This window comes from Marmota marmota, unplaced genomic scaffold (assembly GCF_001458135.2).
Source record: "Marmota marmota marmota unplaced genomic scaffold, marMar, whole genome shotgun sequence".
Lineage (NCBI taxonomy): Eukaryota > Metazoa > Chordata > Mammalia > Rodentia > Sciuridae > Marmota > Marmota marmota.
The window spans coordinates 114,948-175,734 of record NW_026000079.1 but is presented as its reverse complement, the minus strand read 5'-3'; the positions used below and the strand labels follow the sequence as shown (position 1 = coordinate 175,734).

The window sequence follows — 60,787 nt, the reverse complement described above, 5'->3', positions numbered from 1 at the left end:
TGCAGAATATATTTCGGGTTTTTCGAAGCAGCTTCACCAGGGACATACAGGAATTCGCCAAAATGCTGTCCTTAGAGTGTGAGTTGAGCGGATGGGATCCAGGGCAGGCGCCACAGTGAGAGAATGGGCATGGAAGTCCTGCTGGGAGAGGGGATGAGGTTGTCTGCTTTCTCCCCCTCTGAGCACTTGCACTTCTGCCTGGTCATGCCCCAGTTTCAGGCATCAGGCCACTCACTCTCATTTCCTTCCACTGTGGGTCCCCCGTGTAACCCCAGTACCAGTCTCTTGTCCTTCTTCCCTTTCAGTCCTTTAAAGCTCATTTGAGTTTTGCACGTTTCTCTCCACAGATCCCATGGAGCTGCAGCTGTCTGGTGGCTGTGAGGTGCACCCTGGGAACGTCTCAGAACACTTTCTCCATGTAGCATATCAAGGAGAATATATCCTGAGTTTCCAGGGAACTGCTTGGGAGCCTGCCCCACAGGCCCCCCAGAGGGTAGATTTGGTCATCAAAGTGCTCAACCAGGACGAAGGGACAAAGGAAACAGTGCAGTGGCTCCTCAATGACATCTGCCCCCAATATGTGAATGGCCTCCTAGAGACAGGGAAGTCAGAACTGGAGAAGCAAGGTCAGCCTTCTGTCCTCTCCATCTATCCTACTTTTAAGCTTCAAGTAGGTTTTTCCATCCCAGGGTTTGCTTTCATTTAAGCATCAGACAAAGTTCAAGACATAGGGGATGGATAAGGCATGAGGGTATTTGTTCATATCACCCAGTGTTGCTGAGTACCTGCTGGGTTCCATGAGTTGAATTAAATCAAGACTGTGGGTCAGAATTGATTCAGACAATGTTTGAGACATGCTGTGTGCTCCAGCTGAGCTCAGGGTGTTAGAGTAGGAGGTGAGGCATTTATAGGGCACTGGGATCAGGGGAGTGGAAGGAGATGAGGGATGGGTCTCCTGGACAAGGTGACACAAAGGGATCAAAGCTACTTGGAGACTTCACCTCCAGAAGTGGACATTTGGGGAGCATGAACCTTGGAGGAGGCCTGGGACCTCTGATGCAGAGTTCTCACCTTATGCTTTCCTCATCCCTTATTGGATACAGTGAAGCCCGAGGCCTGGCTGTCCAGTGGCCCCAGTCCTGGGCCTGGCCGTCTGCTGCTGGTGTGCCATGTGTCTGGCTTCTACCCAAAGCCCGTGTGGGTGATGTGGATGCGAGGGGAACAGGAGCAGCAGGGCACTCAGAGAGGTGACTTCCTGCCCAATGGTGATGAGACGTGGTATCTCCGAGCAACCCTGGATGTGGCAGCTGGGGAGGTGGCTGGCCTGGCCTGCAGGGTGAAGCACAGCAGCCTAGGAGGGCAGGACCTCGTCCTCTACTGGGGTGAGAAAGGGCTGGGGCTCTGTTGGAAATGGAGGGCGGTGGTTCTCAAGCATAGAGGGAGCGACTGTGAAGGATGGAGTTGGCACACCAACTAGGAGGGCTAGAAGGATGGATTCCAGACACAGTAAAGAGGAAAATAGGACTGAGATCCNGCTGGATGCGCACTGACGCCTTAATCCTGTTGGGGGAGCTGCAGACGCACAGTTGGAGCAATGCCTCAGACACCATCAGCTTTGTGAAGCCCTGGGCCCAGGGCACCTTCAGCAGCCAGCAGTGGGTCCACCTGCAGAATATATTTCGGGTTTTTCGAAGCAGCTTCACCAGGGACATACAGGAATTCGCCAAAATGCTGTCCTTAGAGTGTGAGTTGAGCGGATGGGATCCAGGGCAGGCGCCACAGTGAGAGAATGGGCATGGAAGTCCTGCTGGGAGAGGGGATGAGGTTGTCTGCTTTCTCCCCCTCTGAGCACTTGCACTTCTGCCTGGTCATGCCCCAGTTTCAGGCATCAGGCCACTCACTCTCATTTCCTTCCACTGTGGGTCCCCCGTGTAACCCCAGTACCAGTCTCTTGTCCTTCTTCCCTTTCAGTCCTTTAAAGCTCATTTGAGTTTTGCACGTTTCTCTCCACAGATCCCATGGAGCTGCAGCTGTCTGGTGGCTGTGAGGTGCACCCTGGGAACGTCTCAGAACACTTTCTCCATGTAGCATATCAAGGAGAATATATCCTGAGTTTCCAGGGAACTGCTTGGGAGCCTGCCCCACAGGCCCCCCAGAGGGTAGATTTGGTCATCAAAGTGCTCAACCAGGACGAAGGGACAAAGGAAACAGTGCAGTGGCTCCTCAATGACATCTGCCCCCAATATGTGAATGGCCTCCTAGAGACAGGGAAGTCAGAACTGGAGAAGCAAGGTCAGCCTTCTGTCCTCTCCATCTATCCTACTTTTAAGCTTCAAGTAGGTTTTTCCATCCCAGGGTTTGCTTTCATTTAAGCATCAGACAAAGTTCAAGACATAGGGGATGGATAAGGCATGAGGGTATTTGTTCATATCACCCAGTGTTGCTGAGTACCTGCTGGGTTCCATGAGTTGAATTAAATCAAGACTGTGGGTCAGAATTGATTCAGACAATGTTTGAGACATGCTGTGTGCTCCAGCTGAGCTCAGGGTGTTAGAGTAGGAGGTGAGGCATTTATAGGGCACTGGGATCAGGGGAGTGGAAGGAGATGAGGGATGGGTCTCCTGGACAAGGTGACACAAAGGGATCAAAGCTACTTGGAGACTTCACCTCCAGAAGTGGACATTTGGGGAGCATGAACCTTGGAGGAGGCCTGGGACCTCTGATGCAGAGTTCTCACCTTATGCTTTCCTCATCCCTTATTGGATACAGTGAAGCCCGAGGCCTGGCTGTCCAGTGGCCCCAGTCCTGGGCCTGGCCGTCTGCTGCTGGTGTGCCATGTGTCTGGCTTCTACCCAAAGCCCGTGTGGGTGATGTGGATGCGAGGGGAACAGGAGCAGCAGGGCACTCAGAGAGGTGACTTCCTGCCCAATGGTGATGAGACGTGGTATCTCCGAGCAACCCTGGATGTGGCAGCTGGGGAGGTGGCTGGCCTGGCCTGCAGGGTGAAGCACAGCAGCCTAGGAGGGCAGGACCTCGTCCTCTACTGGGGTGAGAAAGGGCTGGGGCTCTGTTGGAAATGGAGGGCGGTGGTTCTCAAGCATAGAGGGAGCGACTGTGAAGGATGGAGTTGGCACACCAACTAGGAGGGCTAGAAGGATGGATTCCAGACACAGTAAAGAGGAAAATAGGACTGAGATCCGATGTATTAATACAAGATGAAATGGGACTCATAATCTTAGAGATCTGGAAGTTGTTGGCAATTAATGAATCCCTGGAAGCTGGGCATGACGGCACTCATCTGTATTCCCAGCTTCTGGGGAGGCTGATGCAGGAGAATTCCAAGTAGTTTGCTAGACTAGCCAAATTAGGGAGACCTTGTCTCAAAAAGTAAAGGCTAGAGATGCAGCTCAGTGGTTTGTCCCAGACTCTAGGGTTCAAAAATCAGTACTGCATATAAAATTAAAACAGAATCTGGGAAGATTCATTTCCCAGCAGAATGGGGATCAGGGACTTACGAAAAGCAGGTTAACAAGGAGAGCTGTGGTTTACTGAGTGCTTCCTGCGTGGGGCCAGGCAACGCTGCATCCAGTGCTTTACCTGAGCATCACCACTCTCCTTTGAAGCAGTTACTGTTATTCTATTTTACAAATGAGGAAATTGAGGCTGAGATAGGTTACCTACCCAGAGTCTCACAGAAGGTGGAAGAGCTGGATATCGATTCAGGTCTGCCTGGCTACACAGCTTCCCCTGTACGCTATGTTATTATATAGTGAAATGAACTGTAGTGCAGGTGCCTAGACCCTGTGAAAAGGTGGGGAGTCTAAACTTCTGAGGAATAGAAGTTGATGCTCTAAATAGGGGGAGGAAAAAGGCAGCGCCTGGCCCCTCACATGTGCTAGACCAGGGAACTTGATACATGGTCCTGTGTCCCCTGCAGGTGGGAGCCACACCTCTGTGGGCTTGGTCATCCTGGTGGTACTGGCTTGCCTGGTGCTGCTCTTTGTGCTCATTCTAGGCTTCTATTGGATCAGGAGACACCGGTGAGTCTCCTCTTCCATCTGCTCCTTCCCTCCTCCTCTCTCCTCCATCCCCTGTTCCTGTTTCCTGAATGGTGTCTCCCTTTCTCTTCCCTCACAGCTCCTATGAAGACATCTTGTGAGTCTTCTGGTCACCTGCCTGTCTGGAGCCCAAGACCTCAAGTCCCCAGAACTGCAGTCTTTGCCTGCTTAGGAATGGAGGATGAATGGAGAGTTAACCTGGAGAAGTAACAAAGAAAAGGGTCATCCACATCCTTTCAATGTTTATCTAAAGAGTTCGAGTCCTTTTTCTTGTATGACAAGTTTTTAAGCCCAAGTGATTCTGTGCAAACAGGAGCCCCAACTCCTCTGATGACCTGCTGGCAATGAGCAGGTAAGGGCTGGGGTAGCAGTGCTCTTGTTGGCCATAGAGTGACATGGTCTGTCCTGAGCTGGAAAAACGTGTCCTTTGCAAAGGTGGTAGCTGCAGTGGCCAGCTGTCAAGTACCCAGTCAAACTCTGGCCTGATTGCAGCCTATGTTTCTCCCGAAAACTGGAAATCTAGAATTTTATGACATGTGATTTAAAAAGTTAACTTGTCTTTGGATAAAATATTCTTTGTGATAAATAAGCATTCCTGACTGGTCCTATCTCATGTGCACCAATATCATGTCTCTTTTCCCTTTTTCAAGATCCATTTTCAACACCCGTTTACCACGAAAAATTTTCTGAATCATGAAGAACTGACATATATCTGTTCTCCTGAGCACCCTCCTTATAAAATCTTATTAGTGTTGCTAACAAACTTGAATAAAATAAACTTAAAGTATAATTTGAATACAAGAAGGGGTTCCTATAGTTCAACGAATTATACTAATATCTACACCCATGTAACTTCTTTCCCATCTTCCCAGAGTTCACAGAAACTTTTCAGTTCCCCAAAGTCTGTGATTTCTCCTTGTTAATACCAGCATGAGTTTGTGTTGATCTACATTCTACTTCTTTTTGTTTTACCTGTCTGAGAATTTGATATAAATGGAATGGAATGTTTCTGTTCTTCACTTGACACAATGTGTGTTGAGACTCATCCATGTTCCATTTATCAATAGTTCCTTCCCATATACTAATACTTACGGATTAAAGGAATCACAAACTTTGGTGATTTATAATGCTGGGCCATCAGGAATGAAGCTGCTCTGAACATTTACGCAGAGTCTTTGGGTGCCCTTGGTTTTCCTTATCTCAAGTAAATCCTGAGAAGTGGAACTGTGAAACTGAATAGTAAATGTGTTTCAGTTTTTTAATCTATTGGTTATTTAAAAATACATTGTGTGTTGGGCTGGGGATGTGGCTCAAGCGGTAGCGCGCTCACCTGGCATGCATGCCAGCTGGGTTTGATCCTCAGCACCATATACAAACAAAGATGTTGTGTCCGCCGAAAACTAAAAAAATGAATATTAAAATTGTCTCTCTCTCTCTTTTAAAAAATATATTGTGTAATTATCAAATGTTTGCTGTATTTTATGGGTATTTTAGTCATTGGCTTTCTGTTTGATTCCCCAAATATATTTTGTGTGGTTTTAATCTTTCAAAATCTATTGGAAGTTGTTTGCTATCTGCAGTCTCTCTCTCTCTGAATATTCCATGTGCACTGCAAAAGAAAGTGTTCTGTTGTTGGGTGGACTGCCTTATAAATGTCAGTTAGGTTGTTCTCTAAATCTTCTATATCCTTACTAATTTCCTGTCTACCTGCTCTGTTACTTATTGAGACATGAGAGTTGAAATCTCCAACTATATTTGTGGATGTAAATGTTTTCCCTTTCATTTCTAACTTTTTGTTCTATTTGCTCCAGGTTTTTTTAAGTTGTGTTATTAATATAAAATCAGTTTTTTTTTTTTTGGTGGAATGACCCTTTTACCATCATTAAATGATTTCTTTTATGTCTGATATTTCTTGTCCTGAATTCTACTCTGACATTAAAATAGTCACTCTTTCTTTCTTTCTTTCTTTTAAATAGATGAACATAGTACTTTTATTTTATTCATTTATTTTTATGTGGCGCTGAGAATCGAACCTAGGCAAGCGCTCTACCTGTGAGCCACAACCCCAGTCCTCTTGCTTTCATTTATCAGGTTTTGTTAAGTGTATCTTTTGCCATCTTCTGCTTTAACCTATCTTTGTTCTCTTTACTTAATTTTTCATTTATTTAATATTTCTTTACTGATATACATGACAGTAGGGTATAATTCGACACACACACATAAAATAATTTTAACATTTTCCACTTAGGATCCCATTATTGTGGTTGTACATGATGTGGGGTTACATTGGTCATTTAATCATAAAAAAGATAGGAAAGTCATGTCAGATTCATTGAACTGCTGTCTTTGTTCTTAAAGTGTATTTTCTGTAGACTGCAGAGAGTTGTATTTTACCTTTTTATTCTACATGACAATTTGATTTTTTAATGATTGTTTAGACCATTTGCATGTGATGTGTTGTATTAAAGCAATATAATTTTTGGGTATGGTTTAAGTCTTCTGTCTTGCCATTCTTTTCTTACTAGCTCCAACTTTCTTGTTCCTTTTTAAGATTTTATTTATAACCAAGAGTAGCTTTTGGGCTATGTATTTATGAGTACATCAGCGGTCCAGCATTCAATATAATTTTTTGGTTGTATCACAGGCTACTTTTATTATCTTAAAAATTTATTTATTTATCCTAATTTGTTACACATGACACCAGAATGCATTTCAACTCATAGTACACATATAGAACACATTTTTCATTTACCTGGCTGTACACAAAGTAGAATCACACCATTCGTGTCTTCATACATGTACTTAGGGTAATATTGTCCATTTTATTCCATCATCTTTCCTACTCCAATGACTCCTCCCTTCCCCTCCCTCCCCTTTGCCCTATTGAAAGTTCCTCCCATGGTCCCCCAACCCCCATTAGGAATCAGCAGCCACATATCAGAAAAAACACTGGACCTTTGGTTTTTTGGGATTGGATTACTTCACTTAGCATGATATTCTCCAACTCCATCCATTTATCTGAAATGCTGTAATTTTATTCTCTTTTAATGCTGAGTAATATTCGATTGTATATGTATGTGTGCGTATGTATGTGTGTTCATATATATATATATATATATATATATATATATATATCACAGTTTCTTTATTCATTCATCTGTTTAAGGGCATCTGCTATTTTGCTGAATTCATTTATTAGTCCTGGAAGTTTTCTGGTGGAGTTTTTTAGATCCTCTAAATTGAGAATCATATTGTTGGCAAATAGTGATAGTTTGAGTGCTCCTTTTCCTATTCATATCCCTTTAATTTCTTCTTCTGTCTAATTGCTCTGGCTAGAGTTTCAAGGACTATGTTGAATAGAAGTGGTGAAAGAGGTCATCCCTGCCGCAGTCCGGCTGCAGCAAAATAACCGGGGGGTGACGAACAACTTGTGTAGATTGATACAGCAGGAGAGGGAGCCGTTTATTGCAGGACAGGAGCAGTATTTATACATTCCACACAGCTTATCTAATTAGCATAAACTAGATACATCAGTCAACCAATAAGAAATCTCCACACTTAATGGCTCACTTTTGTTACTTCTCAAACCACTCCCTCTGGCATTTTGCCAGGCACCATCCAGACTTGTTTACCAACTCTTAACATTCCCCTGACAAAATGCCAGGTGTTATTTTGACTTGTTTACAGACTCTAACAATCCCTGTCTTGTTCCAGTTTTTAGAGGGAATCCTTTTAATTTTTTTTCCCATTTAGAATGATGTTGGCCTTGGTCTTAGCATAAATAGCTTTTACAGTGTTGAGATATGTTCCTGTTACCCCTAGTTTTTCTACTGTTTTGAACACGAAAACGTGCTGTAGTTTGTCAAATGTGTGTCTGCATCCATTGAGATGACAGTATGATTCTTGTCTGTTGATGTGATGAATTACATTTATTGATTTCTGTATGTTGAACCAACTTTGCATCCCTGGAATGAACCCCACTTGATCATGGTGCACTATCATTTAAATGTGTTTTGTATGAGATTAGCCAGAATTACTGAGAATTATTGAGCATTTTTGCATCTATGTTCATCAGGCCATTGGTCATTCCTTGATATGACTTTGTCTGGTTTTGGTATCAGGGTGATACTAGCCTAATAGAATGAGTTTGGAAGCTGTCCCTTCTTTCCTATTTCATAGAGTAATTTGAGGAGTATTGGAATTAATTCTTCTTTGAAGGTCTTGCAGAACTCAGCTGTGTATCCATCTGTTCCTGGGTTTTTCTTCCTTGGCAGGCTTTTGATGGCATCTTCTGTTTCATTGCTTGAAACTGATTTGTTTAAATTGTGTATGTCGTGACTCAGTTTGTCCATAGCATATGTCTCTAAAATTTGTTGATATCTTTGATATTTTCTATTTTCCTGGAGTGTAAATTTTCAAAATAGTTTTTAATTTATCTTCTGTATTTCAATCGTTATATCCATGATATTTCCTTTTTCATATTTTCTTTTTTCTCATGAATTTAAGTAATTTCAGTTTTCTCTCTCTTCCTCATTAGCATGGCTCATGGTTTATCAATTTTATTTATTTTTTTCAAAGAACCAATTTTTTGTTTTGTCAACTTTTTGAACTGTTTCTTTTATTTCAATTTTATTGATTTCAGCTCTGATTTTAATTATTTCCTGTCTTCTACTACTTTTGGTGTTGATTTGTTCTTTTTCTAGGGCTTTGAGATGTAATGTCAGGTCATTTATTTGTTGACTTTTATTCTTTAATGAATGAGCTCAATGCAATGAACTTACCTTTTAGCACTGCCTTCATAAGCCCCAGAGATTTTCATATGTTGAATCATTGTTCTCATTTACTTCTAAGCGTTTTTTGTTTTTTTTAATCTCCTTCATGATGTCTTCTGCTATCCACTTGTTATTCAATAGTGTATTATTTAGTCTCCAAGTGTTGGAGTAGTTTCTATTTTTTATTTTATCATTGATTCCAAATTTCATTCTATTATGAAATTTTATAAAATGCAGGACAGTATCTCTATTTTTATGTATTTGCTAAGATATGCTTTGTGGCATAACATATGTTCTATTTTAGAGAATGATCCATGTGTTGCTGAGAATAATGTGTATTTGCTTATTGATGGATGAGTTCTGTAGTTTCTTTGTTTAGTTTTTGTTTGGAGAACTATCTAGTGGTGAGAGAGGTGTGTTGAAGTCATCCAGTATTATTGTGTTGTGGTCTATTTGATTCTAGAAATTGAGAAGGGTTTGTTCAATGTACATAGATGCTCCATTGCTTGAGGTATACATATTTATGATTCTTATGTTTTGTTGATGTATGGTTCCTTTAAGTAGAGTGAAATGTCCTTATTTATCTCTTCTGATGAACTATGGCTGGAAGTCCACTTTATCTGACATGAGGACGGAAACCCCTGCTAGTTTACACAGTCCATGTGAGTGATATGTTTTTTCCCATCCTTTCACCTTCAGTCTGTGGATATCTTTTCCTATGAGATGAGTCTCTTGAAGGCAGCATATTGTTGGGTCTATTTAAAAAACCCAATCTGCCAGACTATGTCTTTTGATTAATGAGTTTAGGCAATTAACATTCAGGGTTATGATTTGTATTCATTTTGGTTTATTTTTGTTTTTTTTTAAGGTGACTTGGTTTTTCCTTTGATTGACTTTTCCAATGTAGTTCCACCTTTTGCTGATTTTCATTCCTCTTCATGGAATATTTTGCTGAGAATATTCTGTAGTGCAGGCTTTCTAGTTGTAAATTATTTTAACTTTTGTTGATCATGGAAGGTTTTTATTTCATCATCAAATCTGAAGCTAATTTTGCTGGATATAAGATTCTTGGTTGGCACCCATTTTCTTTCAGAGATTTTTATATGTTCTTCCAGGATTTCCTAGCTCTGAGGGTCTGGGTTGAGAAATTTACTGAGATCCAAATTGGTTTCCTTCTATATACAATCTGGTACTTTCCTTTTGTGGCCTTTAAAATTCTCTCCTTATTCTCTATGCTAGGTATTTTTATTATAAATTTCTCTCCTTATTCTGTATGCTAGGTATATTTATTATAAAGTGCCTGGGTGTGGATCTGTTATAATTTTGTACATTTGGTGTCATGTAAGCCTCTTTTATTTGATTTTTCATTTCATTCTTCAGGTTTCGGAAATTTTCTGGTATTAGTTCTTTGAAAAAATGGTGTATTTCCTTGGTTTGTATGTCTGTGCCTTTCTGTATTCCAGTGAATCTTAAATTTGGTCTTTTTGTGTTATCCTATAATTCTTAGATGTTCTGATCATGATATCTTACCATCTTCACTGTGTGGTCAAGTTTATTTTCAAGATTATATATTATGTCCTTATTGCCTGAGGTTCTGTCTTCCAGAATTGTTTTTGGTGATGATTTCTATTGAATTTTCAATTTGGTTTATTGTTTCCTTCATTTTGAGCATTTCTGTTTGGATTTCTTTCAGAATCTCTCTTTCTTGAAATGAAGGTTACTAGGGTTGGGAGGGTTTGTCTTGGATGTGGAACTCCTGGAGATAGGGCATAGCAATTGCTAGTCCCTGTTGGAATACTGAAGCCCAGGAATCTCCTTGGGGGTCCACTTGTGTGTTGTAGGAGACTGGTCTTAACTTGTGGACCCCTCAATTCCTGGTCTGTAACTTAGTTTCTAAACTGTATCTCTCTCACACCTATGCTTTTGACTTCCTAATCTGGAATCTCTCTCTCTGGAGGTCCTCAGGGCTGAGCACCATGATCAGTGTGCCTGTTCTAGAGAGCTGTTGTGTATTGTGCACATGAGGACCAGGCACTGAGAGCAGCAGGCCAGCCATGTAGCTGCAAGTGCTGAGCCAGGTTGGTGGCTATAGTGCTGGAAGACTGGGGATTGGAGAGCCAGAGGGCCCTGTTGACTGCCAAACCAGTAGGACCAGGTGATTAGTGGATGCTGGATTGGGGAGGGAGCTGGGGACTGGGCTGGTGTTGGGTCCCAGCAAGTGCTGCTAGAGTTGGCCTTGAGGACCCTGTGGGTGCTGGGCTGGTTGGGTGGGTGAACCAGGATCAAGATGTCGTCACGCCCTCTTCAAACCTAGCAACCCTGTGCAAAGTCTTCTTCTGACTTTGCAGCAAGATGATGGCTACTAGCACACCTAGCAGAGAGATCTCCCATGTAACTAAGGCTGCAAGACCTTGGTGGTGGTCATCCATGCCCTGGCTGCTGTCCCTAGATGGAAGTGGCTGTGTCTCTAGTTGGTGGCAGTGGCAAACCTGTAGGTGCTTTGATGTTGGGCTTCTAGGCCCCAGCTGGTGTCGCAAGATGGAAGCTGCCTCAACTAAAAATGGCAATGGTGGCAGTGGAGGTAACCCAAGATGGTGGCAGAGGTGTCCCAAGATGGAGGCAACAGCTTTCATAGATGAGGCAGTGACGGTGAGCCTTGGGATGGTGTTGGGTGGCTTGTGCAGAGATACAGCTCTGTGGGAGGCAGTGCTGCCATGGGCACCTGCCTCCAGGCCCTGTCTGCTGTCTCAAGGTGGAGGTTACCATGTTCAGGGGCCTATGGGGGCAGCTGCAGTGTGCCAAGAGGAGGTGGCTGGAGGAGCCCTGGTGTTGGTAGATGGGGAGCCTGAGGTGTGGGCATTTCACCCAGCAGTGGGCCAGAGATCCGCATAGGCAAGGGGCCTATGAAATTAATTTACGGTACTTGTTCTTGTTCTTGCTCTATATAGTTACCTTTAAAGTAAATTTTAAAAAATAAGAAAAATATTTAATATTTACTGATGCATTTACCATTTCTGGCACTCTTCTTTGTTTTCTGTAGATCCAAGATTTCCTCTAGCACCCTTTTCCTTCAAGTTGAAGAAATTTCTTTTGAATTTTTCTCAGTGTACCTGAGCTGGCAGTAAATTCATTCAGTTTTTAGTTTTGAAATACTTTATTTTTCACCTTAAGTTTTTTTTTTTTTTAAATATTTTATTTTTCAGTTATCGGTGGGCACAACATCTTTGTTTGTATGTGGTGCTGAGGATCGAACCCGGGCCGCACACATGCCAGGCAAGCACGCTACCGCTTGAGCCACATCCCCAGCCCGACCTCAAGTTTTGATAGATATTTGCTGGTATAGAATCCTGGTTTGAGAGTTTCTAAAAGCACTTTTAAGATGTTATTTATCTAATTTCTGGCTTGCATTGTTACTTACAAACTGTTCTCATTTCCTCCCTATATATAAGGTGTATTTCACCCTGAAGGCTTCAAAATTTTTCTCTTTATCACTGTTGTTTCTCAAGTTAATTTCTTTGTTTCAGTGTGTGTGTGTGTGTGTGTGTATGGAGAGAGAGAGAGAGAGAGAGAGAGAGAGAGAGAGAGAGAGAGATTTTTGAGCTTATTGCTTTTAGGCCCCACTTGTAAAACGGTAACGTGTTAGACCACTTGACACTATACCTAGCTCTCTGAGACTCTGGACTTAAATCTTTGTCTCTTCAACTTTAGTGAGAGTAACTAGCCTTGGCAGGGTTCTTTGTGAGCTGATTTGAAAATTGTCCCCAAGTAGAAAGAGGAAGGAAACTTATGTGATTATCTGGAATATGTTCCTGTATTTTGTTCACAGTCCTCACTTTCTGTTTTTCCCAGTATTTGGAAACACTAGTTTCCACATACTAGTGTTGATGAATGTCCACAAAATATATGTGTTTTTTTCATTGTATGGAATGCTCCATACAAGTTCATCTTTCATGATGAGGTAAAAAAATCTCACCCTTCTTTTAAAACCATATATTTCCATTTCTTATTTACATGTGTTTTTTGTCTTATCCTGAACAACAGGCCCATTGTGGAAATCTTTTTATGGATTCAGAGTCAAATGCTCTGAGATCCTGCATACTCCACGGAGATGACAATATTGATTGATTCCTAAAGTGTTTGGTGAATGAAGATGGCAATAAGAACACGTCCCCTTATTTCATTTTCTTCCTAAACTGCTAATGAGAATAGGTTTCCTTTAAGAAGCAGGCATAGTGCTGCCAGTATTGTAACGTCCAGTGGCTTATCTTTGGAACACAGGGTGGACATTTGAATGCTTCCTTGATGTGATCGACAGAATCAAACAGGAGGTAGCAGCATCCTGTGTGAGGATATACTTTAGCCCTCAGAGGGCCGGGGGCAGTGAGAGGACATGAAGATGAAGAACGAATTGACACCAGGGTGTCAGTGACAATAGGATCTAGAGAGCAATGGTGGAAGGCCACAAGAAAAGTTCAGGCCATGGAAACTGAGAAAAAAAATCAGGTAATGTTCCCCAAGCATCTGCCAAAATACTCCAATTGGCAGATGAAAATGAAAGGCAGAAAAGTCAAATAAGGAAGGAGCAAAGGATACTTCACAGCCAGAAGCTGCTCAAGGATTGTTGAAAGCTCACAAAAAATATGTACTTTGAAAAGTATTCGTGTGTGTCAGCTCTTCATAGCTTTGATCAAAATACCCGACCAGAGGAGGAAAGTTCATTGTGGACTTATGGCTGCAGAGGTTCCGTCCATGGTTGACTGATTCCATGAATCTGGGCCTGAAGTGAGGCAGAGCTTCATGGCCAGAGGAGGTGGTGGAGAAGAGCAGCTCAGCTCACAGACTGTCAGGAAGCAGAGAGAGAGGAGGGGTAAGGGGCCAAGGCAAAGTCAGAGTCTTCCAGGCCCCAGTGACCCACCTCCTCCAGCCATGGCATCTGCCTACAGCTACCTGGCACTTAGTCCATTCAAACCACGAAGGTCCATTAGGCTAGAGCTCTCACAGTCCAATCATTTCACCTTGAATATTCCCACATTAACTCAAAAGCTTTGGAGGGACACCCTATATACAATTGTAGCATTTCATTTCTGGTCCCCCCAAACATATGCCATCTCACAACCCAAAATGCATGAGTCCATCTCCAGACTGTCCATAGTCTTACTAGTTCCAGCATTTCCCCAAAGTCCAAGTCCAGAGTCTCATCTGTGACTCAGGGAAACTCTTGGCTGTGAGCCCCTGTAATGGTCAAGAGCAAATCACATCAATCCAAGGCACAATGGCACAGGGTAAATGTGCCCGTTCCAAACTCGAGGAACAGGGGCCTGGATAGAAGGATGGGACCAAAACAAATCTCGAAACCCAGCTGGGCAGCTGAGTCCTGCAGCTTCACTTTGGCATCTGGGGCCCGAGGTGTTGAGCTGTGCCCCTTTGTCCTTGCCCATGGCAGTGCTTGTGGCCTCTCCACAGCCCACAGCTTTCCTCCCCTGTCTCTTTCTTCTGTGGGGTCCCACTTCACCTCAAGCCCCTAAAAATGGGATCATCACAGCGTGGGGGAAACCTCTGAAACCATAAGCTCAAAATAAACTCTTCTTCTTCTAAGTTGTTCTTGTTAGTTATTTTAGTCAGAAAGAGCTGACCAACACAGCTTTCCAATAAATATTTTTTTTTTTTTTGAGAAAATACAATCCTTCTCTGGTTTTCTTAACACTTTAGTAACGTAATGGATTCACTCTTTCTAGACTGGATCACTAGAAGTTCCTGGATGCCCCTTCACTGTTCTTCGTCTTTTTGCAGAAACTGAATGCAATCATTTTTATTTTACAAACAGGGAAACAGGCAAGTGTGGGCCTTGGTGCTCGCTGTTCATAATTCTCCTGTGCTGGTTTGGGTTAAGTGGACATCAGAGATTTTCCATTCATCGAATGGATCCTGGGAAGTTGGCCTTTTTCATTTTGGTTGGTTTGTGTTTCCTTGGCTTATTTATTATTTAATTTTTATGCCTGCCCTTCTGGAAAATTCTAAAGTCATGTTGTTAGATAATATTTTGGCATTTTAGCATGTGCTTTTATTTCTTTCCTTGCATTTTTTCTCTTTCCTTCCTTTTCTTCATGAAAGTTACACGTTTCTCTTTGCTTCAGGGGAAGATTGTGGCAGGAGAGGAAAGAGAGATAGCTTCCCAATCATTCTGTTATGTTTTCAAGGGCTTCTCTAAGCAGTGAACATGAGACATAAAGGCATGGACAGAAAGTGTTGTAGAAACAAGAAATGGGAAATACTTTTTCCAGAGTTTGATTTTTGTAGTTGGGAAAGAGATGTTTTGGGTTCTAAGAGAAGAATGAAGCTGTCTCCCTTATCTCCAAGCAGGAAGCAGGAAGTTGAGTTATTTCTTACCATCATGATCAATGGGAACCTGCCTCAGATAATGCAGATTTTGTAACATATGTAAAAGAGCGAAACACAATCAAGTGGGGGGTTCATCCCAGGGATGCAAGATTGGTTCAATATACAAAAATCAATAAACACAATTCATCACATCAATAGACTTAAAGACAAGAATCATATGATCATCTGAAGAGATGCAGAAAAAGCATTTGACAAAATACAGCACCCTTCATGTTCAAACAGTAGAAAAACTAGGGATAGTAGGAACATACCTCAACATTGTAAAAGCTATATATGTTAAACCTGAGGCCAAAATCAATCTAAATGGAGAAAAACTGAAATCATTCCCTCCCTAAACTGGAACTAGAAAGGAATGCTCTCTATTCTACATAGTCCTCGAAACCCTATCCAGGGAAATCAGAGAAAAGAAAGAAATTAAAGGGACACAATAATAAAAGAAGAGCTCAAACTATCCCTATTTACTGACAACGTCATTTTTATATTCAGAAGACTCAAAAACTTTTTGAAAAATCTCCCCAATGAATTCAGCAAAGTAACAAGTATTAAAATCAATATCAGTAAATCAGTTGCATTTTTATACACCAAGGATATATCAGCTGAAAGAGAAATCAGGAAAACTATCCCCTTTACAATAGTTAAAAAAAAATTTGGAATCAACTTAACAAAAGAAATGAAAGAATTTTATAATGAAATTTAAGAAGACCTCAAAAATGGAAAGCTCTCCCATGCTCCTGGATAGGCAGAATAAATATGATCAAACTGCCGTACTACCAAAAATGTTATACGGATTCAATGCAATTCCTATAAAGATCCCAGTGACATTCTTCACAGAAATAGAACAAGCAGTCATGAAATTCATTTGGAAAAATAAGATAGCCAGAATAGCCAAAGCAATCCTTAGCGCAAAAAGTGATGCTGGAGGCTTCACAATAGCAGACATTAAATTATACTACAGAGTGATGGTAACAAATACAGCATGGTATTGGCACCAAGAAAGACATGAAGACCAATGGAACAGAATAGAAGACACAGAGACACACCCACATAAGTAGAGTTGTGTCATACAAGACAAAGGTGCCACAAATGTACATTGGAGAAAAGATGGCCTCTTCAACAAATGGTACTGGGAAAACTAAAATTGAACCCCTGTATCTCACCCTGAAAAAAACTCAACTCTAAGTGTATAAAGGAACTAGGCATTAGATCCAAGACCCTGCACTTACTTTTAGAACAAGTAGGCCCAACTGTCACATGTCAGCCTGGGAATCAAATTCCTCCACAAGACCCCTAAAGTGCAAGTAATAAAATAGAGAATCAATAAATGGGATGGTATCAAACTGAAAAGGTTCTTCACAGCAAAGAAAAAAATCAAGAATGTGTACAGAGATCCTACATATTGGGATAAATCTTCACCACCAATACCACAGATAAAGCAATAATTTCCAGGATATACAAAGAACTCACAAAAGATTAACACCAGAAACATAAATAACTCAATCAATGGATAAAAGAACTGAACACATCCTTCACCAAAGAAAAGATATGAATGGCCAAAACATATATGAGAAAAAGTTCCACATCTCTAGCAATTAGAGAAATGCAAATTAAAACTACACTGAGATTCCATCTCACTCCAGTCAGAAAAGGCAGTTATAAAAACAATTAGTGTTGGGAGGATGTGGGGGACATTGTTGGTGGGATTGCAAATTGGTGAAAACATTATGTAAAGCAGTATGGAGATTCCTCAGAAAACTTGGAATGGAACCACCATTTGACCCAGTTATACCATTCCTTGGTATATACCCAAAGGACTTAAAAACAGGATACTACAAGGACACTGTCACATCCTGATAGTATCTCAACTCACAATAGCTAAGCTATGGAAACAACCTAGGTGTCCTTCAACAGATGAAAGAATAAGGAAAATGTGATATATATATATATATAAATTATTCAGACATAAAGAAAATGAAATTATGGCATTTTCTGGTAAATTGATGGTAATTGATTAGAGAATATCATGCTAAGTGAAATATGCCAATCCCCCCAAACCAAAGACTGAATGTCGTCTTTAATTGGTGGATACTAACCCACAACAAGAGAGCATGGGGAGGAGAAGAATTAAAGTCCATTGGATTAGACAAAGGGAAATGAAGGGAAGGGAGGGGAGAGGGGAATTGGAAAGAGTAGAATTAATTGGTCATAACTTTCCTAGCCTTGTATTTGCACACTGTATATGATCACAAGGATGTAAACCTAAATAGAATAAGTTATACTCTATGTATGTATATTCTGCCAAATACATTCTACTGTCATGTATAACTAAAAATAGGAAAAAAAAACAGTTTTTGTGGCCTAATCCTAAACAAGGTCATCAGCTGGCACAGAATGTGACAGTTGAAATTTCCTCTGGACTTTGAAGTCTCTGGGGATTCAGGAGGTGCACCCTTCTGTTGGACCAAGAGTAGCTGCTGAGGCAGAGGGACCGACAGGGGAAGAGATGAACTCAATCCATTTCACCAATGATGTGACTATGTACCTAGAACAAACAAACAACCCTGTTTGAAAGAACATTTGCTAGAATTTATAAAGGTGTTTATTCAAGTAAAAAAGATAAACACATACAAAAGAAAGCATGTGTTAACTACAACTTGAAATGGAAATGGGAATAAATGATGTATTCAAAATCCAAAAAGAGAAAGAGGATACTTAGGAATATATTTCACATGAATAGTACAGACATATCAAAAACTGTATAGTTCTCTGAAGAATAAAAACCATTTTGAATTAGTGAAAAGATGTATTCCTTTCTTGGTTTAGGACACTTAGTGTAACAAAATATTAATTAGCTCCCCAGTTTTTCAAATAATAAAATTTTAAGTAGGATTAAAATCGCTCCAAAATAAGGAAAAAAATGTAATGATGGGGTCAGAGTATCTGCCATTCAAAATACGAACCCAGAGGCCACCATATCAAATCATTATGGTAATAAGATAGGAATGGACCAATAGACAAATTAAGGTGTACAATATAGAACTAAGAAATAGATCTCAACAGCTCCTTGGCATATATCATAAAGACCTAAGGTCATCCTACCATCACGATACAGCCACATCGATGTTTATAGCAGTGCAATCCACACCAGTCAGGTTATGGAACCAGCCCAGAAGCCTGTCAGCAGATGAATGGTTAAAGAAAGCATGGTGTATGTACACAATGGAGCTTTACTCAGCCATAAAGAAGAATGAAGTCATAGCTTTTGGCAGTAAATGACTGGAACCAGAGAGGATCAGGCTAAGTGAAATAAGCCAGACCCACACAGTCAAGGATCAAGTGTTTTCTTTCTTATGCAGAAGCTAGACCATAATAAGGGGAAAAAGGGGAGGGGGGATCCCATCAGAACAGAAGAGAGATCAATAGAGTAGAGATAGGGGTTGGAGGAGAGGGATGGAGGAGAGGCAGAAAATGTGAAGAATGGTGGAATGAAACTGATGAAGGATCCTGTGTACACGAGTGAGTGTACCACAATGAGTTTCACCTTTATGTATACCTATAATGCACTAATAAAAATTAAACAATAGATAAGACAAATAGAGTAAAGGAAGTTGAAGAAAGTAAAGTAAAAGGAGGAATGGAGGGAAGTACCAAGCCCAGTGATACCAGTAGAGGTTCGGCTAAGACCAGAGGGAAAGTTCTGCCCTTGCCGTGACCTCTTTAGAGATGCTTTCTGCAGGGCCTCAGAATATACAATGAAATCAATGGCAGAGGGAGGTACAGGGCAGCTCCATGTGGGCAGAGCTTCCAACATTGCTTCATTTTCTAGCTGGATACGCAGCTCAGCTGTTCATTATTCTTTGCAGTTATATAAAATCACCTCTAATACACAGATTAATTCTCACTGTGGCAAGATCCATTTCTTTTCTAATCTTTTTTTACTGCATTACTGTTATACATAATATTGGGATTTATTTTGACATAATTATACAAAAATGGAATTTAATTTGTTCCAATTCCGTCCCCAGTACTTTTCTTTTCACGTCTATGCCCACAGTTTCCTTCCCGTTCACTATTTGGGCTATTTTGAACTCTCATTTAATCACTTAGACCTTTATTTGTTACAAAAATAAGTTTTCTGTGTTCTTTCAAACTGTTTTGGGACATTCGTTATAGTAAGGTAGGTGGGTTAGGGCGATCTCCAGGATCCCAGCTCAGGCTGAGGGGCAGATGCTTGTTCTCTAGGGACACAGGGGTTATGGGAGGAGGGGAAGTATTCATGTTGTCAGATCAGAGGAAGTGGAGCCAGGAGATGTGATCCTTACATGTGCTGTCCCTCCAGCTGATTGACAAGAGCACACAGAAAGAGACACACACATGAATGTTTCTATAATGACAGGCTCTGCAGGTGCTGGGAGAAAGGTTTGCAAAGCAAGTTAGGAGCAAGGAGTGCAGGTGGGGCTGGCCTAGTTCTTCTGCCTTTGTTCACAGTCTGGGAGGCTCAGAAGACTCCCCTGAGAAATTGGCCTCAGAGCCTGAGGTCAGAGTGGTTATAACAGGAAGCTGGTGAGGGGAGCAAATGGGACCAAGTTCCCCAAACTGAGTGAACTCTTTGTAGTACAGGGACATGATCTAAGAGGGTGGTTTAGTCCTGCTTTGTGACTGTGATTGGACGGGTTAACAATTACCCAGTAGGGTCCTTTCCTTCTCTGATTTATTTTTGATGAAAAATGGCTTATAATGTACCCCTGGGGAGTTTTCATTGTTCTGCTTGTGAATTTAAACATTACTACACTGGTGTAACATTGAGGGTTTGATGCAGAGTATGACATAAAGATGTATCAGCCTCAATGTATGAGTAGTAAGAATATCTACTTGTTGAGCAAAGGCATTTCTCAGACCCTTTTTTTTCTTGTGGGTCCAGGTCAGGAAAGAAGTTATTTAAGGTCCTGTGGGTGAGGACTAACAACTGCTGGAACAGTGCTGTTTGTAATCAGAGTACGTGAAAGAGACTTTGAAACCTGCACTTTTAGTCCATATGAAAGTGGATTTTTAAATCTGAACCTTAAATCCGGGCCACTCTTGATTTTTATCCCCTGTCTCCTTTCTACCTATCCTGTCTTCTATCCTACCTCAGGACACTGAGAAAATTGGTTTTAATGTGGTAGTTTATGGACAATGTAATAGATTCACTTGTAGATTTTTTTTTGAAGACTTAAATATGCAAAATAAATCAAAATCACCCATAGTCTCTCCACCTGGCGACCCCAATGGCTAAAGCAAATTATTTCCTATTCTTTTTTTGGCACTATCGCAGACCTAACACAGATACACCTAATGTCCTATTTTAACAGATAACAGTTGCAAAGTGTCGCATGTGCTGTTTCCTATTCCTTCTGCTTCGGGACAGATCCTGGGAAAGTAAGTTGGTTGTGAAACCCAGTGAAGTGAGCCACAGCTTCGGGACTCCTTGCAGATGGAACCGCTAGGGGCGAGGGGGACAGTCTAGCAGAAGAGTAAAGCGCACCCCAGCAGGAGCTGCCATTGGGACTTGGCTGGGGTCCCTGCCAAAAGCAGAGCACAAGAGCCTGCTGGGGGCGGGGCGTGGAGGGCAGCTCTTTGTTATGTTCGTAGCCAGGAAGGTCCCCAGACTCCGCGGATGGGGTGCGGGTGGCTCCTGCTGCTGTGGGTGCTCCCCCAGGTGTGGGGAAGTTCTGAGGGTGAGTGGCCCAGGGTGCCCGCGTACTGGCGCTAAAGTGCGGAGAGAGGGCGCGGGCTTGATACTTAGGGAAAGGCTCTCCATGGCGCTGGGATGTGCATTGGGACATGGAGCCTGGAGCACACGGATGCAATGAAGATCCAGGGGCCTCTGGCTCCTGGCGCGGTACATGTCAGGGTTGGTGCACCCCCCAGCTGATCCTCCTGGACTCACTTTCTGCTTTGCTTCTTTCCTTTCCCTGTGCTCTCTGCTCCGTGGGCCATTCGCTGTACTTACCCAGTCTTCTTGTCCCCAGTCCTGCAAAGGAGTGTCCTCTTCCGCTATCTCCAGATCTCCTCCTTCACTAACAGCAGCTGGATGCGCACTGACGCCTTAATCCTGTTGGGGGAGCTGCAGACGCACAGTTGGAGCAACGCCTCTGACACCATCAGCTTTGTGAAGCCCTGGGCCCAGGGCACCTTCAGCAGCCAGCAGTGGGTCCACCTGCAGAATATATTTCGGGTTTTTCGAAGCAGCTTCACCAGGGACATACAGGAATTCGCCAAAATGCTGTCCTTAGAGTGTGAGTTGAGCGGATGGGATCCAGGGCAGGCGCCACAGTGAGAGAATGGGCATGGAAGTCCTGCTGGGAGAGGGGATGAGGTTGTCTGCTTTCTCCCCCTCTGAGCACTTGCACTTCTGCCTGGTCATGCCCCAGTTTCAGGCATCAGGCCACCCACTCTCATTTCCTTCCACTGTGGGTCCCCCGTGTAACCCCAGTACCAGTCTCTTGTCCTTCTTCCCTTTCAGTCCTTTAAAGCTCATTTGAGTTTTGCACGTTTCTCTCCACAGATCCCATGGAGCTGCAGCTGTCTGGTGGCTGTGAGGTGCACCCTGGGAACGTCTCAGAACACTTTCTCCATGTAGCATATCAAGGAGAATATATCCTGAGTTTCCAGGGAACTGCTTGGGAGCCTGCCCCACAGGCCCCCCAGTGGGTAGATTTGGTCATCAAAGTGCTCAACCAGGATGATGGGACAAAGGAAACAGTGCAGTGGCTCCTCAATGACATCTTCTCCCAATTTGTGAATGGCCTCCTAGAGACAGGGAAGTCAGAACTGGAGAAGCAAGGTCAGCCTTCTGTCCTCTCCATCTATCCTACTTTTAAGCTTCAAGTAGGTTTTGCCATCCCAGGGTTTGCTTTCATTTAAGCATCAGACAAAGTTCAAGACATAGGGGATGGATAAGGCATGAGGGTATTTGTTCATATCACCCAGTGTCACTGAGTACCTGCTGGGTTCCATGAGTTGAATTAAATCAAGACTGTGGGTCAGAATTGATTCAGACAATGTTTGAGACATGCTGTGTGCTCCAGCTGAGCTCAGGGTGTTAGAGTAGGAGGTGAGGCATTTATAGGGCACTGGGATCAGGGGAGGGGAAGGAGATGAGGGATGGGTCTCCTGGACAAGGTGACACAAAGGGATCAAAGCTACCTGGAGACTCCACCTCCAGAAGTGGACCTTTGGGGAGCATGAACCTTGGAGGAGGCCTGGGACCTCTGATGCAGAGTTCTCACCTTATGCTTTCCTCATCCCTTATTGGATACAGTGAAGCCCGAGGCCTGGCTGTCCAGTGGCCCCAGCCCTGGGCCTGGGCATCTGCTGCTGGTGTGCCACGTGTCTGGCTTCTACCCAAAGCCCGTGTGGGTGATGTGGATGCGAGGGGAACAGGAGCAGCAGGGCACTCAGAGAGGTGACTTCCTGCCCAATGGTGATGAGACGTGGTATCTCCGAGCAACCCTGGATGTGGCAGCTGGGGAGGCGGCTGGCCTGGCCTGCAGGGTGAAGCACAGCAGCCTAGGAGGGCAGGACCTCGTCCTCTACTGGGGTGAGAAAGGGCTGGGGCTGTGTTGGAAATGGACACAGGTGGTTCTGAAGCATAGAGGCATAGAGGGAAGGACCCGGAAAGGTCGGTTGGCACACAGCACGGCCTGAGTATGAGATTCCAATTACAGAAAGGAGGAAAATAGAGTCTAGAAACTAAAATAGGACTGACATTTGATGTATTAAATGCAAGATGAAATGGGACTGATAATCTCAGATATCTGGAAGTTGTTGGCAAATAATGAATCCCTGGAAGCTGGGCATGACAGCACTCATCTGTATTCCCAGCTGCTGGGGAGGCTGATGCAGGAGAATTCCAAGTAGGTGGCCAGCCTAGCCAAATTAGGGAGACCTTGTCTCAAAAAGTAAAAGCTAGGGAAGCAGCTCAGTTGTTTGCCCCAGATTCTAGGATTCAACCAGCAGCACTGCATATAAAATGAAAACAGAATCTGGGAAGATTCATTTCCCAGCAGAATGGGGATCAGGGAATTATGAAAAGCAGGTTAACGAGGAGAGCTGTGGTTTACTGAGTGCTTCCTGCATGGGGGCCTGGCCACTCTGCATCCAGTGCTTTACCTGAGCATCACCACTCTCCTTTGAAGCACTTATTGTTATTCTATTTTACAAATTGAGGCTGAGATAGGTTACCTACCCAGAGTCTCACAGAAGGTGGAAGAGCTGGATAGAGATTCAGGGCTGCCTGACTACACAGCTTCACCTGTACGCTACGTTATTATATAGTGAAATGAACTGTAGTAGAGGTGCCTAGACCCTGTGAAAGGTGGGGAGTCTAAACTTCTGAGGAATAGAAATTGATGCTCTAAATAGGAAAGGAAAAAGGCAGCGCCTGGCCCCTCACATGTGCTAGACCAGGGAACTTGATACAGGGCCGTGTCCTGGGCTGACACACATCCTGTGTCCCCTGCAGGTGGGAGCCACATCTCTGTGGGCTTGGTCATCCTGGTGGTACTGGCTTGCCTGGTGCTGCTCTTTGTGCTCATTCTAGGCTTCTATTGGATCAGGAGACACCGGTGAGTCTCCCCTTCCATCTGCTCTTTCCCTCCTCCTCTCTCCTCCATCCCCTGTTCCTGTTTCCTGAATGGTGTCTCCCTTTCTCTTCCCTCACAGCTCCTATGAAGACATCGTGTGAGTCTTCTGGTCACCTGCCTGTCTGGAGCCCAAGACCTCAAGTCCCCAGAACTGCAGTCTTTGCCTGCTTAGGAATGGAGGATGAATGGAGAGTTAACCTGGAGAAGTAACAAAGAAAAGGGTCATCCACATCCTTTTAATGTTTATGTAAAGAGTTCGAGTCCTTTCCCTTGTATGACAAGTTTTTAAGCCCAAGTGATTCTGTAGAAACAGGAGCATCAACTCCTCTGATGACCTGCTGGCAATGAGCAGGTAAGGGCTGGGGTAGCAGTGCCCTTGTTGGCCGTGGAGTGACAGGGTCTGTCGTGAGATGGAAAAACGTGTCCTTTCCAAAGGTGGTAGCTGCAGTGGCCAGCTGTCAAGTGCCCAGTCAAACTCTGGCCTGAATGCAGCCTATGTTTCTCCTGAAAACTGGAAATCTAGAATTTTATGTGACTGGTGATTTAAAAAGTTAACTTGTCTTTGGACAAAAAATTCTTTGTGATAAATAAGCATTGCTGTCTGGTCACATCTCAGGTGCACCCAGATCATGTCTCTTTTCCCTTCTTCAAGATCCATTTCAACACCGCTTACCACGAGAAATTTTCTGAATCTTGAGAACTGACCTATATCTGTTCTCCTGAGCACCCTCCTTATAAAATCTTATTAGTGTTGCTAACAAACAAATAAACTTGAATAAAATAAACTTAAAGTATAATTTGAATACAAGAAGGGGTTCCTATAGTTCAAGGAATTATACTAATATGTACACCCATGTAACTTCTTTCCCATCTTCCCAGAGTTCACAAAAACTTTTCAGTTCCCCAAAGTCTGTGATTTCTCCTTGTTATACCAGCATGAGTTTGTGTTGATCTACATTCTACTTCTTTTTGTTTTACCTGTCTGAGAATTTGATATAAATGGAATGGAATGTTTCTGTTCTTCACTTGACACAATGTGTGTTGAGACTCATCCATGTTCCATTTATCAATAGTTCCTTCCCATATACTAATACTTACGGATCAAAGGAATCACAAACTTTGGTGATTTATAATGCTGGGCCATCAGGAATGAAGCTGCTCTGAACATTTACGCAGAGTCTTTGGGTGCCCTTGGTTTTCCTTATCTCAAGTAAATCCTGAGAAGTGGAACTGTGAAACTGAATAGTAAATGTGTTTTGTTTTTTGATCTATTGGTTATTTAAAAATATACTGTGTAATTATCAAATGTTTGCTGTATTTTATGGGTATTTTAGTCACTGGCTTTCTCTTTGATTCCCCAAATGTATTTTGTGTGGTTTTCCACTTAGGATCCCATTAGTGTGGTTGTATACGATGTGGGGTTACATTGGTCATTTAATCACATATATATAGATGGGAAAGTGATGTCAGATTCATTGTACTGCTGTCTTTGTTCTTAAAGTGTTTTTCTGTAGACTGCAGATAGTTGTATTTTACCTTTTTATTCTATATGACAATCTGATTTTTTAAGTGATTGTTTTCACCATTTGCATGTGATTTGTGTCACATTAAAGCAATATAATTTGGGGTATGGATTAAGTCTGCTGTCTTGCCATTCTTTTCTTACTTACCCCACGTTTCTTGTTCCTTTTTAGGATTTTATTTATAGCCAAGAGTAGCTTTTTGGCTATGTATTTATAAGTACAAAGGCGCTCCAGCTTTCAATGTAATTTTTTGGTTGTATCACAGGCTACTTTTGTTATCTTAAAAATTTATTTATTTATCCTAATTTGTTATACATGACATCAGAATGAATTTCAACTCATAGTACACATATAGAGACAATTTTTCATTTACCTGGCTGTACGTAAAGTAGAGTCACACCATTGGTGTCTTCATACATGTACTTATGGTAATGATGTCCATCTTATTACACCATATTTCCCACCCCAATGACTCCTCCCTTCCCCTCTCTCCCCTTTGCCCTATCTAAAGTTCCTCCCATATTCCCCCAACCCCCATTAGGAATCAGCATCCACATATCAGGAAAAACACTGGACCTTTGGTTTTTTGGGATTGGCTTACTTCACTTAGCATGATATTCTCCAACTCCATCCATTTACCTACAAATGCCATAATTTTATTCTCTTTTAATGCCGAGTAATATTCCATTGTGTATATATACCACAGTTTCTTTATCCATTCATCTGTTTAAGGGCATCTGCTATTTTGCTGAATTCATTTATTAGTTCTGGAAGTTCTCTGGTGGAGTTTCTTAGATCCTGTAAATTGGGAATCATGTTGTTGGCAAATAGTGATAGTTTGAGTGCTTCTTTTCCTATTCATATCCCTTTAATTTCTTCTTCTGTCTATATGCTCTGTCTAGAGTTTCAAGGACTATGTTGAATAGAAGTGGTGAAAGAGGGCATCCCTGTCTTGTTCCAGTTTTTAGAGGGAATTTAAAATTTTTTTTTCCCATTTAGAAAGATGTTGGCCTTGGACTTAGCATAAATAGCTTTTACAGTGTTGCGATACATTCCTGTTACCCCTAGTTTTTCTACTGTTTTGAACACAAAGAGGTGCTGTAGTTGTCAAATGTGTGTCTACATCTATTGAGATGATCGTATGATTCTTGTCTGTTGATGTGATAAATTACATTTATTGATTTCTGTATGTTGAACCAACTTTGCATCCTTGGAATGAACCCCACTTGATCATGGTGCACTATTTTTTAAATGTGTTTCGTATGTAATTAGCCAGAATTCTTGAGAATTATTGCATCTATGTTCATTAGGGCTATTGGTCTGAAGAGTTCTTTCCTTGATGTGACTTTGTCTGGTTTTGGTATCAGGGTGATATTAGCTTAATAGAATGAGTTTGGAAGGGGTCCCTTCTTTCCTATTTCATAGAGTAATTTGAGGAGTATTGGAAGTAATTCTTCTTTGAAGGTCTTGCAGAACTCAGCTGTGTATCCATCTGTTCCTGGGTTTTTCTTCCTTGGCAGGCTTTTGATGGCATCTTCTGTTTCATTGCTTGAAATTGATTTGTTTAAATTATGTATGTCCTGACTCAGTTTGTCCATAGCATATGTCTCTACAAATTTGTTGATATCTTTGATATTTTCTATTTTCCTGGAGTGTAAATTTTCAAAATAGTTTCTAATTTATCTTCTGTATTTCAATCCGTATATCATGGTATTTCTTTTTCATATTTTCTTTTTCCTCATGAATTTAAGTAATTTCAGTTTTCTCTCTCTTCTTCACTAGCATGGCTCATGGTTTATCAATTTTATTTATTTTTTCAAAGAACCAACTTTTTGTTTTGTCCACTTTTTGAATTGTTTCTTTTATTTCAATTTTATTGATTTCAGCTCTGATTTCAATTATTTCCTGTCTTCTACTACTTTTTGTGTTGATTTGTTCTTTTTCTAGGGCTTTGAGATGTAATGTCAGGTCATTTATTTGTTGACTTTTATTCTTTAATGAATGAGCTCAATGCAATGGATTTACCTTTTAGCACTGCCTTCATAAATCCCAGAGATTTTCACATGTTGTATCATTGTTCTCATTTACTTCTAAGAGTTGTTTTTTTTTAATCTCCTTCATGATGTCTTCTGCTATCCACTTGTTATTCAGTAGTGTATTATTTAGTCTCCAAGTGTTGGAGTAGCTTCTATTTTTTATTTTATCATTGATTTCAAATTTCATTCTATTATGAAATTTTATACAATGCAGGATAGTATCTCTGTTTTTTTGTATTTGCTAAGATATGCTTTGTGGCATAACATATGTTCTGTTTTAGATAATGATCCATGTGTTGCTGAGAATAAAGTGCATTTTCTTATTGATGGATGATTTCTATAGTTTCTTTGTTTAGTTTTTGTTTGGAGAATCTATGTAGTGGCGAGAGAGGTGTGTTGAAATCATCCAGTATTATTCTGTTATGGTCTATTTGATTCTAGAAATTGAGAAGGGTTTGTTCAATGTACATAGATGCTCCATTGCTTGAGGTATACATATTTATGATTCTTATGTTTTGTTGATGTATGGTTCCTTTAAGTAGAGTGAAATGTCCTTATTTATCTCTTCTGATGAACTATGGCTGGAAGTCCACTTTATCTGACATGAGGACGGAAACCCCTGCTAGTTTACACAGTCCATGTGAGTGATATGTTTTTTCCCATCCTTTCACCTTCAGTCTGTGGATATCTTTTCCTATGAGATGAGTCTCTTGAAGGCAGCATATTGTTGGGTCTATTTAAAAACCCAATCTGCCAGACTATGTCTTTTGATTAATGAGTTTAGGCAATCAACATTCTGGGTTATTATTGATCTATGATTTGTATTCATTTTGGTTTATTTTTGTTTTTTTAAGGTGACTTGGTTTTTCCTTTGATTGACTTTTCCAATATAGTTCCACCTTTTGCTGATTTTCATTCCTCCTCATGGAATATTTTGCTGAGAATATTCTGTAGTGCAGGCTTTCTAGTTGTAAATTATTTTAACTTTTGTTGATCATGGAAGGTTTTTGTTTCATCATCAAATCTGAAGCTTAATTTTGCTGGATGTAAGATTCTTGGTTGGCATCCATTTTCTTTCAGAGCTTGGTATATATTGTTCCAGGATTTCCTAGCTCTGAGGGTCTGGGTTGAGAAATTTACTGAGATCCAAATTGGTTTCCTTCTATATGTGTACAATAGAAGGTACTTTTCTTTTATGGCCTTTAAAATTCTCTCCTTATTTTGTATGCTAGGTATTTTTATTATAAATTTCTCTCCTCATTCTGTATGCTAAGTATTTTTATTATAATGTGCCTGGGTGTGGATCTGTCATAATTTTGTTTTTTTTTTAAATTCCAACTTTACATTTATTGATCATGTGACAACAAAAATGTTTGTTCTTCACTTCCTTATTTGTAAAATATCTAATTTATATGGCAAGCATTACATGAGATTTTTGACACATAAATAATCCCAAAGCATCAAAGAGTAATTTTAATTACTTCCCAATTTTTCCTTGGGAAGGAAATTTTTTAAGACTTGGAGGATTTCTTTAGTGTGAGTCTGTGAGGATATATACTTGTGGGTGAGTGGGGTGGGGAATGGAGATAATTTTAGGTGGTAGATCTAAATGCCTCTAGCAGAACCAAACTCCATGAGAAAAATACTCCTTACATTTAAAAGACAGTTCATGGGTTGTCTCCTTGAAAGAGAGATAATTCACAATTTTTATGAGGAAATTTTAAAGTCAGAGATAAACTGCTCAGAAAGACAAAATTAATAGCCATGTTATAATTTTGTACATTTGCTGTCATGTAAGCCTCTTGTGTTTGATTTTCCATTTCATTCTACAGGTTTGGGAAATTTTCTGGTATTATTTCATTGAAAAAATAGTATATTTCCTTAGTTTGTATCTCTCTGCCTTTCTTTATTCCAATAAATCTTAAATTTTGTCTTTTTGTGTTATCCTATAATTCTTAGAGTTTCTGATCATGATATTTTACCATCTTCACTGTGTGGTCAAGTTTATTTTCAAGATTATATATTATGTCCTTATTGCCTGAGGTTCTGTTTCCAGAATTGTTTTTGGTGATGATTTCTATTGAATTTTCAGTTTGTTTTATTGTTTCCTTCATTTTGAGCATTTCTGTTTGGATTTCTTTGAGAATCTCTCTTTCTTGAAATGAAGATTACTAGGGTTGGGAGGGTTTGTCTTGGATGTGAAACTCCTGGAGATAGGGCTTAGCAATTGCTAGTCCCTGTTGGAATACTGAAGCCCAGGAATCTCCTTGGGGGTCCACTTGTGTGTTGTAGGAGACTGGTCTTAACTTGTGGACCCCTCAATTCCTGGTCTGTAACTTAGTTTCTAAACTGTATCTCTCTCACACCTATGTTTTTGACTTCCTAATCAGGAATCTCTCTCTGGAGGTCCTCAGGGCTGAGCACCATGATCAGTGCGCCTGTTGTGGAGAGCTGTTCTGTATTGTGCAGATGAGGACCAGGCACTGAGAGCAGCAGGCCAGCCATGTAGCTGCAAGTGCTGAGCCAGGTTGGTGGCTAGAGTGCTGGAAGACTGGGGATTGGAGAGCCAGAGGGCCCCTGTTGATTGCCAAACCAGTAGGACCAGGTGATCAGTGGATGCTGGATTGGGGAGGGACTGGGGACTGGGCTGGTGTTGGGTCCCAGCAAGTGCTGCTAGAGTTGGCCTTGAGGACCCTGTGGGTGCTGGGCTGGTTGGGTGGGTGAGCCCGGATTAAGATGTCCTCACAATCTCTTTCAACCTAGAAACCCTGTGCAAAATTCTCTCCTGACTCTGCAGCAAGATAGTGGCTACTAGCACACCTAGCAGAGAGATCTCCCATGTAACCAAGACTGTAAGATCTTTGTGGTGGTCATCCATGCCCTGGCTGTTGTCCCTAGATGGAAGTGGCTGTGTCTCTAGCTGGTGGCTGTGACAAACTTGTAGGTGTCTTGATGTTGGGCTTCTGGGCCCCAGCTGGTGTCCCAAGATGGAAGCTGCCCCAATTAAAAATGGCAATGGTGACAGTGGAGGTAACCCAAGATGGCGGCAGAAGTGTCCCAAGATGGAGGCAACAGCTTTCAGAGATGAGGTAGTGAGGGTGGGCCATGGGATGGTGTTGGGTGGCTTGTGCAGAGATATAGCTCTGTAGCAGGCAGTGCTGCTGTGGGCACCTGCCTCCAGGCCCTGTCTGCTGTCTCAAGGTGGAGGTTACCATGTTGAGGGGCCTATGGGGGAAGCTGCAGTGTGCCAAGAGGAGGTGGCTGGAGGAGCCCTGGTGTTGGTAGATGGGGAGCCTGAGGTCTGGGAGGTTCACCCAGCAGTGGGCCAGGAGATCCGCATAGGCAAGGGGCAGCCATATATTTTCCTTTTAAATATGAAATTAATTTACAGTACTTGGTCTTGTTCTTGCTCTACACAGTTACCTTTAAATTAAATTTTAAAAAATAACAAAAAATATTTAATATTTACTGATGTGTTTACCATTTCTGACACTCTTCTTTGTTTTTTTATAGATCCAAGATTTCCTCTAGCACCCTTTTCCTTCAAGTTGAAGAAATTCCTTTTGAATTTCTCGTGTACCTGTGCGGGAAGCAAATTCATTCAGTTTTTAGTTTTGAAATACTTTGTTTTTCACCTTAAGTTTCGATAGATATTTGTTGGATATAGAATCCTGTTTTGAGAGTTTTTAAAAGCACTTTTAATATGTTATTTATCTAACTTCTGGCTTGCATTTTACTTACAAACTGTTCTCATTTCTTCCCTATATGTAAGGTGTATTTCACCCTGAAGGCTTCCAAAATTTTATGTTTATCCCTGTTGTTTATCAAGTTAATTTCATTGTTTCAGTGTGTGTGTGTGTTTGGAGAGAGAGAGAGAGAGAGAGAGAGAGAGAGAGAGAGAGAAGAGAGAGAGAGAGATTGTTGAGCTTCTTGCTTTCAGGCCCCACTTGCAAATATGGTAAACGTGTTAGACCACTTGACACTATACCTAGTTCTCTGTGTCTCTGGACTTAAATCTTTGTCTCTTCATCTTAGTGAGAGTAACTAGCCCTGGCAGGGTTTCTATGTGAGTTGATCTGAAATTGTCCCCAAGTGGACAGAGGAAGGAAAGTTATGTGATTATCTGGAATATGTTCCTGTATTTGTTCACAGTCCTCACTTTCTGTTTTTCCCAGTAGTTGGAACCATTAGTTTCTGCATACTAGTGTTTGCAACGTCAACAAAATGTTTTTTTTTATTGTATGAAATGCTCCATACAAGTTGATCTTTCCTGATGAGATAAAAGAAATCTCACCCATCTTTTAAAACTATATATTTCTGTTACTTATTTACATGTGTTTTTTGTCTTATCCTGAACAACAGGCCCATGTGGAAATCTTTTTATGGATTCAGTGTCAAATGCTCTGAGATCCTGCATACTCCACAGAGATGACAATATTGATTGATTCCTAAAGTGTTTGGTGAATGAAGATGGCAATAAGAACACGTCCCCTTATTTCATTTTCCTCCTAAACTGCTAATGTGAATAGGTTTCTTCTAAAAAGCAGACAGGGTGCTTTCAGTATTATAATGTCCAGTGGCTTATCTTTGGAACACNTATATATATATATATATATATATATATATATATATATACTTTTTGAGAAAATACAATCCTTCTCTGGTTTTCTTAACACTTTAGTAACATAATGGATTCACTCTTTCTAGACTGGATCACTAGAAGTTCCTGGATGCCCCTTCACTGTTCTTTGTCCTTTTGCAGAAACTAAATGTGATTATTTTTATTTTACAAACAGGGAAGCAGGCAAGTGTGGGCCTTGGTGCTCACTGTTCATAATTCTCCTGTGCTGCTTTGAGTTAAGTGGACATTAGAGATTGGCCATTCATTAAATGGATCCTGGGAAGTTGGCCTTTTTCATTTTGGTTGGTTTGTGTTTCCTTGGCTTATTTATTATTTAATTTTTATGCCTGCCCTTCTGGAAAATTCTAAAGTCATGTTGTTAGATAATATTTTGGCATTTTAGCACATGCTTTTATTTCTTTCCTTGCATTTTTTTCTTTCCTTCCCTTTATTCATGAAAGTTAACTACACGTTTCTCTTTGCTTCAGGGGAAGAATGTGGCAGGAGAGAAAAGAGAGATAGCTTCCCAATCATTCTGTTATTTTTTTCTAGGGCTTCTCTAAGCAGTGAACATGAGACATAAAGGCACGGACGGAAATTCTTGAAGAAACAAGAAGTGAGAAACAATTTTTCCAGACTAGCTTGGTTTGTGTAGTTGGGAAAGAGATGTTTTGGGTTCTAAGAGAAGAAGGTGGCTGTCTCCCTTATCTCTAAGCAGAAAGCAGGAAGTTGAGTTAATTTCTTACCACCACGATCAAGGGAACCTGCCCCAGATAATGCAGGTTTTGTAGCATATGTAAAAGAGCCAACCACAGTCAAGTGGGGGTTCATCCCAGGGATGCAAGATTGGTTCAATATACAAAACTCAATAAATAAAATTCATCACATCAATAGACTTAAAGATAAGAATCATATGATCATCTGAAGAGATGCAGAAAAAGTATTTGACAAAATACAGCACCCCTCTGTGCTCAAACACTAGAAAAACTAGGGATAACAGGAACATATCTCAACATTGTAAAAGTTAAATATTTTAAACCTGAGGCCAAAATCAATCTAAATGGAGAAAAACTGAAAGTATTCTCTCTCTAAACTGGAACTAGACAGGGATGCCCTCTTCCATGACCCCTATTCAACATAGCCTTCAAAATATGAATATTATTCAGCAATAAAGAAAGTGAAATTATAGCATTTTCTGGTAAATTGATGGTGATTGATTAGAGAATACCATGCTAAGTGAAATAAGCCAATCCCCAAAACCAAAGGCTGAATGTTGTTGTGGATACTAACTCACAACAAGAGAGAGTGGGAAGGAGAAGAATAAAAGTCCATTGGATTAGACAAAGTGAAATGAAGGGAAGGGAGGGGAGAGGGGAATAGGATATAGTAGAATTAATTGGTCATAACTTTCCTAGCCTTGTATTTGCACACTGTATATGACCACAAGAATACAGACCCTAAATAGAATAAGATATACTATATGTATGTATATTCTACCAAAATACATTCTACTGTCATGTATAACTAAAAATAGAAAAAAGATGCAGGCTTTGTGGCCTAATTCTAAACAAGGGCATCAGCTGGCACAGAATGTGACAGTTGAAATTTCCTCTGGACTTTGAAGTCTCTGGGGATTCAGGAGGTGCACCCTTCTGTTGGACCAAGAGCAGCTGCTGAGGCAGAGGGACCCACAGGGGAAGAGATGGACTGAATCCTTTTCACCAATGATGTGACTATGTACCTAGAACAAACAAACAACCCTGTTTGAAAGTACATTTGCTAGAATTTATAAAGGTGTTTATTCAAGTAAAAAAGATAAACACATACAAATGAAAGCATGTGTTAACTACAACCAACTAGAAATGGAAATGGGAATAAGTGACGTATTCAAAATCCAAAAACAGAAAGAGGATACTTAGGAATATATTTCATATGAATAGTACAGACACATATCAAAAATGATAAAAACCATTTTGAATTAGTGAAAAGATGTATTCCTTTCTCGGTTCAGAACACTTAATGTAACAAAATATTAATTAGCTCCCGAATTTTTCAGTTAAATAAAATTTTAAGTAGCATTAAAATGGCTCCAAAATAGGAAAAAAAATGTAATGATGGGGTCAGAGTGTCTGCCATTCAAAATACTAAACCCAGAGGCCACCATATCAAAACATTATGGTAATAAGATAGGAATGGACAAATAGATGAATTAAGGTGTACAATATAGAACTAAGAAATAGATCTCAACAGCTCCTTGGCACATATCATAAAGACCTAAGGTCATCCTACCATCACGATACAGCCACATCGATGTTTATAGCAGTGCAATCCACACCAGTCAGGTTATGGAACCAGCCCAGAAGCCTGTCAGCAGATGAATGGTTAAAGAAAGTGTTATAGTTAAAGCTTCGTCCCAGGGTTTCATGAACTGACTTCCAGACCACTCACATATAATCGAATCAAGCCTTTATTGAAGCACACCGGTGGCGGCTGACCAGAACATAAAGCTGTTCCCCTGATCAGCCCTGAACAATTGCAAGGGCACTCCTTATAAGCCTGAAAACTGCAAAAGGGGTGTTCAGGGGGTCTAGCCAATGCAAGCCAGCCAGGTTACAGAAGCGAGACAGTGCAGTCAAGCAGAGGGAAGCCTAACCAATCACAGTTAGCCCAGTCACCCCAGTTACAGAAACAGAGCCCCATTAGGTAGTTCCTTGTTCTTAAAGGTTTCTATAGCAAAAGGAAAAGAACATCTTGCTCCAGTCATGACTCTTCTACTTGGCATGGTTGTTTTACAGGATGAAGTCATAAAACAAAATGGAGTCACATTTGCTCCTACTATCACAAAAGCATGGTATATGTACACAATGGAGCTTTACTCAGCCATAAAGAAGAATGAAGTCATAGCTTTTGCCAGTAAATGACTGGAACCAGAGAGGATCAGGCTAAATGAAATAAGCCAGACCCATACAGTCAAGGATCAAGTGTTTTCTTTCTTATGCAGAAGCTAGACCATAATAAGGGGAAAAAGGGGAGGGGGAATCTCATCAGAACAGAAGAGAGACCAATAGAGTAGAGGTAGGGGTTGGAAGAGAGGGATGGAGGAGAGGCAGAAAATGTGAAGAATGGTGGAATGAAACTGATGAAGGATCCTGTGTACACGAGTGAACGTACCACAGTGAATTTCACCTTTATGTATGCCTATAATGCACTAATAAAAAATTAAACAGTAGATAAGACAAATAGAGTAAAGGAAGTGCTGGGAGAAAGGTCTGCAAAGCAAGTTGAACAAAGTAAAGTGAAAGGAGGAATGGAGGGAAGTACCAAGTCCAGTGATACCAGTAGAGGTTTGGCTAAGACCAGAGGGAAAGTTCTGCCCTTGCCGTGACCTCTTTAGAGATGCTTTCTGCAGGGCCTCAGAATATACAATGAAATCAATGGCAGAGGGAGGTACAGGCAGCTCCATGTGGACAGAGCTTCCAATATTGCTTCATTTTCTAGCTGGATACCCAGCCATTCACTATTCTTTGCAGTTATAGGAAATAACCTCTAATACACAGATTAATTCCATTTCTTTTCTAATCTTTTCATTACTGCATTACTGTTATACATAATATTGGGGTTTATTTTGATATAATTATGCAAGCATGGAATATAATTTGCTCCAATTCAGTCCCCAGTACTTTTCTTCTCACGTCTATGCCCAGTTCCCTTCCCATCCACTATTTGGGCTATTTTGAACTCTCATTTAATCACTTAGACCTTTATTTGTTACAAAAATAAGTTTTCTGTGTTCTTTCAAACTATTTTGGGAATTCCTTATAGTAAGGTAGGTGGGTTAGGGGATCTCCAGGATCCCAGCTCAGAGTGAGGGGCAGATGCTTGTTCTCTAGGGACACAGGGGGTATGGGAGGAAGGGAAGTATTCATGTGGTCAGATGGGAGGAAGTGGAGCCAGGAGATGTGATCCTTACATGTGCTGTCCCTCCAGCTGATTGACAAGAGCACACAGAAAGAGACACACACATGAATGTTTCTATAATGACAGGCTCTGCAGGTGCTGGGAGAAAGGTTTGCAAAGCAAGTTAGTGAGCAAGGAGTGCAGGTGGGGCTGGCCTAGTTCTTCTGCCTTTGTTCACAGTCTGGGAGGCTCAGAAGACTCCCCTGAGAAATTGATCTCAGAGCCTGAGGTCAGAGTGGTTATAACAGGAAGCTGGTGAGGGGAGCAAATGGGACCAAGTTCCCCAAACTGAGTGAACTCTTTGTAGTACAGGGACATGATCTAAGAGGGTGGTTTAGTCCTCCTTTGTGACAGTAAGTGGAAAGGTTAACAATTACGCAGTAGGCATTATTTTCTTTTCTGATTTATTTTTGAAGAGAAATCGCTTTTTGCAACACCCCCCCCCGGGGGGGGGGTTCATTGTTCTGCATGTGAACTTAAATATTACTACATTGGTGTAACATTGAGGGTTTGATGCAGAGTGACATATAGATGACTAATCAATTCTCAATGTATGAGTTGTAAGAATATCTACTTGTTGAGCAAAGGCATTTCTCAGACCCATTTTTGTCTTGTGGGTCCAGGTGAGGAAAGAAGTTATTTAAGGTCCTGTGGGTGAGGACTAATAATGTATGGAGCAGTGCTGTTTGTAATCAGAGTACGTGAAAGTGACTTTGAAACCTGCACTTTTAATCCATGTGAACGTGGACTTTAAATCTGAACCTTAAATCCAGGCTACTCTTGATTTTTATCCCTTGTCTCCTTTGTACCTATCCTATGTCTTTTATCTTACCTCAGGACACTGAGAAAATTGGTTTTAATGTTGTAGTTTATGGTCAATGTATAGATTCACTTGTAGATTTTTTTTTTTGAAGACTTAAAAGTGTAAAATAAATCAAAATCACCCATAGTCTCTCCACCTGGCGACCCACACCGCTAAACCAAATTCTTTCAAAAAATTTGTTTTTGTTTTTTTTTGGCACTGTCGCAGTGGTAAAACAGATACACCTAATGTCCTCTTTTAACGGATAACAGTTGCAAAGTGCTGCAGGTGCTGTTTGATATTCCTTCTGCATTGAGACAGATCCTGGGAAAGTGAGTTGGTTGTGCAACCCAGTGAAGCGAGCGACTGCTTCGGGACTCCTCCCATTCCAGCAGGGACTCCTTGCAGATGAAATCCATAGGGCCTAGGGCGACAGTCTAGCAGAAGAGTAAAACGCACCCTAGCAGGAGCGGGGCGGCTGCCTGAGATGCGCCTGGGACTTGGCTGGGGTCCCCTCCAAAAGCGGAGCGCACAAGGCTGCTGGGGGCGTGGCGTGGAGGGCAGCGCCCTGGGAAGGGCGGAGCCCGCAAGGTCCCAGACTCCGCGGCTTGGGGTGTAGCTGGTTCCTGCTGTTGTGGGTGCTCCCGCAGGCGTGGGGAAGCTCTGACGGTGAGTGGCCCGGGGTGCCCGAGTCCTGGCGCTAAAGGACCAAGAGGGGGAGCGGGCTTGAGACTTAGGGAAAGGCTCCCCTGGACGAGGGGATGAGCGCTGGGCCGCGGAGCCCGGCGCGCACGAATGCACCAGAGATTGTGGGGTCTCTGGCTCCTAGCGCGGTGCGGGTCAGGGTAGGCGCACCCCAGCTGACCCTCCTGTACTCACCATCTGCTTTGCTTCCTTCCTCTCCCTGTGCTGTCTGCTCCGTAGGCCATTCGCTGTACTCACCCAGTCTTCTTGTCCCCAGTCCTGCGAAGGAGTGTCCTCTTCCGCTGTCTCCAGATCTCCTCCTTAGCTAACAGCAGCTGGATGCGCACTGACGCCTTGATCCTGTTGGGGGAGCTGCAGACGCACAGTTGGAGCAATGCCTCAGACACCATCAGCTTTGTGAAGCCCTGGGCCCAGGGTACCTTCAGCAGCCAGCAGTGGGTCCACCTGCAGAATATATTTCGGGTTTTTCGAAGCAGCTTCACCAGGGACATACAGGAATTCGCCAAAATGCTGTCCTTAGAGTGTGAGTTGAGCGGATGGGATCCAGGGCAGGCGCCACAGTGAGAGAATGGGCATGGAAGTCCTGCTGGGAGAGGGGATGAGGTTGTCTGCTTTCTCCCCCTCTGAGCACTTGCACTTCTGCCTGGTCATGCCCCAGTTTCAGGCATCAGGCCACCCACTCTCATTTCCTTCCACTGTGGGTCCCCCGTGTAACCCCAGTACCAGTCTCTTGTCCTTCTTCCCTTTCAGTCCTTTAAAGCTCATTTGAGTTTTGCACGTTTCTCTCCACAGATCCCATGGAGCTGCAGCTGTCTGGTGGCTGTGAGGTGCACCCTGGGAACGTCTCAGAACACTTTCTCCATGTAGCATATCAAGGAGAATATATCCTGAGTTTCCAGGGAACTGCTTGGGAGCCTGCCCCACAGGCCCCCCAGAGGGTAGATTTGGTCATCAAAGTGCTCAACCAGGATGATGGGACAAAGGAAACAGTGCAGTGGCTCCTCAATGACATCTGCCCCCAATATGTGAATGGCCTCCTAGAGACAGGGAAGTCAGAACTGGACAAGCAAGGTCAGCCTTCTGTCCTCTTCATCTACCCTACGCTCTGACTCCTCTCGGTTTTGCCATCCAAGGGTTTTCTTTCCATTTTAAAAAATTCATTTCATTTTATTATTTTTTGGGGGTGCTGGAATTGAACTCAGAGGCATTCGACCTCTGATCCACATCCCCAGCCCATTTTGTATTTATTTAGAGAACAGGGTTTCACTGAGTTGCTTAGCACCTCACTTTTTTCTGAGGATGGCTTTGAACTCCAGATCCTCCTGCCTCAGCCTCCTGAGCTGCTGGGATTACAGTTGGGCATCACTGCTCAGTTGGTTTGCTTTCCTTTAATCATCAGAGAAAGAGCAGGACACAGGAAAGGATGAATAAGGCTTGAGGATATATTTTCTATTTATTTACTTATTTATTTTTGCACTACAATTCTTAATACACCATTATTCAATAATTTATCATATTTCTGATTATATATAAGGTATGTTGACATTGAGGGTATATTTTCATATCACCCACCATCATTGAATACCTGCTGGGTTCCATGAGTTGAATTAAATCAAGTCTGTGGGTCAGAATTGATTCAGACAATGTTTGAGACATGCTGTGTGCTCCAGCTGAGCTCAGGGTGTTAGAGTAGGGAGGTGAGGCATTTATAGGGCACTGGGATCAGGGGAGGGGAAGGAGATGAGGGATGGGTCTCCTGGGCAAGGTAACAAAGGGATCAAAGCTACTTGGAGACTTCACCTCCAGAAGTGGACCTTTGGGGAGCATGAACCTTGGAGGAGGCCTGGGACCTCTGATGCAGAGTTCTCACCTTATGCTTTCCTCATCCCTTATTGGATACAGTGAAGCCCGAGGCCTGGCTGTCCAGTGGCCCCAGCCCTGGGCCTGGGCACCTGCTGCTGGTGTGCCACGTGTCTGGCTTCTACCCAAAGCCCGTGTGGGTGATGCAGATGCGAGGGGAACAGGAGCAGCAGGGCACTCAGAGAGGTGACTTCCTGCCCAATGGTGATGAGACGTGGTATCTCCGAGCAACCCTGGATGTGGCAGCTGGGGAGGCAGCTGGCCTGGCCTGCAGGGTGAAGCACAGCAGCCTAGGAGGGCAGGACCTCGTCCTCTACTGGGGTGAGAAAGGGCTGGGGCTGTGTTGGAAATGGACACAGGTGGTTCTCAAGCATAGAGGGAGCGACTGTGAAGGATGGAGTTGGCACACCAACTAGGAGGGCTAGAAGGATGGATTCCAGACACAGAAAGGAAAAAAATGGGACTGAGATCTCATGTATTAATACAAGATGAAATGGGATTGATAATCTTAGAGATCTGGAAGTTATTGGCAAATAATAAATCCCTGGAAGCTGGGCATGACGGCACTCATCTGTATTCCCAGCTGCTGGGGAGGCTGATGCAGGAGAATTCCAAGTAGGTGGCCAGACTAGCCAAATTAGGGAGATCTTGTCTCAAAATAAAAGATAAGGGCTAGGGATGCAGCTCAGTGGTTTGTCCCAGATTCTAGGATTCAACCAGCAGCACTGCATATAAAATGAAAACAGAATTCTGGGAAACTCATTTCCCAGCAGAATGGGGATCAGGGACTTATGAAAAGCAGGTTAACAAGGAGAGCTGTGGTTTACTGAGTGCTTCCTGCGTGGGGCCAGGCAACGCTGCATCCAGTGCTTTACCTGAGCATCACCACTCTCTTTTGAAGCAGTTACTGTTATTCTATTTTACAAATGAGGAAATTGAGGCTGAGATAGGTTAACTACCCAGAGTCTCATAGAAGGTGGAAGAGCTGGATATCAATTCAGGTCTGCCTGGTACACAGCTTCACCTGTACGCTACGTTATTATATAGTGAAATGAACTGTAGTGCAGGTGCCTAGACCCTGTGAAAAGGTGGGGAGTCGAAACTTCTGAGGAATAGAAGTTGATGCTTTAAATCCATGGTGGTGGTGGGGAATAAGCAGCACCTGGCCCCCTCACATGTGCTAGGCCAGGGAACTTGATACCTGGAAGGGTCCTGTGCTGACACACACCTTGTTTTCCCCCATGCAGATGGGACCCACACCTCTGTAGGCTTGGTCCTCCTGGTGGTGACCTGTCTGGTGTTCCTCTTTATGCTCATTCTAGGCTTAACCTTCTGGATTAGGAAACGCAGGTAAGTCTCCCCTTCCATCTGCTCCTTCCCTCATTCTCTCTTCTCCATCCCCTGTTCCTGTTTTCCTAAAGGTGTCTCTGTTTCTACTCCCTCACAGCTCCTATGAAGACTTCCTGTGAGTCTCCTGGCCACCTGCCTCTCTGGAGGCTAAGCATCAAGCTCCCAGGACTATAGTCTTCCCCTGCTCAGGAACTGAGTGTGAAGTGAGTGTGGTCTTGGAGAAGTAACAAAAATAATCACCTCCTCTTTTAACATTTATCTAAAAGAGTTTAAGTTCTTTTTCCTTCTGTTACAAGTGATTCTGTACAAACAGCAGTGCAAACTCCCGTGTTTACCTGCAGGCAATGCGGAGATACAGGGACTAGGGTGGAAGTGCATGTGTTGGCCTCTGAGTGATGGAATCTGTCTTGAGCTGGGAAGCTCATATCCTGTGCCAAGGTGGCAGCTGCGGTGGCCTGTTGTCAAGTACAAAGTCAAACTCTAGCTTGGCTGTAATCTGCATTTCCCAAGAAGACTGGAAATCTGGAATTTTATGTGACATGTCTGATTTTAAAACGTCAGCATGATTTTGCAGAATAGTCTGTGTGACATCCCAAATGAACACTGCTGACTAATGACATCTCAGGTTCGGTGGCTTAGGACTTAGCTCTCACTTTCTTGCTGTTTCAAGGATGAATATGCCGCTAACGGATTTCCTAGGGGAATTCATTGCAGGGTATCCATGCTTTCTTTTCATTTTGCACATGGAGACCGGCTCCCTGAAACTCTCAGTTGCTGGCTGCTCTATTTTCTGCTGTTTTTGCCTTAGTGTTCTACTGTTTTTGGATTGAGCTCTATGTCTTCAAAGCCCGAGTCTCTCTCCTCTGCTGTGCAGCTCCAGGCTGAGCTCTTATTTATGTTTTCATTTGTTCCTTAGTTATGTCTCTGTTTGCTTTTTTTAAAAAAATATTTTTATGGATGGACATAATACATTTATCTTATTTATTTATTTGTATGTGGATAGAACCCAGTGCCTCCCATGGGCTAGGCAAGTGCTCTACCACTGAGCTACAAACCCAGCCCTCTGTGTTTGCTTTGGAAGGAGTGTGGGTGGAGATCTCCCATTTGGAGTCAAACAGAGCCCCAGAGAACATGTCCCCTCTGTGTTCTGTGTGTGCAGTAGCAGGAGCTCCAAGGTTCCCGACAGAAAAACAAAATCCTGAATTCCAGAGTTTTAAACATAACTACACTTCAAAACACCCTTGCTACCCAGCAGGAGAGATAATTATAAGGAAAGCCATATCAGTTATAGACAAAATAAGGAAAGTATAATTTTTTTTACAGCCTGGCTACAATTGAAACACAAACAGCTTTGTGACTATGATGTGGAAAAAGGTGGAAGATATTCACTCTTATAGCAATGCACAAAATAAAAACAAGAACACAACCCCTTAAGATGTTATAAAACTCAAACTTGTCCATGAAACACTGAAGGGTGGTGGATGCAAAGTTCAGAAAATGAAGTCATTGAGAAGTGACAGATTCTGGAGGCACAGGTGGAGGAGAAAGCTTGCCAGACTGACAGAGAGGTACTGGCAATATTGGTGGAGAGCAGGGAGAATGGAGTGTAGAAACCTCCCAAATGCAGCAGAAATGTACTTGACCTAGTCGGGCATGGTATGGTCCATGCCTGTAATCTCAGTGGCTAAAAAGCAGAAGAAAACTCTCTAGTCTTATTTATTCTTGAGGAGATTGGAAATGAGGGGCTCTTCTACGTCTGATTCAAAATGTGAAACTGAGTGCCAACCCACACCATACTCCAGGGTCACACATTGAAAAAAATGAAGGAAATTAGACTTGGGCAGGAACAGCTGTGGCATTGTGAGGAAAGGCTAACCAGCAGTAAATTCAATCTTAAACATGGCTTCCTTGTCCAAGATTAGCTAGATAGTTGGTGAAATCCAAATGATCACCTCCCCACTTTATCAATGATACAGAACAAGGAGATTGTACAAGTTTGGTAATAAAAAAACAAATCAAAAACGTTGTGTAACTCAGTCTCCACTATTATCTATATACAAAAGGTCTCTGACTTACCATGGTTTGACTTATGATCTTACAACTTTACAATGATGTGACAATGATACACATTCAGAAGGAGCTGTACTTTGAATTTCGATCTCTTTACAGGCTGGTGATATGCAGCACAATACCTTCTCTAGACCCTGGGCAGCAGCTGTGAGCTGTCCTTCCCAGGCAGCCACGTGACCACAAGGGTGAACAGCTGACACTCTGCAGTGTACTGTGTGGCCAAGCTGCAAAGTTCATAGGTTTGTTGCATTAAATGCATTCTTGACTTAAGATGTTTTCCACTTATGATGGGTTTATTGGGTTGTAAGCCCATCCTAAGTTGCTTAGCATCTAAATTGTACATCATTGGAGTATGATGTTCAGTATACCAGGAAATGCTTCTAAATTCATTTATGTGGAAATGAGACCCATACAAAATACAAAAGTCAATCAATAAAAAAATCATAGACAACTCAGAAACCAGAACTGGCAGAAAATGATATAGATGAATTTTAGATAGGGAAGAGGGGTGGGAGGGAAAGGGAGGGGGCAGGGGACAAGCAAGGATGGTGGAATGTGATGGACATCATTAAACAAAGTACATGTATGAAGAAACGAATTGGTGTCAACATACTTTGTATACAACCAGAGATATGAAAAACTGTGCTGTATATGTGTAATAAGAATTGTAATGCATTCTACCGTCATTTAAAAAAATATCAATAAAACATAAAAAAATCCACTTGGAAATTTATAAGCAGAGATGAAACAAGCAGGTAAATATGGGGAATCTCATAAAAATGAAAGGAAACTTAAAAAACAAAAAACTAACCTAATAGAATGAGTCCAAAAAGCAAAAAATAGCAGTTGACCTTAACGATGGAACAAACACTGTGAAAGAAGAGTCAAGGATCTTGAAGAAAGGTCAATAGAAATTATTCAAAAGAGAACACTGAGGAAAAAATGCTGACAGATTAAAACATCATCTATGACTTGTGTTATAATAACTGTACTGGAAATTCATCCGGGGGGTGCTTTAGCACTGAGCTACATCCCCCAACCTTCTATTTTATTTTATTTTTTTGAGATGGGGTCTTGCTAAGTTGCTGAAGTTGACTTTGAACTCATGATCCTCCTGCCTCAGCCTCCTGAACCTCCTGAGTTGATGGGATTACAGGTGTGTGCCACTGTGCCCAAGCAGAAATGATATTTTTTGAAACAATGACTAATTTTGAAGTAATGACTATTTTTTCCCCAAGTCCATGAAAACGATCAATTCAAAAATCCTAGTGAGGGATGGGAGGCAGCTCAGTAGAGTGGAGCCCTTGCCTAGCATGCACGGGGCCCGAGGTTCTCCCAGCACTACACACTAAGCAAACAACAAGCAAACAACTCCCCCCAGCCACCCCAAATTCCAGTGAATTCAAAGCAGAATAAATACAAAGAAAACTGTATCAAAGAGTGTCAAAGTCAAACTGCTGAAAACCAAAGATAAAGAAAAAAACCCTAGAAGCAGCACAGAGCACATACGTGGGAACAATGAGAAGACTTGCAGTAGTTGGCTTTTCTTCAAAAATGTAAACTAGCATGTAATAGAATAAATAAAATGTGGAAACCCAACAAACAAAAGCAACTCACCTATTAGAATTATACATCCATCAAAATAATTTTAGGGCTGGGGCTGTGGTTCAGTGGTAGAGCGCTCGCCTAGCACGTGCTAGACACTGGGTTCGATACTCAGCACATAAAAATAAATAAATAAAATAAAGGTATTGTGTCCAACTACAACTAAAAAATATTTTTAAAAAATTTAAAAATAAAGTGATGTCTTATGCTTAATGAAAGCTGAGAGGATTTACTGCCAGCAGACCTACTGAAAAATGCTAAAAGATGCCTATAACCTAGCTACTTGGGAGGCTGAGGCAGGATGATCTGCAAGTTTAAGGCCAGCCAGTGCAACTTACCAAGACCCTAGGCGTACACTTCATTGGTAGCCTGCTTGTCTAGCATGTGCAAGGCCCTGGGTTCAATCCTCAGTACAAAAAGAAACAAAGAAATGTTCAAGGAAGTCCTTCAGGGTAAAGAGAATACAAGTTGTAAACTCAAATATACAAGGGGGACTGGAAAGAATTGACAATATTCAATGAGTAGAATTTTTCACAGTGATAAAACAATTCATATAGAAGACCTAAAAATCCTCAATGTTAATGAACCTAAAAATAAAAAAAAAAATTAAAATTCATAATGAAGAGATCAACAGAAACAAAGGGAGAAATAATTAAATCAAAATAGTGGTTGGAGTTTTTTTTAAAGCATACACTTCTCTCAGCAATTGATGGAATAAGTAAATAAAATCAGTGAGACTCGAGAAGATTTGAACAGTAATATCAACCAACATGACCCAATATACAACTGTTTGACTTTATACCTGACAAAATTCTGAATATATGTTTTCTTTCTTTATTTGTTTTTTAGGTATACATGAACTTAGAATGTATTTTGATGTATTATACATATGTGGAGTATAACTTATTCTAATTAAGATCCATTCTTGTGGCTTTACATGATGTGGAATTACAGAGTTCATGCATTTGTATATGAACATAGGAAAGTCATGTCCGATTAATTCTAATGTCTTTTCTATTCCCATCCCCCCTTCCTCCTCTTCCTTCTGTTTGTTTAATCCAATGAGCTTCTATTCCCCCCTCCTCCCCGTTATTGGTCATTAGTAGCCACGTTCTCTTCCAACACATACAGAAGATTCTTTGTAGTAGGACACATGTTGGGCTGTAAAAGAAATTTCAATTAATATGGAAGGATTGATATTACTGAGTATGTTTTCTGATCACAAGGGAAATAAATTTGAAATCACTAACAATAAGACATCTAGAAAGTACTCAGAATATTTGAAAATTAAACAGCACCTTGATAAGATTAATAAAATTGATGTCTCTCTAGCAAAAATGGTCAAGAAGCCGGATACAGTGGCACACAACCGTATTCACAGATACCGGAGAGGCTGAGGTGGAAGGATTACAAATTCTAGGCCAGCCTAGGCAATTTAGTGAGATTCTGTCTCAAAAAAGTAGATGAATAAATGAATAAATAAATAAATAAAAAGAAAAAAGACTGAGCATGTAACTCAGTGGTAAAGCAACGCTGTGTTAAATTTCCAGTACCTTAAAAAAGAAAAAGAAAAAGAAAAAAAACCATCAAATAACAAATATTAATAATAAACGAAAAGGTATTACTACAATCTATTATTAAAAGGATAAGCTGGGAATATAATGAAAATATCATGGTAATATAATTGAAAATATAAATTAAATGAAAAAAATACTTAAAAGAACACAACTTTACTGAAACTGAGACAAGAAAAAAGTGAACATCTGTTAGCTCCTTGGTAATTTGCTATTAAAACAATAAATATCAAATATATAGTAGATCAAATAAGTAAATAAATACTACTACTACATATATTATTAAAAATCCTCCCACTAAAGAAATGTCTTAGCTCAGTGAATTCTAACAACATTTAAAAGAGAAAAAAATAACAGTTTTACATAAATTCATTGTAAAAACAGAGATGGCAGCAGTTCCCAATTTGCTTTATGAGGTCAGCTATTCCTAACATCAATAACTTACAATAAAATTATAACAAAAAATTACAGCCCAATATTTCTCATAAATTTAGATACAAAAATTCTTAACAAAACTTAACAAAATCTCGTAATGTATCTAAAGGTATTTTATCATGGGCATGTGAAATTTATCCCAGAACAGGAACATAGGCTTAATATTTAAAAATCAAGCAGCATAATTAATCATCTTGACAGATCATAGAGGAATAATCATGTATTCATCTCAACAGAAATAAAAGAGTTCAAACAATCAATATCTGTTTATGAGAAGAACTCTCACTAAATTAGGAATTGAAGGAAATGTCCTAGTTTGATAAAGAACAACAAAAACTATAACGTGATATGAATGTTAGCATTTTATGCTTCTAAGATTCGGAGGAAAGCAAGAACGTCTGTGTTCATCATTTCTATTCAGCATTGCACTGGATGTTTCCATATTATTAAGAAGGAATTAAAACCATTAAGTCTGAAAAGCAATAATCCTACATATGTTTGCAAGTGGCTCAGTAGTGTATAAAACAGAGAATATTTAATTGTGTTCTGTGCCCTTTCTCAGTCCAGAGGGCCTAGTTAGTATACAGTTTGCAAAGTCTGTTGGAGAAGCAAATTAGCAATGTTATAATCCAATTCAGGACAAAAGGCAGAGAGTGTCTGATGAGAAGTGCAACAATTAGTTAAGAAACCATTTTTGCTTTATCTAAAATCTTAAATAAATATGAATCCTGGCAAAAACCAATACAGAATACATGTTAGAGTGGATAAAATGACTTCTAGGAACAATTCAATCTAATAAAATTACATTTCATAGAAATAATGGCTACAGAAGGAAATGCACAAAACCTTTATATTCAATATTTGATGCATCAGTTTTTTACTGTGTACTTTTTATATGAAATGTAAAAGTCTTATATAAAATAATTTATCACAATGAATATAGCATAAATACAATTGGGAAAGGTAGAAATTATTTAATTGTGGTTTTAAAATAATAGAATTAGTTTGATTAATGGAATTCATTTGGTATATTTTGTCATAGATACTTAAAATTTTTTTTGTAGTTGTAGATGGACAGCATACTTTTATCTTATTTGTTTATTTTTATGTGATGCTGAGGATTGAACCCAGTGCTTCACACGTACTAGGCAAACGCTCTGCAATTGAACTACAACCCCAGACCCTTGTCATAGATAAGGAGATTTAAGAACATAGTGATCTCCAGAAGACTGGAGGAATTAGGCTTGTTTAGATTACAAACACAGTCTGCAAATCTTATTTAAGGCTAACAGTAACTGTGGAAGAAAATATAGGAAAAATAGCCCAGAGGCAGATAAAATCCTCCATTTAAGCACTGTTTTCTCACCTACAAAGCTCCCCACACCAATACAGTTTACTTAAAAGTACCACATTGAGTTTTCCTGTTCATCTTAAAGTAGGGGGTTAAGAAAATGGTCCTAACAGACAAACAGCTGTCACTGCAGGTGAGCATTCTATATAGCAGGCACCAGAATATCAGTTTGGAACAGAGTGAAACAGCCCATTTTCTTTTTGAACACCTGCTGTAGCTTGTGGATGTTCATATTTCACCACAAGGTGGCGCGAGTGCTAAACAGTTAAACCAAGGCTGTAAGACTGGAGTATTGAAGCTTTCTTAGGGAAAAAAAAAAAAAAAGATTGATTTTTTTTTTTTTTTACTTTTAAATATTTATTTATTTTTGTGCTACATACATATATATAATTCATCAACATAACATGATACTGGCAGACACCTCTGTACCATCCCCACGGAAGCCATTGTGACAGGCTCACTCCAGTTGCATCGCCCGCCCTCTGCACCTTTGCCCCAAGACTTTTCCTGCAATGTGATGGGGACACCTGAGAGAAGCCACTGAGCATTTGTGAACTCCCGGAACTGCAAGTGTCAGGGAGATAATACCTGGTCTGTTAATGGATGGGAGGTCATGAAAATGTGCTCTTCTCATCTCTCAGGTAGAAAAGTCAGAGGCACAGTCTGTATGGAGGATCGGAAGCTTCCAGTGAGTCGGATCTCAGTTTTTCATGGAGGTGACAAGGCTGATAACATCACTGTATTGAGTTTCCATCCTTTCCTGTTTTACCCTTCCTAGTGCCCCCAAATAAAGTTCTACCTTTAAAGCTCCCAATGCTGATATAGACCTTCCTTTCTGTTTTAGAATCTCCATTGTGGAAGAAATCCAAAATTGACCCACTACTCTTATAAAAATATATTTCAGCACCAAGAAGTCTCCCTCATGGATGCCCTTTCCAATCAGTAACCTTTTAAAGGCAATCAACATTCTGATCTCTACCACATTATATTAGTTTTAATTCTGTTTTTGAACTTCACATTACCGGAATCTTAATGGTAAGTACTATTTTATGTCTGCCTTTTTTTTGTTGTTGTTGAACATTATTTCTGTGATATTTATCATATTTGTGCATGTAACAGTAGTTCAACACTTTCATTGCTGTGTAGTATTAAGTCATGTGAATACACAGCAGTTTACCCATTCTACTATAAATGGACATTTAATTGTTGCCAGATTTTAGCTATTTTGAATAATGCTACTTTAAGCATTTTTTGTACATTTTTTTTTCTCGGTGGTATTGGAGATTCAATCCAGGGGCACTCTACTCCTGAACCACACCCCCAACCCTTTTTAAATTTTATTTTGAGTTAGGGTCTTGCTAAGTTGCTTGGGGTGGCCACAAATTTGTGATACTGCTGCCTCACCCTCCCAAGTAGTGCCACCACACCTGGTTTGTGCATGTCTTTATGAACATAAGCACTTGTTTCTCTAGGGAATATACATAGAAATGGGATTGCTGGGTCAGAGGTTATGTGTATTTTTTAAAGAATTTCTCCTTATTAAATTTCAAATTTTATTCTTACTTATTAACATTATAACTGTACACATTAGTGGGGTTTGTTGTGATATTTCTACACCTATACATATAGCATGCATGGATCTAATCTAATTTTCCTTTTATCATCTTCCCCTCTGTGCCCCTTCCAAACTTTGATTAGTCACTATTCAATATTCAGGTTGAATTGTTTTAGCTTTCACATATGAGAGGGAATATGCATTCCTTGTCTTTCAGTGTCTGCGTTTGTTTTATTTGTTATAATGTCCTCCAGTCCCAGCCATTTTGCTGCAAATGGCAGGATTTTCTTTATGGTCTAATAATTTCCATTATGTATATATGCCATGTTTTAAAAATCCATTTATCTGTTGATGGACACTTAGGTCAATTTCATATCTTAGCTCTTGTGAAAAGTGTTGCCTAAACATGAGTGTCTAGGTCTCTCTTTGGCATGATGATTTGCTTTCCTTTGGATAAACACCCAGAAGTGGAGTAGCTGAATCATATCGTAGCTCTATTCTGAATTTGTTTGAGGAGCCTCCATACTGATACTATTCTCCATGGTGACTGTACTAATTTACATTCTTGACAGCAATGTATAGCAGTTTCTTTTTCTCACCAGCACCAGTAGGTTATTTATTTCCTTATTGGTACTGGGAATTGAATCCAGGGGAATTTTACCACTGAGCTATATCCCCAGTCCTTTTTATTTTTCATTTTGAGACAGAGCCTCCCTAAGTTGCCCAGGTTGGCCTTCAACTTGGAATCCTCATGTCTCAGCCTCCTGAGTAGCTGGTATTAAGGAATGTGCCACTACACTCAACCCGTCGTTGTAAATGGGGTGAGATGATATCTCATTTAGTTTTGACTTGCATTTCCCTGATGGCTAATTATATTATTTCTTCATGTATTTATTGGTCATTTGCATTTCTTTATTTGAGAAATGCCTTTCCAAATCATTTGTCCATTTTAAATGTATTACGTTTTTGTTATTAAGCTCTTTTTGGAGTTCCCTATGTACTCTTGGTCTTAACCCTCTGTGAGGTACATAGGTGACAAGCATTTTCTCCCATTCTGTACATTGTCTCTTCACTTTGTTAATTGCTTCCTTTGCTGTGCAGAGCCTTTTCAGTTTGATGTTATTTTATTTGTCAATTTTTGTTTTTGTTTCCTGTGATTTTTTGGGTTTTGTTCAGAAAAATCATTGTTCGTGCCAATATCTTGAGCTAATTCCTCTGTTTCCTCTACTAATTTGAAATTTCAAGTCTTGCATTTAAGCTTTTTATCCATTTTGAGTTGAGTTTTGTATAGGATCAGAGATGGGGGTCCAGTTTCTGTCTTCTACATGTGGATATCCATTTTTCCCAGCATGATTAATTGAAGAGACTGTTATTTCTCCAATATATGTTTTAGCAGCCTTTGTGAGATTCAGTTGAGTGTAGATGTGTGGGTTTATTTCTGGGATCTCTATTTTTTTTCCTTAAGCAGTCACACAAGTCTAAGCCACATTTATTTGCACATGTATAGTCATGGGCAACAGATACTCCAGTTCATACAAATTTATAAAACAACAAGGTTAATAATCACTTGTACACTTGTGTGCTATCTTGCATACATATTCAAATCTTCATTTTGTAACCTTTCATATAACACGTCCTTAAACAAAAATTCTTGAAAACACATATCGGCATGTTTCACTAACAGCCAACATAAAAATTAAGACAAGATCACAAACTCAAAAGCCAAGGTTAGACGATTCTTCTACCTCCCTTCCCTAGAAAGAAGTCATGCTTTTAAAAGATTGTATGTGCTGCAGCTAAGAAAGGCTTTTGCATGGATGGCCTTCATGGCTTGTTTGAGGGGGATCTCTGGATCAACTTTGCTTTAAATTTTACCAGGTGTCACAGAGGTATTCAAAATTTGCAATCACTTTTTATCGTATGCATTTTATTCCAGGATCATGAAAGCAGATATCTGTCAACTCAAAACTCAGACCAGTGATTTGTAATTCTCAGAATGAGAAAAGCAAAAGCAACCAAGATTTAGTGAGTAGCTACACTGGCTTCATAGCCCAACCACTAGGGAACCTGGACCTAATGATATTTGTAAACTGGCGTCAGATTATATTTTTTCTTTGCTTTTTTTTTTCCCCTCAAGAAGACTTCCCTTATTTCATTGTGAATGCAGCTCTGTCTTCAAGAGTTTAAAATAAAAGCTCACCTTTCTGGGTGTTTCCTCCTGGCAGGTCTTTTAAAGCTATGTCGTGGGCCACCTTGACAGGAACCACTGGGGGACTGTGTCTTCTGTAGTGACACAGAGGATTCCAAGGGCCATGGGACACATTCATGTTCTAGGATTGGAAAGGGCATCGAGGAGGAAGAATGGAGCATAGACTGAATGAACAGAGTAAGAAAACAGAGATGAGGCCCTGGGAGCTGAGATCAAGGTAAGTGAAGACTGACAGTGAAAACATCGTGGAGTGAGAAGGAAGGAGGGAGGAGCAGAGTGGGAAGAGGACACAGGGATGGGTGGAGAGGGGGGCACGGTAGGTGACAAGGAGCGTCAGAGCCATAAGTGGTACTAGCCAGTATTCAGTTCTTTTGAACTGAGGCCAGAGTGTTGACATCCTAATGCAATGCAGGTGACCCTTGCAGGAGATGACCTTGAAGAGATGACCTTGACGCTCAGTCTGAAGCTCCTTTCCCTGCAAGGAGAACACGTAGGCCATCTGCAGGGAGCCACAAAGGCAGGAGAAAAACCTGAGGAAGTTTGAGAGGGAAAATGAGGAGCCCAGAAAGGGCCAGAAGTCAGGACGGGCGTGGGTTTCCCAGAGAGGGAGACTGAGATTGGTGTTGGCGAGGTGGGAATTCAGAGGGCACAGTGAGCTCCTGTGGGCAGGGCAGCCTCCATCTGTGTTCTGGGAAAAGCTGTGTGGGAAGGAGGAATCCAGGAGTTAGGGTGGTGCGCAGGGAACAAGAGTTAGGAAGCCACACAAGCATGTCTGAAGCCTGAGCAACAACAATTCAAGAAGAGGGATCCTGAGGGAAGGTCTTGTGACAAAGGGAAGAATCCTGGATGTCCCTAGGAGAGCTGGGACACCCGCTGGCTGAGTTACAATCAGCATGTATCTTACCCACCCTGACCTTTCCTCATCTTTTCCTGTGACGAGGGAGCCCACAACCATCAGCGACCCATGTTGTGCCTCCAACTTGGGCCCCAAGGAGTGGAGCTGGCCACTTGTGGACCAAGAGCTCTGAAACAGTGAGCCCCCAAGTAAACTTTTCCTCCTTCAAATTGTTCTTGTCAGGTCCTTTGGTCACAGAGGCAACAAGGCTGACTAAAACACCCCTATTCCTCCTCCTCCGCCTCCGCCTCCTCTTCCTCCTCCTCCTCCTCCTCCTCCTCCTCCTCCGTGTCTTATCAGCTCACAACCTCTTGGTTCCAGATCTTCTTTCCTAATTTAGTTGATTTTCTTTCCTCTCTTTCCCACCCCAAACCAACCGTCCTCTCCTTGCTTTTCACACCTCACTCTCAAGAGCAGCCGTCAAATATTTTGTGAAATTCAGGGATAAGTGAAAATGTGGAGCCTTGTCAGCCCTTGAGGCTGTTAATGCCACAGACTGGGCGGTTTATAAATGCCATAAATTGATTTTTCACACTTCTGGAGACGGGGAAGTCCAAAGTAGATTTGGTTTCTAGTGGGATCTGCATTTTGATTCATCAAAGGCACCTTCAGAAGATGTCTTCTCATGGTGGAAGCGTAATGGGGCCTCCCTGGGGTCCCTTTTTTAAGGCAATAATCTTATTTCTGATGATTGAGATAGCATGACCTAATCACCTTCCAAAGGCCCTGCCTCCTAGTCTCATCACATGGGTGGTTAGGATTCCAGTGTGTGAATTTGGGGAAGAAATAAAGATTCAGAGAATAGCAGGTTTGTGTTCAAAAGGCAGTGGGGGGAAGTGCTTTTAAAGCTACTGAAATACAAAACTTCTTATTTCTATAGAAGGTTATGTCTGTGTGTTTTTATCTGATTTGCTGATGTTGTGTCCCTTGGGCACAGGGATGCTTACAGGATGACTGCAGGAACTCTTGGGCACCTGGGGGTCCCATTCCATGACTAGGTGCAAACTGCTGGCTGGCTGCCTAGTGCCACCTGCCCTAGCTGCTCAAATGACCTTTGCGTCTGCTGGAATGAATGTGAAAGTTAATTTCCCCTTCTCAAAGTGGTCACCCCGTCACTTGGAACATGGGTGACCATTGAAAAATTGCAACCAAATACATGCACATGCATCTGATACTTGGAAGAAGAGTGGGCAAGAGGCTCACCCTGACCAGTTACAAAAGAACTCGGTTCAGACCCTGGATGGGAGAGCTGCACCTGTGTTCTTCCCACACACTGTTGGTGCGTGTCCCATTGTCCCTTTGTGCCTGCAAGGTATGAGACAGTGGCAGAGGCTGATGACAGAAGGGGCCTGCCCTGTCCCTGCAATGAGACCTGGTCACTGCAGTGGTGGCAGGATGGAGGTGGAGAGGCAGAGTATGGAGTTGCCAAGGCCCCAGACAGTGGGGAGCAGGTGGAGGAGGGCTGAGCATGCAGGTGAGGCTGTGGAGGAGGAACCTCTATAGCTGGGGAGGCTCCTATGAGCTCCCATGCAAGTTTCACTGAACTTCTCTTACGAAACAGAAATTCAATAAAACTCCTATAAAATTCAAGCTGGTGATCACAAGATAATTAAATTATCTGTGACTGAACTGTCTATATGCCCCTTGGAGCCAGCCCTGGGTCCAAGAGATCCACAGACTCATTTTGCCTCTTGCAGATTTCCAATTACGTGAGCCTGGCGATCTTATCACCAGATAGAGGTCCGTGGAAGTATGTGGATGAGAGAAGGGGACTTTCTTTCTGCCCTGGCCAGTTCAATTTTTTCTTTTTATAAAAAGTCATATTATCATATTTGTTTTTTTCAGACATACATGACAGTAGAGTCATGTATAATTATTATTATATAATTATTATAAATATTAATTATTGACATACATACATGGAGTATGACTTCCCATTCTTGTGGTTGTACATGATGTGGGGTTACACAGGTCATGTATTCTTATATGACTTGGGAAAGTGATGTCCAATTTGTCCTACTGTCTTTCCTATTCCCATCCTCCTCCCTTCCCTTCATTCTCCTTTGTCTATTCCAATAAACTTCTATTCTCTCTCTTCCCCCACTTGTTGTGTGTTAGAATCTGTGTGTCATAGAGAACATTTGGCTTTTAGGTCTTTGGGACTGGCGTATTTCATTTAGTGTGTTAGTCTCCAGTTCTATCCACTTATCAACAAATGCCATAATTTCATTCTCCTTTAAGGTTGAGTGATATTCCATTGTGTGTATTTACCACATTTTCTTTATTTGTTCATCTGTTGATAGGTACATAGGTTGGTCCCTTAGCTAGGCTATTGTGAATTGAACTGCTGTAAACACTGTAGTGTCTATATCACTGTTTTCACCCCCATCTTATCCTGCATTCATTATTATTTGTATTCTCATTGGTTGCCATTCTAATTGAAGTGAGGTAAAATCTTAGTGTTTTGATTTGCATTTTCTGATTGCTAAAGATGTCAAAAATTTTTTTCATGTAATTGTCAGCCATTTTTATTTCTTCTTTTGAGAAATATCCATTTAGTTACTTTTTTTTTTGGTGGGGGGTACCAGGGATTGAACTCAGGGGCACTCAACCACTGAGCCACATCCCCATCCCTATTTTGTATTTTATTTAGAGACAGGGTCTCACTGGGTTGATTAGCATCTTGCTTTTGCTGAGGCTGGATTTGAACTTGCATTTCTTCTGCCTCAGCCTCCTGAGCTTGCTGGGATCACAGGCATGCACCACCACACTTGGCTTGTTTAATTCTTTTACTGATTTTTTGATTGGGTTAATTGATTTTTTTGGTGTGTGTGTGTGTGTGTGTGTGTGTGTGTCTGTGTGTGTATAAGGTTTTTGAGTTCTTTGTGTGTTTGGGATATTAATCTTCTCTTGGAGAAGTAGATGGCAAATAATCTTTTTCCCATTCTGTAGGTTCTTGCTTCATGCTCTTGTTTCCTTGGCCGTGAAGAAACTTTTAATTCGATGCCATCTCATATATTAATTCTTGGTATTATTTCCTGAGACTCAGAAGTTCTACCGAGGAAGTCATTGCCTGCTTCTGAATGTTAGAGTGCTGATCCTAAGTTTTCTCCTAGGAGTCGTCAAGTTTCTGGTCTAAGTCCTAGGTCTTTGATCCATTTGAGTTGACTTTTGTGCAGTGTGAGAGAGAAGGATCTAGTTTTCTTCTTCTACATAGGCATTTCTAGCTTTCCCAGCACCATTTGTCCAAAAAAGAAGAAAAAAAGACTTTTCTTGGACATATATCTTTGTTAAAGATCAGACGGCTACATCTGTTCAGATTTGTCTCTGATTTCTGTTCCGTTCCATTGGTCTATGTGTCTGTTTACCATGCCAGTATCCTGAAGTTATTGTTACTCTAGCTCGGTGGTTTAGCTTGAGGTTGGATACTGTGACGCCTCCAGCACTACTGTTACAGCTTGGAATTGCTTTGGCTGCTCTGGGTCTGCTATTTTTCTAAATGAATTGAAGGACTGCTTTTTGTAATTGGGTGAAGAATGTCATTGTAGGAGTGATCTTGCTGCTGGCTGTTTGCTATGCTGCTGGGGAGAGGGATGAAAGGCACTGTCTTGTTTCATCTCATTGCTAAGCAGGTGACTTGTTTTTTATATTTTGGGTTTGTGCCGCAGTCTGGCTGGGCACAAAATCACGAGCCACTCAAGCAGGAACAAACTTTATTTCCAAAACTCCCGCGAAAATGCCACGCACGGGGCCTTCTCCTGGGACACACTACACCAAAAGGAAATCCCTCCTCCGGAATTCCCTCCTAAGGCACTTCCCCAACCAATGGGAACTCTCCAGGAGTCCCGGGAGAGCTCCAAAGTAGCAGGCCTAGGCAGACAGCAGGGGTCTAATCTCCAATTGAATGCCCATCTTAACATAATCATTATCATCTCAATGGCTTGCTGGGGTCACCTTTCAACCAAAAATGCCATGCGTCATTCCTATTTGGCTATGGCTCTCAGTAGGTTTGGGATATAGAATTGCTCCTGACTTTTTCCTAGCAGTCTGGTTCCTTCTGTTCGTCTAGGAGCAGGGTGCTATCTTGTCTCTTTCCACTTTTTTCTTTCCCCCAAGTGTAGTGGGGTTTCCCCTGTACCCTGAGGGCTGCAGAGATTTCTGGCCTCTCCCTGTCAGCTTAAGGCTTTCTTTGTGGGTAGAAAATAAAGCAAAAAGACCTTGTTGGGATTTCCTACCTTTCCATGTAGCCAGCTGCTGTCATTCCTCACAATTGCGTCATGAGATTATGTATCTGATTTCATCTCAGATTCCAGTCTTTCAGGGGCTCTTGCTTGGGTCTGTGAAAAACAGTCTGGAGACTGGTGTGAACTCTCCCTGTGTCTGTGAATGATGGCCTTCTGTAAAACCATCTTGGCCTTTGGTAATTTGTTACCAATTTTATCGGATTCTTTTAACTGACTTGTATAGCGTTTTTCAACTGTTCCAAGTACACAAGGTTTTCCTCCCATCCTTCCTTGGAGGAGTCTGTTTTTTCTTGGATTTGGGGGTTGTTCATATGTTGCCCGGATACTTCAAGTCTCCTCCAATCAAGTTGTGATTTTGGTTATTTAGCCTTTAAAAATTGCAAGTGTGGGAGTGGAATTCTTTCCAGCTTTCTGCACCCTTATCTTTTCAAAAATTTATTTCTTTCCTAAATTTGTATGAGATTGTTTGTTTTCTTAGAAACCAAGACAGTGAATGAATACTCAAACATATTTATAAGGTGATATTTACACATATTTAAGAGCTTAAATATTTAAAAACACTATAAAAGCTGGGCATGGTAGGACATGCTTGTAATCCCAGCAGCTTGGGAGGCCGAGACAGGAGGATTGGGAGTTCAAAGCCAGTCTCTCTCTGTAAATAAAAAAAATACAAAACAGGGCTGGGATGTGGCTCAGTGGTCAAGTGCCCCTGAGTTCAATCCCTGGTAACTGCACCCCCATCCCCTGTTGCCCCCCTTTCCGGACCCCAAAACAAACAAACAAACAAACAAACAAACAAACAAAACCACTATAAAAGAAGAAGGGAACCCTGTCCAGGAGCAAGTGTCTTAAGACAAGATAACTATGGAGCATCTAAGTAGGACCAATGAGAAGGGAATTCTGGGTAAAAGATTTCAGAATACTTTATTAACGTTTTAACGTTTTACAAATTCTGGCTAGTTTCTTATTATGAGCAGTAGGAAGTTTAGCAGAACCCTGTACGTAAAGTTTACGCTTAGTAACATGCTTTATCCTAAGTCAAATTAAGTAGGATACTCATTTCATCATGTAGGGTTATAAGTATCCTTTGTAATTTCCTTAAAAGTTTTATGTTAAAGATCTCCTTCATAACTAAATATAATAATTGTATGCATGGACTCAAGTAATTTAAACATTGAGCAAATATTTACTAAATACCTACCACTTGCCAGTCACTCTGTTAGGTGGGGACATCGGATTAAAAAATATTAGAACTAATACCCCAAACAAATCACTGAAGTAAAAATACAGTTTGGACATACATTCATTAAAGATAGCCACATTACACTTTTCAAGCAGGATTTTTTAAAAAAAATCTAGACTCTACTCTTTGAACCCAGCACACCAAGGTTTACAGTTCTTGGTGCCTTTTTCTCCCTATGTAGACTGAAAGATCCTTTAATAAACAATTGCACTATCAACCACTGGATACTCATTAGTTTAGCAAGATGCTTTGTTCTTGGCAGGTGCTAAGTGACTGTTGAGTGAAAATATATCAATGAAATTCAGAGGAAATCTTTCTGTATATGTGTCCATGTCCCTGTGGTTTCCGTGATGGCTACTGGCCAATCTAAGAACAATGGAGAGTTGGTGATTGTTTATACTGTTGTGGAGGACAATCACAGGAGACTCTGAAAAAGTAAGTAAAGTAACCGGTGATGTCAGAGATATGAATATGGCAGAGTGGGGCATGGGGTAGAGAAGAGAGCATGTGGGGGGATAATTCAAAATGTCAACAGGACAAAATGACAGAAAATACTTAAGACCTTGGGTTCCATCCACAAGACTGAAAAATATGCCCCTAGTGGTCAGGTGACTGTTCAGGGCCACAAAAGACTTGTCCCATAACAGTTGAAATAGGGGAAGATGACCAGAAAGGAATTTCATAACAATGAGAGAAGTTGGAAGACTGGGCAGAGAGTCAGAAGAGCAGGGGAAATGGGAAACTGTGCAGGTGGTCAGGGTTTGGAGTGGAAGCAGATTTTCAGGCAGGAGAGGTCTGTCTGTTGGTTGAATAAGGAAGTCAGAAGAGAGGTCTGTGGGGTAGGTTTGTTTACAACAGAAATCAAAGGACGACTTCTCTGAGAAAAAGAAGTAGCATCTTCAAGGGCCATGCTGTTTCTGCTATTCCCCTTGCTCGCTGCTCTCTTCCCAGGAGGGGACAGTGATGTTGGTAAGAACTGGGGCAACTGACCAGATGGGTGTGTGTGTGTGTGTGGTGATGGTAGTTTCCCCTGCACACATCTGGAGAGAACGAGTGCCAAGCTGGCCCCATTCTGTGTGCTCTTACTCAAGCCCTCTGTGCTCTCATGGAGGCTGTTGATAGAGCATGGGACCCTGGGGACCAGCAGATGTCAGCTAAGGTAACGGTGGCTCTCCACTTTTCCAGATTCTGGAACTGACCTTCCCAAGTCTCTCCCTCCCAATGTCACATTTCTGCCTATTCTATCTATTCTTTTGCCACAGGGTTTGAGGAGTCTGTCTCCTTTCATGTCATCCAGTCATCGTCCTTTCACAACCACTCCTGGGTACATCTGAGCTCAGGCTGGTTGGGGGAGCTGCAGACTCACAGCTGGAACAGCAGCTCTGGTACCTTCATTTACCAGTTTCCCTGGTGCAGGGGCAACTTCAGTAACAAGGAGTTGGTGGATCTGGAAAGGTTTTTTCCAGATATACTTCACCAGACCTCAGGAATTTTATAGTGATAGATTATTGTTTAAATGTGAGCTCAGTTCTCTTGATGGGGAGAAGAAAGGGAGGGGAAGTGGGGCGTCTCAGTGAACTTTTATTCCTCTAGTGAACACCTTCTCTGTGATCTGAATCTTACTCCACCCTCCAGCATAAAACTGAAACCATACACTGGGCACGTGCTATAAACCAGAACCCAATTCTTCAAAAGCATTAGTTTTTGCCACTTATGAACTGCTCTGTCATTGCCTGCAGGGCTGTGTGTTATTCTCTCCCCTCAGAGGAATGCTGTGGCCCCCTTTACCCAGGCCTTCAATCAAGTGCCTTCTGCTTCCTCACTCTTTGGTGGACTCTTTAAAGCATGATTTTCTCTCCCATGTAATCTCTTCAGTCTTCCCTGTGTAAACTGTCATAGAAACCATTAAGTCCCCCCCCCCACCATTGCTATCACCTTTGAACAGTCCCCTCCCTTCCTCACATTATCATCTCTTCCTCCACCTCCAGCTCCTACCAGTTTCCCTTTCTGTGAACCTCTGACCAAACCACACTGGGGTCCTTCCCCTAAACTCGCCAAACTCCCTTCTGTTTCTGTTGTCTTTTTGCTTCCATATCATTCCCATTTTCTCCCTTTTCTTCATTTTCTCCTCTAATTCATGACTCTTCTTCCCTAGATCCCTTTAACCTACAGGTGACAGCAGGCTGTGAACTGCACGCTGGGAAAGGGCTTCCTAGGCTTCAAGCAGGTAGTTATCCAAGGATCTGACTTCATGAGTTTCCAGAATGAAGCATGGTCACCGTCTCCAGAGGGTGGAAGAAAGGCCCAGAAAGTCTGCAAACTGCTCAGTCAGAACCAAGACTACACACAGAGGTTACAGAGGCTCCTCAGTGACACCTGCCCACGTTTCACCTTGGGTCTTCTAGATGCAGGGAAGGCTCATCTCCAGCGACAAGGTCAGTCTTGTAGCCCATCTCAAAGAATTTTTCTATTTTAAAGTCAAATTCAGGATAAAAAGAGGATATTGAGTGACATTTCCAGAAGGGGGAAAGATGTATCCATGTAGTCTCATGTGGAGTTCTGAGCCTCTTAGTGTATGTTAGAGTCTGTGTCTAAATGTCTTTTCTGTCCTTTGCAGTGAAACCTGAGGCCTGGCTGTCCAGTGGCCCAAGCCCTGGGCCTGGCCATCTGTTGCTGGTGTGCTACTTGTCTGGCTTCTACCCAAAGCCCGTGTGGGTGATGTGGATGCGAGGTGAGGAGGAGCAGCAGGGCACTCAGAGAGGTGACATCCTACCCAATGCTGATGGGACGTGGTATCTCCGAGCAACCCTGGATGTGGCAGCTGGGGAGGTGGCTGGCCTGGCCTGCAGGGTGAAGCATAGCAGCCTAGGAGGGCAGGACCTCGTCCTCTACTGGGGTG

At 41.6% G+C, this 60,787-nt stretch overlaps 3 protein-coding genes and 1 pseudogene across 4 annotated transcripts in view; all 4 read left to right on the top strand.

Moving 5' to 3' along the window:
• Positions 1–5,082, top strand: part of LOC107156661 (antigen-presenting glycoprotein CD1d-like) — a 48,970-nt gene extending 43,888 nt beyond the window's left edge. The window contains exons 1-5 of one of the 2 annotated variants that reach the window (XM_015502696.1): positions 1,535–1,744; positions 2,014–2,292; positions 2,770–3,048; positions 3,938–4,040; positions 4,138–5,082. In XM_015502696.1, coding sequence (XP_015358182.1) covers positions 1,540–1,744; positions 2,014–2,292; positions 2,770–3,048; positions 3,938–4,040; positions 4,138–4,159 — 888 coding nt within the window. In that variant the 5' untranslated portion in view covers positions 1,535–1,539 and the 3' untranslated portion in view covers positions 4,160–5,082. Of the gene's footprint in view, positions 1–1,534; positions 1,745–2,013; positions 2,293–2,769; positions 3,049–3,937; positions 4,041–4,137 lie in introns of those variants that run through there. The other variant, XM_048814639.1, reaches the window with a different exon arrangement.
• A 15,760-nt stretch (positions 5,083–20,842) lies between these two features.
• On the top strand, positions 20,843–25,487 carry LOC107156575 (antigen-presenting glycoprotein CD1d-like). Its single transcript, XM_048814640.1, has 6 exons — positions 20,843–20,943; positions 21,238–21,504; positions 21,774–22,052; positions 22,530–22,808; positions 23,733–23,835; positions 23,933–25,487. Exons 1-6 carry the CDS (start codon positions 20,883–20,885, stop codon positions 23,952–23,954), a joined length of 1,011 nt encoding a protein of 336 aa, XP_048670597.1. The 5' UTR covers positions 20,843–20,882; the 3' UTR covers positions 23,955–25,487.
• Positions 25,488–30,399: 4,912 nt separating this feature from the next.
• On the top strand, positions 30,400–42,739 carry LOC107156574 (antigen-presenting glycoprotein CD1d-like). The gene is made up of 7 exons (XM_015502630.2): positions 30,400–30,501; positions 37,257–37,461; positions 37,754–38,020; positions 38,290–38,568; positions 39,400–39,678; positions 40,605–40,707; positions 40,805–42,739. Exons 1-7 carry the CDS (start codon positions 30,400–30,402, stop codon positions 40,824–40,826), a joined length of 1,257 nt encoding a protein of 418 aa, XP_015358116.2. The 3' UTR covers positions 40,827–42,739.
• Positions 42,740–58,712: 15,973 nt separating this feature from the next.
• The window catches only part of LOC107156573, a 29,989-nt pseudogene continuing 27,914 nt past the window's right edge, over positions 58,713–60,787 (top strand).

Bases quoted from the DNA above. Each gene is read 5' to 3' on its own strand.
- LOC107156574 (XM_015502630.2), top strand. From the start codon at position 30,400: ATGGAAGCTGCCCCAATTAAAAATGGCAATGGTGACAGTGGAGGTAAC. The intron at 30,502-37,256 runs GTAGTGAGGGTG...AACGCACCCTAG, and splicing joins CAACAGCTTTCAGAGATGAG to CAGGAGCGGGGCGGCTGCCT. The intron at 38,021-38,289 runs GTGAGTTGAGCG...TTCTCTCCACAG, and splicing joins CAAAATGCTGTCCTTAGAGT to ATCCCATGGAGCTGCAGCTG.
- LOC107156575 (XM_048814640.1), top strand. From the start codon at position 20,883: ATGGGGTGCGGGTGGCTCCTGCTGCTGTGGGTGCTCCCCCAGGTGTGG. The intron at 20,944-21,237 runs GTGAGTGGCCCA...TCTTGTCCCCAG, and splicing joins GGTGTGGGGAAGTTCTGAGG to TCCTGCAAAGGAGTGTCCTC. The intron at 23,836-23,932 runs GTGAGTCTCCCC...CTTCCCTCACAG, and splicing joins TATTGGATCAGGAGACACCG to CTCCTATGAAGACATCGTGT.